Source organism: Amia ocellicauda, chromosome 15, assembly GCF_036373705.1.
Source record: "Amia ocellicauda isolate fAmiCal2 chromosome 15, fAmiCal2.hap1, whole genome shotgun sequence".
NCBI classification, from domain to species: Eukaryota; Metazoa; Chordata; class Actinopteri; order Amiiformes; family Amiidae; genus Amia; species Amia ocellicauda.
The window spans coordinates 18,120,000-18,187,989 of NC_089864.1; the positions used below are offsets into that span (position 1 = coordinate 18,120,000).

Consider the following 67,990-nt stretch of genomic DNA (forward strand, 5'->3'; position numbering starts at 1 on the left):
GAGAGGACGAATCGAACGATGGGGATCGTGACCGCTGATTGGCTACTGACTGTGCCGTAATTTGCATGTCCAACGCTGATTGGCTGCCGGTGATCGGACGTGTGCAGGATAAAAGGCAATAAGTCGCCCGTGTGCCGCTGCGGGAGTGGCCGAGGGGATAGAGCAATGGATAGCTCTGCGCGCAGGGAATGTCTAGGCTCGAATCCCCCTCCCGCGAAGAGGACCGAGGATCGTCGCAGGTTTGGAGGAACGTTTTATTTTACTGAATTGATTTCATTGACTTCATGTTTAGCTCACTTCAATGTTTTGGTTACACAATTCTTTCCAAAATTGCTTCTGCTCCTTACAGGGACTCCACACCCCATAGTGGAGGTCAAGGGTCAAGGGGCGGGGCCGCAGGACGCGCCTCTGTGGTTGACGCGCGTCACGCCTGCGCAGTGAAGCGCAGCTGCTCACGTTCCTGTGGCGCAGCTGTGCGCAGTTCTGCGCTGCTCCACCAATGAGGTCGATGGGATTCTGCACATCTGCGCAAACAAGGTACTGCACTATACTTTCCGTCATTTGTTTAGGTTGCATTTATTACTATTCACAATGAAAACATGATATTGTGAAATGTTAGGGGGTGCTATATGAAGTTGGATGATATTTATTTGTATTATTATTATTAAGTTGGCCTCTGTCAGTATGACAAAAACATATAGAAAAATATGTAATACTATGCAGGTGAATATGATTGTAAACCGCACAGCAGAAGTACGATCATTTGGATTAGGGGCATCATTCATATTTTAGTAAAAGTATGCAGCTTAGTAATCGTATATGGCAGGTACGTTCGTACTTTTAGTCATAGTATGTAAGTTAGTATAAGTAAATGTGAGTTGTGATTCGTAGGAAGGCTCTGGGCAGCTGTGGGAATGGCCGAGGGGATGGAGCAGTGGATAGCCCTGCGCGCTAGGGAGTGGTCTTGGCTTGAATCCTCCTCCCGTGAAGAGGAGCGTCGTGTTTCTAGGTAAGTATTTTTTTTGTTTCATTGAATTCATGTTTAGCTCACTTCAATGTTTTGGTTACACAATTCTTTCCAAAATTGCTTCTGCTCCTTACAGGGACTCAACACCCCATAGTGGAGGTCAAGGGTCAAGGGGCGGGGCCGCAGGACGCGCTTCTGTAGCTGACGCGCGTCACCTATTATTGACTTCATGACGTACCTTGTATTCAAATGTACCAGATGAATGACTAAATGACTCTTGCTAAACACTATGAATTGAAATCTAGGCTCCCAACATGTGTTGGGATGTTTCACCCAGAACCAGTTCCGCTTCAGGCTGTGCTGCTGGGGTCAGTGACCCATGAGAAAGACCTAGGAGTCTATGTGGACTCCTCACTCTCCCCATCCAAACAATGTGGGGAAGCAATAAAAAAAGGCAAACAGGATGTTAGGGTATATTGTCAAAAGTGTAGAATTGAGATCAAGGGCAGTGATGTTCAGACTGTACAATGCACTAGTTAGAGCTCATCTGGATACTGTGGACAGTTCTGGGCTCCACACTTCAAGAAAGATATCGCTGCTCTAGAGACAGTTCAGAGGAGAGCAACCAGACTTATTCCAGGTTTTGAAGGGAATGTCCTACTGAGAGACTGAGGGACCTGAACCTTTACACCCTGGAACAGAGGAGACTACGTGGGGACTTGATCCAAGTCTTCAAAATCATGAAAGGCTTCGACCACATCAAACCAGAGGAGCTTTTCCAGATCAGCAGGGACACACGCACCCGGGGACACAAATGGGAATTGGGCTTCAAGGCATTCAAGACAGAAAACAGGAGACCCTTCTTCACGCAGAGAGGCGTCACAATCTGAACAAACTCCCCAGCGATGTGGCCGAAGCAACAATTTTGGAAACATTTCAAAATAAACTGGATAGGATCCTTGGATCACTTAGTAATTAATGGACACCGAACGAGCACGATGGGTCAAATAGCCTCCTCCCTTTTGTAATCTTTCTTATGTTCAAGTGGGCAAGAGAGGTTGTTGCCTTTTGTTATTAGTTTGATGCATATGTTATTAAAATGTAGCCTAAGCTATTTAAAGGTTGGTGTACCTGCCTCCATGCAATTTAAATGTATTAAAATCTGAGTTCATTTTTAATTGCTAATGGCTCGATGCTGCCACAAATACACAAAAATGTGTGTTTTGAGTTTGGATGGGTTGGTGGCGGCGGGGAGGTCAACAAACCAAACGGACAGCAGCGTCCCCCCAATGTTGGAGACAAACCTATGCCAATGCCTACTGTCTACCCTCATAGCACATATCTAGGACTGGTATTATGTCTGCACTTGTTAGCTCACTATATAAGGTAGGGATGTGCATGACAAATAGTGTGACTATAATTCCACAGCTGTTATCCACAACTCTTTGAATAGTCACCCCTATATTCAAAATGCGGATTCAGAATTCTTAGAGATATTAGACAGTGACTGGGTTGCAGTCTTCCTATGTCTTGTATACTACACTCTACCTGTTTTTTGTTAGTCAAATAGTATGTATAGTATTATTTGTGTCCAATGTAGGTAGCAATTTACAATAAGTGTCTCTAGGTACTTGCATAGTAGGTACTCATGAGCTACATTTGTAGGTACACACAGGTATAGTGTAATTCTGCATTGTTACAATGTACCTAATGTTTAAAACGGATAAATGTTATGTGTAAGTACATAATCGTAACTACCCATTTTTCATGAAAGGTGGTTACACATGTGGTTACTAATATATGCATTTACTAATTTAACATGTATTTACTAATGTGTTACTGGTCCCAATTTTCCATTTGGGGAAAAATGTTTAATAGAATGACTTCACCTTTTGGATGTCCTTAGAGCAGTTACAACAATGATAACCCTTTGTTGGCAGTACCCCTCCCAAATCTCTTCCCTCTTTCCTGGATATTGATCATATGAAGCTTTCCTCCTCTCCAATCCATGGTGCTGGGGAGGGGACTGCCAGGCTTAGTGGTCGGTCTCGGACTCTACCAAGACCGTCATGCGTTTTTGACTCAGTCCAGCTTCCGGGGTCCTTCTTAGGGTGGGTCCCATTGGTGGAGCTGCGCAGATCTGCGGAAATCCGCTCTACGTGAATGCAACCGTGGTTAGTCAATCGCAGACCACAGATATAAAATCCCACCCTCCCGTCAATCTTCATGACAGGTACATTGAGGTACATTTTACAGGCTATATGAAATCAATATATAGGCCTACCTGTCAAATGATGTCACTCGACGACAGTCCCCATCGGTAACCTATAGTTGAATTGTCGGCTGTTCAGTCTCATCCCAAATACTAGGATGTATGCTTATTGTATTTGTACTAATTGTATTACAGCACTTTGTGTTTTGAAATTGCTCTCAGGTAAAACTGTAAACCTTCCTGGATTAGGGTGCCTGCTAATGAATAAATACAAATTAGCTTCAACCAGTGCTTTTTGCGTATATGCATTTACATACTAACTTTCATAATCATGGGTTCAAAATACCTCTCGTTAAAAGCTGTTGAGATTTCAAAAGCAAAAGTCACCCCCATCTTGCAGTTGTTCCATAAATAGGCCCAACCCTAGAAAATAGGCATTTTGATCATTGTAAAGTCCCGTGGACAATATATAGGGAGAAAAAAGCTTATTGTGTAGAACTGGGCTTGTAACAGCTCACTATGGTACTCACTGAAGTACTACATTGATGTCCACAGATCTGACATGGAAACATGCTGACAAGTCAATCTGGGCAGTCCTTGGGTATGAAAGAAAACTCAATCTCAACCAAAAAATCTCCACCTGCTCAAATGTCCATTAGCAGTCTGTGCTGAGCAAAATAACACTGGAAAACAAATCCGCAACAGTTCAACTGTTAATATGAATGATCCTGTCTGAATATTCTATCACCAGCTTGGACCGACACGATCCAAAATACAGCCGTCATTAAAGAGACAAAACCATCATAACACTGTTACAGAAACGATTTCCCCTGCGAACAGAGACGTGTACAAATGAGAAAAAGCTCACCCACACAAATGAACGCTTTGACGAACGATGCAGGTTGTGGTAAATTACTGTCATTGTTTAGTTCGTTAAACCAGCGAGATAATATTAGCAAACACGCTGCCTGTCATTTCAGCGCTACAGAGACAGCAAAGCAACATTTCAATCAAACGTGCAACGTTGTTTGAAGGCTGCACTTCGCACAATGAAAACAATTGAGTTTGTATGAAACTCCCTGCAATATGGAGGATCCGATTCAGAAATCCAGCTGCACTCCACGGTGTCACAGTTGCACTTGGCTTCCCACTGAAACAAGTGTTTAAAAAGTTACACAGCTTTGCAGTATCACCGACGATTTCAGATGAAAAGAGAAGGAATATCATGCATCCCTGCATAAAACGTAACAGTAGCAACTGTACAGCTGCGTTTCCCAAAAGCGTTGTATGCGTCGGAAGGAGATTGTAGAAATGATTGCCACCAGTGGCTTCTGCAACCTATGTAAGCTTACAATGCTTTTGCGATTCGCAGGCCAGATCTGAGCTCTGAAGTTGTGCACGTTGGCTGAGCACACAGCGCTTGAGTGAGGGCTTTCTGCTGCACTGTGTGTGTCAGCTCAGACTGCACTCACATCTGACATGAACATTACACAGTCAACCCGAGTCCAGTGCATTGCTCAGGCCGACAGCAGTCACTTACGCAAAACTATTTTAGTCAAAGAAACAAAGATCTGGGGCTTAAAGACAGCAATATAACGTTACAAGCAGCTTCTTTATTTGACATTGGGATCTGATGGCAGGTAGGCTACCAAAATCATTCTCACAGCACAACATGAGTTGAACGCAAATGTGAGGTATTATGGCTGTGCTGAAAAGCAAAGCAAAAGGGGACTCGCCTGTTCATTCAGAAGATGACGAGAGGTGAAAAGATCAGCACTTGACACGTGTGGGCTCACTGTAGTCTTGTGTTCCCAAAATGCATTGCACAAAAGAGTGTAAAGTACTGTTTTCTTTCCTTTGAGCAATCAGTACTGTACAATAGTGTAATATTACATCGAAGTCATTTAACCAACCAACATTCACAGTAATGTACTGCATTCATTTAAATAGAACAGGATTGTACTGTTGGTCTTTTGAAATAAATGAACAGCAATTTGTAAGAGTTAAAAGACAATAACTCAGAATGAATGTAGTATAATTATTATCATTAGTAGCAGTGGTATAAGTATTATAATGATACAGTATTTAATAGAGAAATGAATAATACACGCTGTGACCGCAGTGGCAGATCACGGGGCGACGCGCAAGCGCAGAGTATACCAGCGACAGAGAGGACGAATCGAACGATGGGGATCGTGACCGCTGATTGGCTACTGACTGTGCCGTAATTTGCATGTCCAACGCTGATTGGCTGCCGGTGATCGGACGTGTGCAGGATAAAAGGCAATAAGTCGCCCGTGTGCCGCTGCGGGAGTGGCCGAGGGGATAGAGCAATGGATAGCTCTGCGCTCAGGGAATGTCTAGGCTCGAATCCCCCTCCCGCGAAGAGGACCGAGGATCGTCGCAGGTTTGGAGGAACGTTTTATTTTACTGAATTGATTTCATTGACTTCATGTTTAGCTCACTTCAATGTTTTGGTTACACAATTCTTTCCAAAATTGCTTCTGCTCCTTACAGGGACTCCACACCCCATAGTGGAGGTCAAGGGTCAAGGGGCGGGGCCGCAGGACGCGCCTCTGTGGTTGACGCGCGTCACGCCTGCGCAGTGAAGCGCAGCTGCTCACGTTCCTGTGGCGCAGCTGTGCGCAGTTCTGCGCTGCTCCACCAATGAGGTCGATGGGATTCTGCACATCTGCGCAAACAAGGTACTGCACTATACTTTCCGTCATTTGTTTAGGTTGCATTTATTACTATTCACAATGAAAACATGATATTGTGAAATGTTAGGGGGTGCTATATGAAGTTGGATGATATTTATTTGTATTATTATTATTAAGTTGGCCTCTGTCAGTATGACAAAAACATATAGAAAAATATGTAATACTATGCAGGTGAATATGATTGTAAACCGCACAGCAGAAGTACGATCATTTGGATTAGGGGCATCATTCATATTTTAGTAAAAGTATGCAGCTTAGTAATCGTATATGGCAGGTACGTTCGTACTTTTAGTCATAGTATGTAAATACTGTTTATTTACTGTTTATTAGGTTTAGTATTTTACATTTTCGATACAAATACATACAAATCTGAAAGCGATTAAATTTTAACAAAATACATGAACTTAAATAAAGCTGTGCGTAAATCAATAAAACAATAAACTTGTGATAAAGTCAAACTGCCAAACCAACAAAAAAGGTCAAATACATTGAAATGAACTTCATGACGTATCTTGTATTGAGATGTACCAGATGAATGACTAAAAGTTGGTTGAGTAATTGAGGGCGGGGGGTGTGGGGGTCCCCCAGAAGATTTTGACAGCTGGAGACCTGAAATGCGCGATTTCATTCAATACGGTTTAAGAAATTAGGTATTTAATATAATAAAGTCCTTGTAAAAATTGATTGCATTATATCTCCAGGGTAATTCAGATGTTCACAAATGCACAGCACCAATATGGTGGAAGTTACAATTTGTTAGCCCACATTTCATCCCAGATTACTTGTTTCCTGTGGTTTTATCCTGAATTTTCTGAAGAAGGTATTCCATCTGTAAATTCAGGTTGGGCTGACCCCTTTTAGTCTTTTTGCTCAATATCTGATAGTTCTGCATTTTCTTTTGCTTGTATTGTCCGAGAGCTTCTTCTCTTTGTTTTTAATTTTTTTCCGCTTCCTACAGGAACAAAGATAATATTGTGAACACCAATAATCAGAAATGAGTCATTTCGAAGTAAGAAAACTGCTCAAAATCTCCATGAAATGAGGCAGATTTGGATGAAACATATCTTTGCTTCACAATCACATCACCAGCGAACAACGGTATACATGCAAACTGGAGGCGGTCCTGGTGCTGCTCAGTCTCAGATGTGTGCCGGTGGGTCTGGTTCACATGGGGAGGAGCAGCTCTGATGTGTCGCTGCTGAAAACGTGTCTGCATTGGAAACCAGCTGTTCCGCCGCTGATGTAGGGGTTTCTGGCTGAACACAAGCAATGGCACCGCGACCCATTTTAGCTGTGTTTACAGAAATCAGGAAAAGCGAATAGCAGTGTTTTTGACAGTACAAAGTGCCGCTCTTGCCCAGTCCAGTGTGTACAGACGCCCAACAGCGCGCCATCAACTGACTAACAGCAGCTCTATACAGGACATCCATATTCATACGGCACATCCTATTGGCTAATAACCAGGAATTGCTGCGACTAGGTTGCACACTATAACATGCACCGAGTGCAACAAACCTTCGTAACATTACATTAAATATTGATATGATAAAAAGTTAATTAAAATTATTGTCGCGGTCCAGTCAGAAGCGTCTGGCGGTCGGATACCCCTGACTTGGGAGTGTGCGTGGACTCCTCACTTTCTCCATCCAGACAATGTGGGGAAGCAATACAAAAGGCAAACGCAAAGTATTGTATGTAGTCATTTGCTCAAATTATGTTAATTTCTGGAAAAACAGTATAAAATTTAAAACCAAACTAGTCCAGTACAATAACACAAGCCAGGAATCTTGCTAATTAACTAACATGATCTAGTTTATGTACATCTGGCAACAATGTTTAATTTCAGCAATTTCCAGTTGCATTTATAAGGACAACATAACAAGCTGCTTAACTGCTGCTTTTAAACCAATGTTTTATTGATAATTGGAAACTTACCTAATGCACAATTTAAGGATTTTATTTTCCTCTTCACGGGAAATTGGTTTAAGCACAAAAGTTAAATATTTGCAAATTCTTCCCATGCAGAGATCATATTCTCCATTCTTCAGTGTGCTGTCGGGTTTGTTTTTCAGCCTTCTGGAGATCAAGATGATTATTTATGTTTATTTAGATTAGTCTTGATTTAAAAAAAAATGCAATTTGAAATAAACAACATAATGCAATCAATCCATTTGTCATCAAGCTTCATAGGGTTCATAAATTAGAAACCTTTTTATAATAGTTATTCTAGCTTGTGGTTATTCTTTGTTTTGGATTGTGGCAGATTTTATGTAATCTGAAATGGTTACAGTGGAGCAAATCATTTGTTTATTGGTTAAGTTTACATGTAGGTCTATGTTCTTATCATACTCAAGACATTTAGCTTGCGACAAATGTACCAAAGGAATTTACCAAAGTTTATTTTACTCAGAAAAAAACTGCCATTAACCTGATGTCATGCAACTTAAATGTAAAGGAGGGAGTTCATATGCAAATCAGTCATGTATTCCCATCCTGTTATGCGGGAATGTCACGGTGGTTTACACACAGAAGGACATTTTTTCTCTGCGGTCATGGAATCCACACTAATAAATGCCCTGTTCTCTTTTAAAGATCTATATTTGATTATTTATATTTACAGGTCACATTTAATCATGATTTACACATTACAAAATTTGCAAAGATTTCAGTTTTTGGGGTGTAATTTTGCTAACTCCACAATTTGAGTTTTTCCTCTGCCTTCAATATTTTAATAACACGAACCCTAAACTTGTAACACAGCAATATTTAATTATTGTAAAGATAATTTAACCAGAGTGGCTGCAGGGACACCTGTAGGAGATCAGTAAAATTGCATGTGGAAGAAAAGTCATGCAACTGCAGGGCCATATTTTACATAGGTGATTATATATATATGGAATTGATAAATTCATAATATGAATACATTGTCTAACTACTTTGAATTAAACTTTGAAATGGCCCCAACATTGAGTTCTTTATCAAAAATGTGTGATATTACTGAACCTTTCCAATAAAAGAAATATGAAATTATATAAAAAAAAAAACTGTCATTGAATGTGGAAGACAGTAAAATATGTAGGTATTATAAATGTCAAAACAAAGAAAGATGAACCTACATTTAATACGTTTTAAGAAATTAGGTATTTTAATATAATAAAGTCCTTGTAAAAAATGATTCCATTATATCTCCAGGGTAATTCAGATGTTCACAAATGCACAGCACCAATATGGTGGAAGTTACAATTTGTTAGCCCACATTTCATCCCAGATTACTTGTTTCCTGTGGTTTTATCCTGAATTTTCTGAAGAAGGTATTCCATCTGTAAATTCAGGTTGGGCTGACCCCTTTTAGTCTTTTTGCTCAATATCTGATAATTCTGCATTTTCTTTTGCTTGTATTGTCTGAGAGCTTCTTCTCTTTGTTTTTTATTTTTCTCCGCTTCCTACAGGAACAAAGATAATATTGTGAACACCAATAATCAAAAACCTGCATCAAAGCAATACCTAAAGGATTGTTGGTGCAAATGCATGTGAGCATGGGTCCACTGATAACATTGGGTATTACGTAAAATATACACATACAAAGACCAAAGATAAATTAGTCTTGTAGTATTGTGAACTGCTTGCAAAGGAAAAACATTTTGCATTTCTCAGATCTGCACCTTTATAATATTACTTAGTAATAAAGTTACCTAAGCAAATCAGTGAAAAAATATTTGGAAAAGGAATACAATTAGTTCGTTTTTTTCCCTTATTATGAACAATAGCTTAATTTATCAAATCATATCATTAAATGACACATGATTAGCTAATATAGGAAATTGTTAAATGTGCAATGGCTGTCTAATTAAGTTAGAAGATGCTTTATAATCAGGAGGTTACTTCTAGTGGTCCACTTCTGTGCAATATTAGTTGTACTTATTCCATATAAAGAGGTTAAAGTTAAACTCACAACTGAAAATATGACATGCCTCACCTCTCTTTTTTTAGCACGTTTAGCCTGTATCCTTTCATACTCATCTCTTGTCTTTTGATAGGAAGTCTTCTTTATATTTTTCTTTGGTTTCAGATCACTTCCCCCACAAAAAGAAAAAAAAAACATATGAAACAGGTTTTTAGTGCAGCGGGATATACCAGTGTAACATATTGCATTAGTAAACCAGCAATTTCACAGGTAAAATGTGGGGGGTGGGGGGGGGGAAACATTACTAGGAAGGACCTACTTGTATCTCATCTGAGGTATTCATTATATATATGAAGTCAAGTCTTTTTGTATAAAATACAAATACATTTTGTGTTTTGCTTTGGAAGATGGGACAAGCAGTTACCTGTGTGGCTCTGCAGCAGGACCTGGGGCAGGAGACGAGGCCGCAGCAGGAGGTGTGCTAGAAGAGCCTGTGTCATGAGTAATAGGTGGACTTGTTGAAGGGGAAGCAACTGTGGTTGTGCAGTCTGTAGAAACCGTCTCCTCCGGCAAAACGGGTCTCTCTCTGTGTCTTCTCAAATTGCTCTTCTGCTCTTCCTTCTTCAGCAGCTCCTCTTCAGCCAGATACAGGTGCTTCAGGTGATCCGGGTAGTTTTGTGTGAACTGCACTTGCCGCTGCGGCTTTGATCTCTTTTCCTTGCGCAGCAGTTTCTTGTACTCATATTGGACTTTCTGCTTCCTTTTAAAGGCGAAACCTTGTCCTGAAGCGAGGGGTAAACACAAGAAAATCATTTAAACTGTATTATTCAGCCAAGAGAAGCCAGAAGGTCAATAATATAACCATTAAATCCCGTGCACACTTAAAATAATCAGCTTACATATTTGAGTATCTGAACATACCTTCTTGTATACTCCCAGCAAATACTTTCGATTCGTCTGCAACCCATTTTCTTTTATTTTTCGCAAAGCCCGATACATGCTTTTTGTGTGTTCTCTGCACATTTAGGTTTATTTTCTTCCTCGACTCTTTACTCACTTGGGCCATTTTCACATTTCACTTCTTACTGCACCATACACGTTTCTTCCCCCACCGCTGACGCTTACAGTCGCACATAAAGTACGTCACTAGAAAACATTCAGACATTACTGTTCAACCCGAACAACCGCAGAGCCGAGGGTGGCCATGTTTGTTGTGGCAGAATGCTAGCATTGATTAATCACAATGTGCGATGTAGGTGCGCAGTACAACCAATATGTCTGCCAAAGTTTGCCATTCGAATCCATCCTTAGTGCATCGATTACTCACGTCTGGCCGCGCACATGCGCTGTGTGCAGTGATGTTGGCAGTGTAGGGATAGTTACATGTTTAGCATGGCCTGTTTGCTAGTAGACAGTGCCTCAATAGAAACCGTAAAGACGACATTAGATGCGATTAAAGAATTCCTCACTATCTCGCTTAGGATAGCAAATGCTCACACTGTTGACTTTTACACCGGAGATGTGTGGGCTGCATACATGGCTGTCCCCCCCGAAAACGTGCTGTCGGTGATCGGCTCTAGGCAGGAGAGGGCGCCACTGGATGCGGAAACCCAAGGAAGTATAGGTGATTGTTAAACCCAATACCTGCAACACGGCTGGTTCCGATTCATGTGTTACGTTTAATGAGGGAAGGCATTTTTTAGGCGATGCAGATCATCCTTTCTCCAATAAGACAATATGGCTGAATGTGTCAACATGTGGGGTGGGGACTGGGATGATCCAGTGTGAATAATGCGTGATCATAGAGCACTCCGCATGAAGTGAGCCCAGCATGATACCGTTATATGGCTTAATTTGACTTGAATAAAATATGCTACAAAGGTGACTTTCATTTCACAATATCCAATGACACTAAGAACGTTTAAAATAAAACCAACTTAATGACAGTTCTTTAATGACTGTGTTCATTAATTTTCTAAAGGTAACCAAATATTTATGCAGTGAAGGGGGAACTACATTTTGCATGAAGTGACACTGCACTTTACAATCCTGAGTGTGTAAATCTCAATACTCAGCCACTCCTGCCGCATGTTCATATTTTCCTATCAGTAGCACTAAGCATCAGAGCAAGAAAAAAATGGACATGATTTGTGATGCAAGATACATTATTTTGATGCAGTTTCAAGGTTAAAAGCTAAAAATTAGGCTAATATTTAATATAGCATACTTACTGTATCCAAATGTAATTAATCTTTCATTCAATGTAATTCTGTCCTTGAATGCGATATGAAGGATTGGACCATGGCTTCTAAGATGGGTTATTATTTGAGTATATAAGCTATTTAGAGATAGCTTGTGTTACATTTAGAATTAGCAAACTGGTTTGTTTTATTATTATTATTATTATTTATTTATTGGCAGATGCCCTTATCCAGGGTGACATACAAAATATAAGCACAATACAGTGCAGTTCAGTTGCCCAAATAGCTCCCATGAAGACCTGTGAAATGTAACTGTGAAAGTATTGTGTAAATGTCTTTGTGTGTCAACTGTTTCAGCATTACTAGGATGATTAACTACCATATATATCACACATCTCCATTTGATTTAAAAAAATGTCTGTCTTTCAAGTAGGGGCCAAATATCTGTGTTTTGTAGACAAAATGTTCATGCTCAGCATCTGGAAACAGTGTTTAACCATCGTTGCTTTTGATGTGGAACCAGAACAAAATCTCAAATAACCTCACTTAGTCTTTAAAGTTCCGTACTATATGAGTTTTGCCCCCTTTGGAAGCATTTTATTTTTGTTCTTCTGAAGAACTATGTTACACATATTGTACGGGCTCACATATTTTTAATTGACCGCAGTAATTAAGCATCTTGCTTTTGGTATAATGTAGAATATTTGTGGAAGGAGAGTGTGCCTCAGTGATGATATGAAATTGCATGTTAATTGTGCTTTTAATGTTAGCATCTCAATTACATATTTAACAAGTAAACAATGCCTTATTTCCACAAGAATGTGTAGTGCAAATACACTGGCTTCAAAGTGAACCTATATGGAAGATCATCTCTCTCTCTCTTTTTAATGTAGCTTACTTATTTAACATGTTTTTCATTTCCTTTAACAGTACACAAAATGGCTCCTTATGGTTTCAGCAAGGACACAAAACACTTGGTGGATGTAGCAAGATTTCTTGATGCTGCAAAAGCTCATTCTCTGCCAAACCTTCCCGTGTGCACTCCACTGCGTGGACTGATGCACTCGCTACACGGCGGGACATTCAAGAGCAGAGGTAGGACATTGTGTAGCAAATGCACACCGTGCAGCACTGCAGATATCTGGGTTTCTGTCTTTTAATTCCAGATGTCATTGAATTTTCAGATGTGACTCTGAGAACCGACGAGTTTATGAATTCAAAGAAATCACACGAAGTGCAGATCATGTCAGAACTGGTTGCAAGTTTAACCAAGCACTGCCGGATCCAGCAGGTAAGAATCGTCCACACTCTCATATGTGTGCCTCCAATACACAATAATGACATGAGCATTCAACATTAAACAGCATTTAGGTTTACTCTTCTTGTAGTTAAGCTGTACACTTCATTGACAGCATTTTTTAGTGAGCAAATAGCAGAATTTTGATACGTATAGTTTCATATATGACTGCAGTTTCCTTCAACTCTCAAGATGTCAGCAGGGGTTTCTTTCTGAAGTCACTTGCAGCTGCTGGAGAGACACTGAGGCAATGGAAGTGTATGTAGTCATTTTTTCTCCACTCAAATTAGTAGCAGTCTTGAGGTCAAATGCAGGCTGACGTCTTAAATGATAATTGCATTGGACTTTTTCTTTTGACTTTCATATCCTTTCATTTTGGAATCAGTGGTAGGTCATCATTTCAGCTCACCTTTACAGCTCTTATACTCACTTTTTAGAATAAAGTCCACTTACACACACCCTGCGAAATGGGCCATCTGCTTCTTTTCACACTTCAGGCTCAGAGCTATGATGTGTTTGAACTAGAAAGTCCAACCTGTGTGCTAAGTGGAGGATTTTACTATTTGAAGCACTCTGTGGCTTTGATTACAGCTATATTAGTTACACAGACAAAGCTCTTCTTGGTATTTCTTCAATCAACACCATAAATGTTCCAAATCCCTGCAATGTGTTCTTTTATTTCAATTATCTGTAACTTAGTACGACTAACAGACTATGTAGAGACACTGTGGGGGGTTGGCACTGTGCTGGGCTCTTAAACTAGGTGGGGTCTGGGGAAACAGATGTATAACACAGGAGATGTGGTGCAAAAGTTGTGGATGTGTTTACAGTGCAGGAATGGAAGAAAACAGAAGAGAACCTAGGTCTTCGTTGAACTTAACTAAACTTGTGCCACAAAAACATGAAAACGAACAAAAACAAATGTAATTTCACCTGTTATCGACTTAGGTCTGAATACAGGGATTTTGAATTACTCCTCTTCTGTTTCTCTTGTGTTAGGTCATAGACATTGGATCTGGAAAAGGCTACTTGTGTTCATTCCTGTCCATGCAGTATGGCCTGAAGGTTTATGGGATAGACTCCTCCAGCACCAACACGCACGGGGCCCACGAGAGGAACCGGAAACTGAAGAAGTTTTCAAAAGCCTACCAAAGACACAGCAACGCAAGACATCCAAGACCGATTTCAAAGGGTGAAGAGAAGAAACAGGTGCAGGAAGGGGGTGACAACACCAATAAATCTGTATTGAACAACAAAGACACGGACGGACTGACATCACACTTGGAAAGGGCCACTCTTCAAGGGCCTGCTACCTCACTCAGCCCCCCTGAGGAGACTCTGAAGGCTAAAGCTGAGACAAGTACAGACACACAATTAGATGCAACAGACGTTGAAACTGCCAACCCGTTCCTCTGCGTCCTCTCGGCAGACGCAGTAGAGTTACCTTCTCCACGGACACCTCCCAGCGAGCTGAGCCCAGAGGAGAAGGAGAGGCGGAAGAGTGAAAACCTGAGGAAGAAGGCCCAAAGCAGACATGACAGCAGCTTGTACTCGCCTCTGACCTCTTACGTTACAGCCGAAACAGAACTGCGGGAGATCATAGCCGACATGGAGGTTAAAAATGGAGTCTCTTTCATTATAGAAAGAAATGTATTCCGAATACATTCACTAGCTGTTTTATGGGTATTGATCATCATAGCATTTTTTTTTTACTTTATATCTTTGGAAGGTTAGATTATTTGAACAGTACTGGAATGCCCGCTAAACTAATATGTAGTGATAGTCTGGACAGATTAAAATTATAATTGTATACAGTGAGGGAAAAAAGTATTTGATCCCCTGCTGATTTTGTACATTTGCCCACTGACAAAGAAATGATCAGTCTATAATTTTAATGGTAGGTGTATTTTAACAGTGAGAGACAGAAAAACAACAAAAAAATCCAGAAAAACGCATTTCAAAAAAGTTATCAATTGATTTGCATGTTAATGAGGGAAATAAGTATTTGACCCCTTCGACTTAGTACTTGGTGGCAAAACCCTTGTTGGCAATCACAGAGGTCAGACGTTTCTTGTAGTTGGCCACCAGGTTTGCACACATCTCAGGAGGGATTTTGTCCCACTCCTCTTTGCAGATCCTCTCCAAGTCATTAAGGTTTCGAGGCTGACGTTTGGCAACTCGAACCTTCAGCTCCCTCCACAGATTTTCTATGGGATTAAGGTCTGGAGACTGGCTAGGCCACTCCAGGACCTTAATGTGCTTCTACTTATTTCCCTCATTAACATGCAAATCAATGTATAACTTTTTTGAAATGCGTTTTTCTGGATTTTGTTGTTGTTATTCTGTCTCTCACTGTTAAAATACACCTACCATTAAAATTATAGACTGATCATTTCTTTGTCAGTGGGCAAACGTACAAAATCAGCAGGGGATCAAATACGTTTTTTCCCTCACTGTATGGCTATGCCCTGCTTTTATGCAAGGTATTAATCCCCAAATCGTGTGGAAAAAAATACAGGATACAGAGGACCGGGAAGTGAGTTTATGCAGGAGAATCATTTTTACTTTGCTTCCTGTATTGATATTTTCTGACACAATGAAGCGTTGCATTTGTGTTGCTGTCATATTATGTTTTAACTTGGACAGGAAGGCTGGTAGTCTACAAAGGCCCTCTGGTTACTGTTTGCATTAGACTGATCTTTCTTTGCCTCACCTGTCACTCGGATTCTATACTTACATCATTTTGTAATGGCTTACTATAGCCGGTTTGCTAAAGGTTGTTGTTGACGAATCATCTGGAGAAAGGATACTTTGTGAAATTATGTCTTTTGTGATTAGGTCTGTGAGCACTCTTGCAGTTACTGCACATGTCGATTACTAGTGCAGGAATACAGTAATATAAATATCGAAATGCTGAAAACAAAGTGACAGGGCAGGAGTCAATATTATAAATGAATGTTTTCTTCAAGCACACTGAACCTGCTCTGATTTATATAATGACCAGTAAAGGCCATCTGATTGGAAATGAAAATGGAACACATACAGGTGGATATTAAAGTTATTCAAAATCTTCCAGCTAGGACTGTTAATCAAATCTAGATGCAAAACCCAAACTTTGATTTTAAACACTGAAGTCATTGTATTGCTTCTATTGGTTAATTGATATAACATCTTTTTGTAGTAGAGAGACAAGGATATGTAATGAAAACCAGATTACACACAGCTAAGTTTTCCCCCACTTTTCAGCATATAGCAGGGTCCTGGAGAGAGGTTTAGAGAAGGAAATGTTATATTTTCCCCTGTTAGAACCTAAGTTAAAATAAAAGCCTGTTAAAAACACACACATAAGAAAATAAAAAAATAAAACAACAACTGGTGAATGTCTTTATCAAAATAGTATATGCCTCTAAAACTATATCTCAGCACATCCAGATTTGCAGTAACCTATGTATGGCCCAAGGTGGCAGGCTTCAACAAAGCCATTCACCTACTATTTATTTGATTATCAGAAAGTGTCAGCGAATTGCAAAGCATACAATGAAATGTCCGTCATACTGTATTAATCAGTTGTGCCGATGACCTGAGAATAGGTTTCTACTATTTTATTCTGAGGGTGAGTAGCAGGGATGCATCTCAGTGTGAACAGCATTTCCCTGTTGCTGTAGATCTAGTCATGGTGGAGTTCTGTTCCTAAGGCAAGAGTAGATTATATACTTTGTTTTGTTTTGTGAATTTATTATTTGGTGCAGTAACTTCAGCTCTAATTATAGTGTGTTGTAAAGACTGGTTATTCCATAAGGAGAACCACTCCCAGTATTTCAGACTATTTATGTGTCCTTGGTTGTTGTGATGAAAATTAAGCCCTGCAGAACAATAAAGCAGGATTGTAGTCCATCGCACAGTGAGTTTGCATGCATGTCTGTCATAGAGCGATAAATATCGAAAATGTACCACCTAAACGGTTTAGTTCGTTGTTTTGTGCACAGCAAGACTGACTTCTAAACTCATATTCAAAATTTACACTTCAGCACATTTGAAGCCCCTTCGCTTGCCCTTTCTTTATTTCTCTCCTACATCCCATACATCAGTACACAGACAGTTTTATATACATATATGTGTGTGTGAGTGTGTGTGTGTTTGACTTAAAATGAAAGCTGGCGTCCATACCAAATGGCAAAGGAAAGCTCACTCACTAATCACCTTAGTTGTATGTAATCATATTTCACTACGGTGGAACTCAGCCTACAATTAACCACAAAGGAGGTGAAAGAATCTGTGGTATTAGATTTTTATTTTTTTATTTATTTTTTAATATATACAATTTATGGCTTTCCCAGCTCATTGTTTGTGCTGGTTTTAATAATAATGTCACACAGAAAATGAGTATAAAACATTTTGATATACATTTATTAAATTAAAAAGATGGTACCACTCACATCTTCCATCAACCATCTGTAGCTTCGAAATTTGACTTTCAATCATTTTTGTATTATTGATGTGTGTGCCTGATTTTCATTTTAATATTGAATATCATGCCAGTGTTTTTTTTTTCCCAGTATTTTAATATGACAATAAAATGAAGTGATTTCACTAATATAAATGTTGTCGTCCCCCTCAGGATTCTGTAATGGTTGGCCTCCACACATGTGGCGATCTTGCGCCTAACACTCTCCGGATGTTTGTGGCCAGACCTGAGCTGAAGGCGGTGTGCAGTGTGGGCTGCTGCTATCACCTCTTATCTGAGGAGTTTGATTGTGCAGGACAAGGTAATTACATGGTCCATTTTTATTCCACACTTGAACCAAATGGTAAATACTGCCAGATTTTATTCTTTTTTTGGTGCTGTGAGTCCTGAATTGCCATCTAGGCCAGAGGTTTAGTTGATTAAAATTAAACCAGAAATCCAGATAATTCTCTCCGCATAAATAAGTGCAGCTGTACAGTGTTTGTTTTGTTTATTGTTGTATTAATGTTTCAAGTGTGGAGCTGTTCCCCTTTGCTTGTCTCACATGGGGAAAAAAAATAAGTACATAATTACATTGAAGCAATGAGTACTCCCTCTGGACCTAGCCCTTATGTACATATGGTTTCCATTGTGCTAAGCTATATGTTTCAGTTGCAGCCAAACTTGACTTAAGTTTCAAGTAAAAATTGTAAGGTACAGCCTGTCAGCTTTTCCAGAATCCCACCGTATTTTTTTTCATTTTTTGTTAGTATTATTTCGTATCCATATTAATGGATAATTCAGTAATGCTAAATAAGTCAACATCTATTTACAAAGCTAAACTGTATATACCATATACCATACTAGGCATGTGTAGTGCCAGTAATTGATTGTGATTTATTAGCAACATTTACCTCATACACAAAGAATAAACAGTTTAACTGATGAAAAGATTTGATCAGTTTCATTTTAATTCCTTAAGGCCTCTAAATATCCTCTTGCATCCTTATAAATACTATTTTTGAGATTATTGTAGCTGGTCACTACTACTGTTTGTCTGAAAGTCATTTCAGAATTAAGATTTATTTAAATTATTGTATTGCTTAAAATACACTGAAATATGTCCTGGCCAACTTTACAATTCCGTTTTCCACATTTCCTGTCTCTCTTGGATCCTAAATTAATCTCGAACATTAAAGGGCCTGACCCAGGGACAGGACACACCAAGGGTAAAGAAAGAGGAAACCATTTTATACTTGGTACAGGGGGGTGGCTTGGAAAGATAATTAATTTGTCCAGCTTAAATAGAAAGTCGTATTCTGTTAAAATATTAAATCATGTTTTGTTTTATTATTCTGTTTTTAATTTGGCATATTAGGTGTTAAATCGTTCTACTTCCAAATGGAATATATTTTTCTCCACTCGCAGTGTCTTGATTTTTTATTAAGACTTCTAAGACTACTAAGTGTAGTCTTTGTGTGTCTTCAAATGAGCATTCCAGTGAAAGCACTCCTCTGGTAGAAATCGATAGGATCTCCTCTGAAGGACATCTGAAAGAGAAAGCATGCCCTTTGCACTCCACTTAAGTCTAATTGTAGTTGAATTGGCATCATCCGAATTGATTGTTATTTATTTCTTATTATACAGCCTTACTCAGGGCATTTACATAATGTACAAGGTCACAAAATAAAAGAATTTTAAAGTTAGAGCAATACATTACAATATACTATATTAACTATTATTACATTTAAATTAAATTAAATTAACTAAAAATAAGTGGAAAATACAGTGGATAATTGTATTAAAGGGTCTTCAGTTAATGTGTTAAATTACATCAGTGCTACAGGCAGCAAGGCCGACACAGGATTAATAACCAATACTTTAAAACCACAAATTATTTGTATATTTTACATTTTCAAGCTTATTGCTTTGTGCCGTCATATAATTAAATTTAAATTTTTAAAAATTTTAACTTTTGTAATATTTTTTCAGTCCAAGCAGAATCTGACCTTACATGGTTAATGCACACACACATTTATTTAAATATACATGTATTTTTGATGTACACTGTGAAAGAAAAAATAAACAAATAGAGCATACAATTTATTTTGATATAAACTTTTCTTGATGATTTTTTATTGTTTCTGTTACCCATATTTACACAGATGGTATTCCGTATTCAACATGGTGAAATTTCTGTAAAGTATGTTAGCTGTAAACAGTCAAAAACATTGAGGGAATACTATGAACTATTTGTTTAGTATCATAAATAAACATTAACGGACTAAAAAGCTTTTTTCCCCTTCTTTGCTTTTTTCATAAGAACTACCATGTGTGCAGTTTGACACATCTGTCTGAATTTCTAAAATCCTAATAATTTCTGTTCTAACCATACCCTTGGCTAATGAAACCATTATTTTTATCTTTTATTTGACTCATTTAGTCTCAAGTTCCCTTTAAACAGGTCCCAGGGTTGCAAACCCAAAACATTTGCTTAGAAAAGTATTTTGTAAGACTTACACAACCTTTAGGTAAATGTTGCATGTAGAAGTTCAGCTGGTATTTCAGTCATGTTTTGGTCAGCTTTGAGATAAATAGTTTCATTTTAAGCTTTTGTTCAGCCGAACACAATCTAATTCTTTATTTTTGGCACTCGGGCAATAACATAACAGAGTTCAAACTATACCTCCTTCTTTTGCCACAGACAACTCTTTGTAGTTCATACTGAAGTGCTACAAATGCTTGGTGCCTGGCTCTGCCTTTATTGTTCCCATCTCACACTGAACATATTACCATAAACATTAAATGAAAGCTGGACATTTTAAAATGGGGCCTAAACTATTTCTAGTTTAATGCCTGGCATATTCTTGTTAGCTCTGCATTTTTTCCCCTTATTTTGGATGAAGTAAATCTACATTATCAAAGCTGGTGCCAACTATTTGCTGGCTAGACTTGATGCACAATGGTATAATGATATGGTTAGATGTGTGCAAAATTGTGATCCAAGAAAAAAAATCAACATGAGTGCATCACACTGCATGGCCTGCGACAGAAGGGAGAAGTATTAGTGCCAGTGTTTGGTGGCACTCGGAGCAGTCAGAATAGGCTGGCATGTGACGTAACATTCTCATTTTTAATGTAAGCCTGCCATGGGGTTCTTTTCATCCAGTTTTTCAGGCTTTTAAATCTCAGAAGGCTCATGTGTTTCCACTGCTACTACTACTGGTTCTGTTCCCTGCATTAAACACAAGGCGATCAGCTGGAAAAGTGCAAAATGGATGAGGTCACAGTTTTTGGAGTCCTAGCAAGAATTCATTTTGCTGTAATCTAAATGGACACCCTGATGTTTAACAATAAACACACAAGAAGGGAAATATATTGTTTTTTTTAAATGGAATTGATTACAGAAAAAAACATCTGGATACAGAATAAATAGAATATTTTGGAATTCGTCTCTCTTGGCCTTAATCTTGAATCGTATAATTCTGAGTATGAATGGTTTCTGAATTGGGTTTATATAAAAGTGTTTAACAGAGATCCCTGCTTGCCAGAACTCACTGTGCCTACACAGAAAGACACTCCCTACCTGTACTGCACCAAGGAACTTTCTCCTCTGTAAGTCCACCATGTGTGACTTACAGAGGTTTGTGAGATTGGAAGTTTTTGGAAACCTCACATTAGGGCCCAGTTCTTGGTTCATGTCACCTCTGAGGTAGACTAATGGTCTATATATCATTATGACTGCTCTTTAACCCAGGTCAAAAGGTGTTGTAGAAAAGATCAGCTTTGGTCTACATCTGTTTTCCCACTACATCATCTTATCCTGCGTTGAGTGACATGTAGCACCTAAAGATATGGAAACTCAAGAGAGAGAGTAAAAACAGGACTCTTGCAAGTGGTCTACTCATGTATCAGCCTCTGTGACTGTCAGAGCAGCAATACATATTAGGGACCCTGACGGTCACAGAGTGTGAACTGAAAATAAACGATCAAACAAAGATGAGCAATTATTCTGCTGATCCAGACAGTTGCAGGTGTTTGGGTGGTTTTGCTGCACTATTCTTCTGTTCATGTTACAGATAGTGAGGGTGGATACCTGATGTGACTTGTCAAGATGTGGGTAAAAATGAAATTCCAGCCTCCATATATTCTTTACTAGAAAGCTATTAAAAAATTGATTGATTTATTAAACTGATCGCGTGCCAGTTCAAATACATCCCGGTTTCACTTTGTAGGTCGCACTGACTTTATATGTTTTTTAACTGTATTTTCTTAAATTCATTACCAGGGTGAGGGGGTCTATAATTCATGGTTGATGTGCAACCAAGAATACATGGACCACAGTAGTTGGTATGTCTGGAATATTGGTCAGGCTATATTTATTTATTTTTAAGAAAACGTTTGAAATGTGAAAATGCTTGTGTCGTGCCAAAGAAGAACGAATCCAATTCTGGAGATGAAATTGATAGAAGTTGCCATTGAGGCTTAATTAAAAATACATTTTATTTTACTTAAAATGGTTCATAAGGGTTAATTTAGTTTCAGTGCCATGACATGGTTTGTGTTAAACAGCCTTGCATTTAATTTACTGCCCACTTGTCTTGCCTCTGCAATCTTTGTAAAAATAAATCCACATCAGGCTTTGGGTGCAAGATTTCTGGTTGTATCCTTATGTATTTAAAATGAACAGTCCATTCACAGGGGTGGAATTTGGTCTTGCATCAGAATAATGTTGTACATGTCTTTATCCCTGTGTTAACCGATGTAGAGCATTTACAATTCATAGTCCTAAAACCTAAAAACTGTGTTGTTCAAATCAGTTTTTAACATTTTGGTGAAACTCAGAGTAGAAATTTATTTTGTAAAAGTTAGGAATTTAAAAGATTATATAAGCATCTGTTTTTCTGGACTTGAGATTTATTAAATGTTGAGATGGCTGTGGATTTTCAAAATAAATATTCTTTCTATAAAGTTTTTTTTTAAGTAAATCCTTAGATTATTTTAGTATGTTTCATTATTAATATTTAAGCATGGGTAGGCAGCACAGGAGAAAATGCCAAAAATGACAGTTTATATTTTCAAGCAGATGTCGGTAACCCAGACTTTTAGTGGATTCTTATTTTCTTGATTCAAACTTTCTCTAGGGGAGTACATTAAATAAATGCAGTGTCATGTCATATAGTACAGCCCCATTAATATTTTATGGCCGTACAACCTGTAAATTTAATAATTCTGCAGAAATCCTAGATTGTCAATCTGATATGAGTTCAATTATTGTATTTTTTTTATACCGGGTTAACTTTTATTACTAAGCAATTTATTTTTCCAAAAAAGTGAGAATCAACTGTGCTCTCATTTTCAGTGAGATTGCATTTTTTTGTAGTCTTCCTACTCCCTGTAATACTTCCAGAATTGATATGCCTTGTCTCCATTGCATTGTTATCCACTCGAGTACCTTTGAAAATGAGCAAATGCTTTCATGCACATGTCAAGTGAACTAGATCAGTGTTTTTTTCTTTTTTTTTTCTTTTCTTTGTATTGAAATTGAGGAGGTTTACTGAAGAAATATTCACCCAGTTTAAGCATTTCACAGACTGAAGCATTATAGTGCAAAATCACCTTGAATCATGATGGGTTTAGTGTTTCCTGTATAGAAATTAGTTTGCATCGAGGATCAGAGATGTCTCTAAACGTCACGACCGACCCAAAACAGATGTGAGAAGTGTCTGAATTCACTCACTATTCCATCTAGCAACCCTACAAATATTTACAAATGCAGCACCCTGTTTTTCCATTTCCATTATCTCATAGACTTTCTGTGGGCTGATTTTTTTATTTTATTATGGCATGCACTGTATTAGGGACATCCAGTAAAACTACTGTACCCAGTAGTGCAAAATGCCATTGTTAACAGTGTAACCTGTAAAATTCATAGAGAAACAGAATTGTAATGCATTAATACTGTGTTTGACTTCAGACCCCCTTGATTGAAAACATTCGTACCACCAAAGTTCTCTCTCCATTATCCCTTCAGTGTTAGTGAATGTGATATTGCGCCAGATAGTCTAGCTGCGCTTTTTCAAGCTGCTTCACCAAGATGGAATAAATCAATGAGATCTGTTGATATACTTGACAGATGAAAACCTCAGTCCAGATTTGTTCTATAAGAGCCATTTAAATCGTTCTACTGCGGACAGAATCGACCTACTGTACCGTTCGATGTCTGGAATCAATTCAGGCCAAGACCCATTTGCTATATTCGACTCCTGTATGAATTTACAGAAAAGTAAACACATTTTAAAGATACCCAGTTAAATTGATTGGAAACAGGATTATTTCAATAGAAGAGGTTTATGTGGTGGTTTATACAGATATGTGTATAATGTATGTATACTGTAAATATATGTTAATGTACATACTGAATGTAGTTAAAACTATTAAAAGTAATGGTATTGAGAGTTTAGATGGATCAGTCAATGAAAATACCATGTTGAAGTCATCTACCCAGTCGGAGGATTTAATCTGGAATAGCGGTGAGTTCTTTCTCTCTTTGGGATAAATAAAAATGATACAGATGCTGAAACTGGGGATTATGTAAAAATAACATCAAAGATTAAACCCTTGAGGCAAAGTAATTTCCAGTAAGGGACCGTGTATGTATTATGGAAAAGAATAAACAAAATGAAACCCTAAATAGAAGTCTTTATGTCTGTTCTGATATTTTTTTAATTGTTATTACATCTCTGCCATCCAGAAGCATAAAACATAAAATCTGTGTCCTTGGTATGTTTCCCCTAGCTTACATTATGTGGTAGATAAACAGAAAAGCTTTTGCTACAGGCTAAAGTGTAAGAAGGCAGACTTTAGTTGTGTGTTAACCTGTGTTTGAATCCCTAGCCGCTACAGCTCGGCGAATTTGAAATTCAATGTGTGAGCAGCATTTCAGTTGGCAGTCATGGCTTGTCCTGTCTTTAACAAACTGAGTGTGATCACACCTTAAAGCCATGCAGGCATTTTCTGTCTCCCAACTGCTCAAACCTATAATGACAAGAGCACTCAGTTTCTGCATATACGTAGGAGTATTTGGATGAATTATTCCAAAGTTGAACGCCAGAAAAAATAGTTGATTTTAAATCCCTTAGATCATAATATAATATACCCTGTGGACCCTGTGAAGCTTCATTTTTCTAGTTCTGAATTTAAAGACAAGCTTAAAATTGAAAGGAATTTCTACCATGCAAAGGTCACACAATATTTGAGGTTTTCAGTGAAGCGTGTGTATTAACAATGATTGTGTCAAGAGTGGGACAACGAATTCTGAATTTCACCATCAACGGTTATTCAGAATATAACCTGCAACGCTATTTCAGTTATGCCTCGGTAAGAAAAAGAAATGGCTTTTGTTATCTGTCATTTTATCCATTTATTATCCAGATGCATGCATCTATAAGGAAAGGTGGCTAAAGATTTCACAACTGCGTGTTATTTCTGTGTTTTAAGTCAATCATAAAGAAGGAAAGAAAGAAATAATCTTACTCACAGTGGGGAGCTTTGTTTTTATAAGGGGATTTCACCACATCATGTGTTGCAAGAGCTCAGGCAACAACCAAAGACCTTAAGATATGTTGCTAAGCTTATGATTAAAAACAAAGAATAGTTGTGGTATGAATGCCACCATAACTTGCATACCTTGTAGAGCTCTTGGAGATTAAATTCATTAGCTGACTGATTTTTGATCCATCTGTGTGTGCTGATATTGTGTGTAAATGGTGCTGGGGTGTTGCAGAAGGGGCTCAGGTTCCACATCTGTGCAGAAAATGCGCTGTGTTACCAGTGAAAGTAAAACTTTAGCTTTCACTTTGTATTAACAAACACCAAGATATAAATCCTTCTTTGGGATTTCAAAGAATGAAAACTGCTGACCGAATTCATTCAGAGGATTTCCCCATATGATTATTAGTTCTATATTTTGTTTTATTTTTGGATAAAACAGTATTCATGAAATATGAAGGATAATTGTGCTACTTATTGCCAACGTACACCATAAATGCTTCCTCCTGTACTAGTTTTGGAAGACCACCTGTTTGTTCCATAAATTCCAAGGTTCTAAATGATTTGGAGGTAACTGCTCCTGAAGAGGTAAAACTAAAATAGAAATTGTGGTACACAAAATTATGATTATATAATAAATCAGTATAATCTACATTGGAACATAAAAGGCCTACTTTTTATTTGAACTGAGGATTTTGTTCCCACAGTTGACACTAGTATACAAATCATAGTGGTTTGTGAAATGTTAGGTTTAGATATTGTATAATAACTGTATAATAAACTCCTTAACGTGTCTTTGTCTCTTTTGTGGTTTCATAATATGGTATCGTGTTGTGCAGTTGATTGCTACGTCTAGTTCAAAAACATAGTCTTAGATACAAAGAAAGTTTTCAGTTCTCAACGGGATAAACAGTATTTATTCTTTTAATCATTGCAGGCAATTCAATGTAAAAAATATAATCATAATAGTGAAAGGATTGCTCACTTATCAGCATTGTTTAGCACTATATTGCATAATTTCTGCTAAAATTAGAAAGCAAAAAGGTGAAGCCCTAAACATGGTTATGATTACAGGGCAGATTTACTGATACTAAAAACGTATGTTTCCCTTTTTTTTTTTTTTTGTTTTGGGATGCTGTGTCACAGTCTTCAGTTCCTCTGTAGTTCAACTACAGTACCCCAGTGGTACACGATACAGCAATGCACCAACAGCCTTAGGCCGGTACCGAGGTGCATATCTCAGTATACACACTCTGACAGGGTGAGCACGACAGCCTGGAGGGAGTATGGGTTGAGAAGAAAGAAAAACATGAACTGAGATCGAGGGTGACAGAATAGCCCATTATTCAGTCTGTTCATTGTGTATACTAGAAAATGAGTTCACTTACAAATTGAACTTCAGAGATGTTTGCATTCTTGTTATAAAAAACATGTTAAGCCACACTCTGGTCTAGATTAAAAAGCTTTGATTAATTATGCAACATTACAACTTTATTTGACTTTGTGTGCTTGGTATTTTCCTTCTGTCTCAGTGATTTTGTACTCACTTTCCTCAGGTATTTGTAAATGGCAGGTCATTCACAGCAGCCTTTAATGTCTTTCTTTTTCATTAACCTGTTTGCTGTGGCTCTATCGAAAGGGCAGTTTTACAGCAGGACTGTCTATAGTTCCTCAGTTATGAGTTATGAAATCATCAATTTGGACTCCCTAGAACACTCAAGGGCCCATATTTGTTGTGCTGGAACAAACAACCCTAGTGTTGGCTTTTCATCTTTATTTGACACTTCATGATATTAAATTGTCCTCAGTACTCCTAAACACAACCTAAATATAGACAGGACATTACGATGCTATAAGCCAGATATGACAACATGATTTATGTGATTAAAATCTGTATTTTAAACATAAAGCCTGAGTGATATTTCCCAAGATTTTGCTCTTTTGTTCTATGAGTAAAATAAATAAATACATTAAATTAATAAACTAACTCAATAAATAGCATACTCAGAAAAGGCTTGTTTTGAAAGTATAGCCAGATGAGCTGTGAAGTGAGGCACGCTTAAAGTATGATCCCGCCCCTTTCTGACCCATTCTCTGAACCACAGCGGTGTATTTATAGTGTTGTCTAAAGAACTTGCATAATCGACCTCGGAAAGTGCTGACACCGATGGGCTCTTTTCAAACTGGGGCACCAGACTCATTTCATCTGGGCCGCTTACCCGCTGACCACTAATAAAACTGCAGCCCTCTGGAAGAGCTCCCCGTTCCCTCCCTCCTGCCACCCGGCTTAACCATCAACCAGCGAGCTCTCAAAGTCCTCACCAGAGCTCTCGGATCAGGTTGAAGGGTTCACAATATCACGTTACTTTCCCTCTCATTCGACCTTGGCTCGTTTCCCAAACCCGATCTCTGCCAGATGATTAAGTCTCTGTGTAGATGCACTTCTTGGCCAGGGGTTTGACGATTACCTCACTCGAGACAGCTGTGGCTGATCGCCCTTCCAGTCGCGGAGTGTTGCAGTTTCTTCGGCGAACAGCAGGTTGCCACAGTTGCCTCGCGTCACTGTCTTGACTTCTGCGTCTTAGTGAGTCTGCTGGGTCTCTGCCATGAGGTTAACTCTTCCTGAACTGGCCAATCGATAGCTTTGTCTTTGAGGCTGATGCTCGACATTTAAGCTACCATTTAACAGAGCCCATTTCCCTTACAACTCTCAGTATTTTGTTATCGCTAGCATGGTTTGACAGCACAGTTTCAGGAGAGACAGGCTTTATGTATGCAAGTGAATAGTGTAGCCTATATGTAAGCTATTCACAATGTATTGTTTCCAGAAAAGCAGTGACTATGCATATTTTATAAGAAGACTTTGTACATAAAAACTTTGTATTTTGTGATACATTTGTATGGTTTAACCACAGTATTTCTCTGCTAGGCTTACTCATATAATTGTTACAGTTTCATTGAACTCTGCTGATATAAAACCATTAGAATATTTTACTCTATATTTAAATTCTACATACATATTGAAATCTTTATTGAGAGTATTGGGCAGAAAGAATATGGAAAGGATTATATAGAATAAATCTTTGATAAATCTGGACACTGCTGGCCTGGGATGGATCTGTGCCTGTGAAAGGTCAATGGATTAAACCCCAGGGATTTTGTGGTTGAGTGAAGCGCCTTCAGCAGCACAGAAAGCAATTATGTTTTTTTTTACTTCTGAGTACCTAAAAAAAACAACTGTCTGTCCTTTATCATAAATGACATATCCAGAAAGGTCTTTAGGTTCCCTTTCCACTCTGTTTAAATGTTTTACTGTAATGCAATTCCCTTTTAAAGTTCAGAATTATGTATACGAGTACAACGTCCAAGTGGATTTTATCATGCATTGCATTCCATAATAAATACGGCAGTCCAACTCTGAAGGACTAGTATTAGCGAAACGAGAATGCATTCAAATATCTGGATATTATCCCAGCTCTTCTGGATCTGCTCCTTCCCTTCTGATGAGTTAGAGCCTGTTAGCATTTGCTTTGTTCACACTATAATGTGCTCTTAGTATTTGCTGCGGACCGATTTGCCAAGAGAGCTCATTCCAGCTTCGTTGTCCTGATTGGGGGATTTCATTTTGCTGGATCCCTTTTAGTCACTGAAAGATGAAATGCTGACAGGAGCCACACTGAGTTGGGATGAGTGTGTGACCAGAACCCAATACCTCACAGGGGAGGAAGAAGTTTAGTTTTTGAACCACACTGGAGGGGGTTCTCAGACAATTAATTTTGATTTCGTACAGTCAGTCATCAGTTCTGTGACTTAAAACGAAATCTTTCACATCAGTCTCACCATAGGAATATAACAGGATGAATATAAACTAGCACAGTGGTTACCAAGCGCCGTCACACTGCGGCCCGGCTGTTTGTGATATCGCATAACTGTACAGCAAACATTACTATTATTAATTCTATAGATATTAGCATATATATTTCTTACTCTTATCTAGGACAACTTCTAATTGTTACAATATAGCACATTATTTTTACATACAGTACCCAACACTTGATTTTAAGTTGAGTGAGTACTGTCTTTTTTTGCCTGCTTTTCCTTGACCTCTAATTTAGTCTGACACTGCCTTTAAGCAAAGGAATATTTGTCACAATTATGTTATGGTTTTGCTGGATGAGTGCCACATGATACCATTTTTTTCAGGATATGCTTATATTTAGCTAGATTTCCTCAGGGGCTTGGTGTAGTAAATAGAAGTTAATCAGACTGAATGTCTAATTTCAAAATAAGGTTTAACACCATTTATTAAAACCTGTATAATCTAACTCTTAGGGTTATCTGAGACACGATGAAGGCTTTCGTTCTTGCCTATGAAATGCAGCAGACTGAAATAGCCTGTATTGTCTTTTTAGGCTTATTTTTACTTGCTGGGCTAAAACATAAAAATAAATAATAACATATTTTGTAGCACTTAAACTTATTTATAGGTTTAAGTGCCAGTTGCATCTCTAATGCATACATTGATCTGATTTCTTAAAACTGTTTATGTTAATCTTGATTTTTTCTGGGAACACTACCAACCATGAATTATGTTGATTTATCACAGTGTCTCTAACAAAAAGGAAAACTTCAACATTTCACAGGGAAACAGGTGTTGACTGGCAAAACCAAATAATACTACATTGTATACTGTCTAATTTGAAGTGTTTTATGTAAATATTTGCCCCAGTTATTTAGAAAGAAATGTATTTCCAGTGACAAATGGCCATCTCTTTGTGGGTGGATAATATAAACTAATGACTTCACATTCTTTATTGTGCTGAAGCAGTAATGTTTCCATTCTCACACCCAAGTGCCAGTTTTTGGCTTGGCCCCGTGTGAGAACAGAATGTGACCCAGAATCCTATAGTTTCACATAGAATTACAAAATTCGGTATTGATTATTCAGCCAATTAAAGCGTTCTAGTTTCCATATTTGCGACGGTTTGACATTTTTATTGACTTGAAGTGGAAATGGTTAAGGAGTGGAGGAGACGCCCTGTATGTGAAAGGTGTAATAAAAGTCTGTTTTGGGGAATTATTTTACTGTACAGTTCAGCATACGACCACCATCACATAAAATGGCACTTACGAAATGATTTGCAGCAACAAAGCGTATTGTTTTTAAAAACACCTTCCAGACTTTTTTTCTTTGCTCTTGAGTTCCCATATTTAGAGCAGTTCACATTTACTTCTGTAACACGTTTACCTCGAGTGACCCTCCGTCATTAGTTTGAGTTTCCAGCTCAATTACAAGCTCAGAATAGTGTGATGTTTTTTTAATCACAAACCGCAATGACATTTGCCAGACTCCAGCAGCATCTCTCCCTGTTTCTTTTAAAGCGGCCTTTTGAAGCCCGGTGCTTTCCCCCATGTTCATTATTGCCATCTGTCCTATACAGAAGTAATCAGTAAACCACCATCCTTTGAGATTATGTTGGTGTTTCCTGGAGGAATCAGTTGCTTCAGTAATTTTCTTTACATTACTTTGTCATTTTCCATGTTTATTAGGATGCATTCCAACTGAGGTTTACTTCTGAATTTAGTCAAATCAAGTTAAAATTAAACAATACAGTATATGGAATAAAATAAAATGAAAAATGCCCTTAATCCTGATCAAGTAGTGTATTCAATAAACTGAAGATTGGGGAGTTATATGAATATTTGAACTGCTGACAAAAACATGCCAGGCCAGAGCAAGATTTGATAGTTTCTTTACATTCATTTTTTATGTGCTCATGATTTTGTATTTCTAAACATAAATATGGATTTTTTTTTCTCTAAACCCTGCTCTACTTCCAAAAAAGGTGTTACAAATGAAACGCCTGAATGTTTTCTCATTTTAAATCAACACCAATGTTGTAAGAGCTAAACTGCCAAAAAATGAAGACCAAACATATCACAATTTGCTTAGAAATAAAAACTCAAAAGTATTCCACACAAAGCTTTTTTGTACATTGGGTAACTGCAGAAATATATTTTTAAAAGTTATGGATTTGCTTGTGTATGTATTATTTTGATAACATGATCAGTCATTTAATTTACTTTAATAACAACAATATTTGATACAGTATAGTATTTGTATATTTGCATTAATATAATGTATTACCTCCAGGACAGATTCACAAATAATTGGGAATAATATTGATTGCTTTCAGTTAATTTCCTGTATACTATTATAGCGGTTTAGTGAAGTAGAATTGCATGTTTTCATTTGAAGTAGAGATTTCACAATACTTTGGAAAGCTTTCAAGACAGCAAATCTAGTGAGAATCGTAGTATTGTAGCTGATGACAGTGATATTATCCTTCAGAAAAGATTGTGGTCCTCCCATTTAAAAGGTATTAAAGTTTATTCATGTTTTCCCTTCATGTTAATCTTCATGCCAAATCTTTATTTCAGTTTTTGATTTCCTGTCCAACTGAGAACTTTTAAGATAATTAAAAGCAATTGGACTTCTTTTCCAGTGGTTTAAAGTGATTTAACTGTAAAAGCCTACCAATAAACTATAATTCACAGGGCCTTTTATGGAGTTAGTTTGAAACAGTGTTTATTTCTCAAATAAATAATCCTTTGATAATCAATAATCTTATGAAGCCTGTCTTTCTAGGATATAACTGCGAAATCTACAATTGTGTGGTGGTTTAGGACTCTTTAGACTACACTATATGAATACCTAAAATGTCCATTAGACATAAAAATAGCTTTGTCTGGAAACATTGAACAAATTACTTTTAGGTAGTCAGTGAAACTGTCTTCTGCATTGTCTTTTTTGCTGTTATCGACAGAATGTCCTGGCGGTGTGTGGGGGTTCCCTATGAGCCAGTTCATGAGACAACAGAGCTGGTACTGTGGCAGGAATGCGAGGATGTCAGCATGTCTTGTAAGTTTGCTTAAATCCGTTTTTGTGTTTGTTTTGTTTTAAAGCATCAAATCGAAAATCTAATATAGGCTTTAATGATTTTAATGAATGATCCCCACCCCATGATACGAAATGTACTCTGTATATTCTAATTTCATATATCCCCCTTCTATTGTCTGCCAGATTCATGGCAATTTGAGGAAGACTGTTATTTCCAGGAATCTTGGAGGGATTTGAAAGTCATGTTAGAGAAACTGCTTAAAGATAAAATGTTTGGAAAACTTTAAGTAACAGTCTTCTCTGAATTGTTCAGTAATAGTTATCAACTGACATTTGTATATTTCCTATCCTAAAAAGGCTTAAACATGTTTGTTTTCTTCTTTAAGGCACTTGAAAGAGTAACTGTTGGCCAAGGGGTAAGTGTTTTCATACATTTTATAAACAGATGTCTGTTTAAGTACAACGAAATTATCAAGACCTCTGCATAAATTTACACTTCGATTTGTTTTTGTGGATTCTACTGGGCAGCATTTCTGATAATTGTCTTTATCTCATCTGAAAATCTAAGAAAGCACAGTAGGATAGATAACCAAAATGAGCATTTTAGTTTAATCTGTATTATTTGGTGTTACAAATATATGCTTTAGGTTGTTTTTTGGGTTACAGTGAACCTTTTTGCATGTCAAAAAACCTAATTTAATTTAAAGGCAATTCAGTTTGATTTTTAATAACACCCTCCTTATGAACTGGATGGTAAAGTGTGCCGTAGTGTGCAGTTATTTTTTATGGGATCAAAATAGCTGGAAGTGGCAAGTTACAAAGAATAATATGAAAAACTGAGGGGTGAATTCAGGGCACAGAAAAATGAGCATCAGTGGAGACCTTGCCAATAACCTGTCTGACAGTTTAATAAGACTTATTGCAGCTATAGAAATGTGTAACATGCTAGTCCGGTGTGGCATTCACTCATCCATAGCTCCAAGTAAAACATAACAAATATCTGTTTGTTTTGTTTTCTCTGTTAATGGCTGGTTTTCCAGCATAGAGACTATGCAGCAAAAGTAAATATGAATCAACCTATTTGCAATGCATTACTTGCCACAGAATGCTTAATTTGCTCCTCATTTGAATGTATATGGTATATATGTAGTTCTACAGTCAGGTCTAGAGACACTAACTTTCCAAAGTCATACGATACCTGGGCTTACAATGTAATTATGATCACAAGAGTATTTATTTAGCCTATAAGTACTTGTAATGTTGAATTTAGTGTATGTTAGCTTCTTCCTTGAGCAGTTACAGATTAGCTATGTTTTGTTCTGATCCGTAATACGACTAATGTATCATAGTGTGGGTTCACAGGAATAAGTGGTATTTTAACACTCGGCTGGGTATAGTTTAATGTCTCGCAGGCATACATATACAATGAATTACAATGGTGTACACTATTAAATTATTAGGGCCTTGGATTTTCTTTTTCCCCCCAGTGTTCAGCCTCCTTGAATTGCTAATTGGATCCCTGTTAAGACAATTAAACTCAAATAAAACTAGACATGTTTTAATCGTACAGCTTGTTGAAATAATGTTTTTTTCCTGCATAGCTAACATTTGCCAAAATGTCCATCTTCATATATTGTGTAAAGGATATTCAAACCACAGGAGTGCAAACTTTTTAAAGGGAGTAATCTTTGTTAATGTGAAGGTACTGATATGCATAGAGATTGTAATAATATTTGACTAGCATGACATCGACACATCTTGACACACACAAAACCGTATTAGTATTGTACCTTTGAATCAGATTATTGCTCACTCAGCTGAGCCTAGCTCCTCTGTTCGGTGTCTGCTTCCTTAAGTACAGTGTGTCTGAATACTGTGCTGCTTTCCACATGCTATGCATCATGTAAATGAGGTAGTTAGCATTAATTCATTATGTATGCAATTACCTTTGTGAATGGGGTTGCAAATAATTAATTACAGTGTATTTCACAGCTTTCCCAGTAAGTCTGTTTTTCCCCTCGGTTACTGAGGTCTCCAGTCTAGTTTTCTGGTATTGATTATTCAGCCAATTAAAGCGTTCTAGTTTCCATATTTGCGATGGTATGACATTTTTATTGACTTGAAGTGGAAATGGTTAAGGAGTGGAGGAGACGCCCCATTTGTGAAAGGTTCCGGTGTAATAAAAGTCTGTTTTGGGGAATTATTTTACTGTACAGTTCAGCATACGACCACCATCACATAAAATGGCACTTACGAAATGATTTGCAGCAACAAAGCGTATTGTTTTTAAAAACACCTTCCAGACTTTTTTCTTTGCTCTTGAGTTCCCATATTTAGAGCAGTTCACATTTACTTCTGTAACACGTTTACCTCGAGTGACCCTCCGTCATTAGTTTGAGTTTCCAGCTCAATTACAAGCTCAGAATAGTGTGATGTTTTTTTAATCACAAACCGCAATGACATTTGCCAGACTCCAGCAGCATCTCTCCCTGTTTCTTTTAAAGCGGCCTTTTGAAGCCCGGTGCTTTCCCCCATGTTCATTATTGCCATCTGTCCTATACAGAAGTAATCCACTTAGGCAAACCATCCTCTGAGATTATGTTGGTGTTTCCTGGAAGAATCAGTTGCTTCAGTAATTTTCTTTACATTACTTTGTCATTTTCTACGTTTTTTAGGATGCATTCCAACTGAGGTTTACTTCTGAATTTAGTCAAATCAAGTTAAAATTAAACAATACAGTATATGGAATAAAATGTAAATGAATAAGGCCCTTAAGCCCGAACAAGTATTGAATTCAGGCCAGAGCAAGATTTGATAGTTTCTTTACATTCATTTTTTATGTGCTCATGATTTTTTATTTCTAAACATAAAAGGGATTATTTTTTTTTTCCTAAACCCTGCTCCACTTCCAAGAAAGGTGCTACAAATTAAATGCCTGAATGTTTTCTGCAGTGTTTAAATCAACACCAATGTTGTTAGAGCTAAACTGCCAAAAAATGTATTTAGAAAAAAAAAAAAAGACCAAACGTATCACAATTTGCTTAGAAATAAAAATCTAGAACTCAACAGTGTTTCACACAAAGGTTTTTTTGTACATTGAGTAACTGCAGAAATATATTTTAAAAATGTATGGATTTGCTTGTGTATTTATTTTTGTTTTGTTGTTTTAACACTCCAGTAGAACTATTTTACTATAACTTGTTTTTCTAATTAGCACTGAGCAAGTGAGTCTTTCGTAAACCATTACTCACATTCCCAGGACATTGTCATATTTGGGATCCAGTATTATTAAACTTTTTTCCTCTGGAAAAATAATAATGAAACTCCCAACGCTCAAATTATTGCTGACAAATTACCTTTCTGTATGATTTAATTTCTGATAATTCATCCATGTTTTCCTGCTCTTTTCAGCTGCCCATCGAGTCCCTGTTTTACAGAGCAGTCCTACATGTCATTTTACGGGACCATTATGGTGCAATAAAAAGGTATGACTGGCTTACGTAACACCAATGGGAAATTAACTGTCAGTATTCAGAAATTATATCTAATATACTGCGTCGGCATAAACCTAATTATAGCAGTGCTTATGGTTTTTCTTCTGCCTATGAAACCTTTAGTTTTTGTACTTTTTTATTGGTCCTTCTGACATTTGAGGTTTTCATTAATCCAGTCTGAGAACGGTGCAAATGCATTTGAATAAAAATGATTGAAGAAGAACAGATGTATCTTCAGTAATGAACCTATTTACCAATTGTATATAATATATTCATCATTAAAGAGTCCTTGTTTAAAATGCAGATTAAAATATTTATAATAGTTTGTTGCAAATCCAGAAGTACTTACCTTTGCAAGTGTTGTTGCCAAGTACACATCTATAGGGAGCCAAACTGGTTTGATTCCAGCTGCCCATGTGTTTTTCGATATTTTTACACTTAGCTCTGAAACATGATGGCTTCAGTCAGAAGAGAAAAAGACAAATTAAGCTGACTAAAAAATATTAATCAAGTGTCCTCCTACTCAAGGTACGAGTCTGCCGGCCACATGTTGCACAGAATTGCACAGTCTCTACCTGACTATGAAGTGCTAGCTTGTGTTTAATATGTGACCTCAACTGTCTTTTTAGGTTTATTGTTGTTTATTTCTCTGATATTTTCATTTTTAACATAGCTGTTTTCTAGCTACAAATTAGAGTAAGCAAAAACATCCCTTTGTATGGGGTAAAACACCTTGTATGTGTGTTGATCCTAAAATGTCTCCATGGTTATTACATTAAGATAGTAATAACTCAAGATGTCACATAATCTGTTATGATTTTTCTAATACATTTATGTTTGTAATTAATTTGCAATCCCTTGTTAATTGAGTATGCATTAACGTCAAGCTGTATAGAGACTTTGTCGAAAATGCGAAGGGAGACTGTATGAATCTATCCTTCTGAAGTGCACTAGGATTAGGACTTAAATAGTTCCCCATGTGTGTATTGCAAAAAATGTCAGAAATGCATATATTTTCTGAAATAAATGGTAAGAGGATGTCATGGAAGATTGCACAGATTTATAGGCTTGTCTTGCTTTTTAAAACTCGGCAGATTCTTGGACAGCGTTCAGCAGTGTTTTGTATAAATCTTGGCTAAAACAAAAACCATGCTCGGAAAGCAGGTTGTACACAACATACTGCTGACATTAAAAAAAAAGAGGAGTGGAAACTGATGAAAACATGGTGACCTGACCAGAGCACGAGAATGTTTTTATTGAAAGACAATCAATAAGACAGCACTTGTGTAGAGCCACACAAGAAATACTGTACCTTTGATTTACAAAACAAATCTGTAATTTAGTATTAATATTATGTTCAGGCTTCATACATATTATCATTAATTGTGTGTATCAACTTAAACCAAAGAAAATACCAGTTTAAGTCTGTGAAAAGTTCATAGTTATAAGAAGACAATAATGAACTATGCTTACATTGTTAAGAGGGTTTAAAGGGGAAACAGATTTTTAATACAGGAATGCCAGTCAGGGAGGAGGACTATATAATAAATTCCACTCTTCTCATTTCACCTCACATTATTTGTTGCTCCTAAACTTTTGATGTATAGTTTGTCTTACTGGACATAAAAATTATGTGCATGAATTATGACTCCGCACTAAAATTAGACTGATTTTTAGATTACGATACTCTGCCTTTTAACAACATGCACTGTCGTAAGTGACTTTTTTCCCCCCTCTCTCGTTGGCAGTGAAAAGCGTGTTGGAAATGTATTTTCCAAAGCCACTTCCTTTGTGGATTATATCAAAAAAGCATTGAAGAAGCTTGATCTTGATGAGTCAAAGGTCGGTATTTAATCATTGGTTTCTACATATTTATTGACTTGATATATATATTATGGTAATATAATTTACTGCCAGATCTACCTAATTAGAAGCCTTAGTATGCAATCAGTGACTCAAGACATACTGTAAACTTCAGCTGTGTGTATATCATAAAATAATGATGTATTTGCTGTTGATTTCAGGGTTTTAAAGGCACTGATATTTGCACAAGGTTATTACCGGTACTTACTGAACTATTTACCAGCTGCTTTATTTTTTTCCACATAAGGAATGAAAATACGGTGACCTTTAGCAGAGTTAAAGTAATTCCAGATCTAACTCTGGACAAATATTTAGCAAGAAGTACCTCCAGCTAGGTGTATTGTTAGTAGTATCGTAGTACATTGGTGACTCCCTGTATTTCTTTAGTCTTTGGTGGTAATACTTTTTAAAGAACCTAGTATTTTGTCACACCTTTAGACTCGTTGTCTTAGGGATACTATTAAAATAGTTAATAGTTTCTGAAATTAACATGCATTTGGTGTACACTCACATATCTATAAGTACAATTTTTCATTTTTCATTAATCAACTCTGTAGAAAACACTTCTGTTATCATTTCCCAAGAGTGCTTTATTTAATCATCTGGATCATCAAGTTAAATTGCCCATGGCCTTGAAGCAATAATTTCCAAAACCCAGCAGCCTGAATTAATTTAAGATAAGTCCGTGAGTTTTTACAAAACTTCAATTAGCTTTCGGTGAAGCCGTGCCATATTTAACATATCTCTCAACAGGAAAATGAAGTGGAAGAGGAAAGAATGTATTTGCATAACACTGGGATCTATGACATTCTTTATTCAACCTTTCCTTGTCCTATGTAGTGATGAAAATGACGTTTTTAATATTTTCTTTTCACAAATTAAATAAATCCAACAAGAAAGGTTACATTCAACAGAGTGCTGATAAAACCATAAATCAAAATAAAACTCTTTCATTTTCCTAATAGGCTCTTAACAATATTTGAGGTGACTGAATTGAAGGAGACATATGTTAGTTTTCGGTCTTTATTGTTTTAATGACAAATGAAGGTTTGGACTCCAGGCATGGTTAGTGTGTTATCAATTATCTGTATACTAATAATAAAAAAGAAAAACAAAGGAATAAACTACAAAATGCCCCCCACCCCCAACAAAATGTAGTGCCCACACTCAAAACATATCCACAAAACCCAGCTATTAATTTTATGTTCATTATTTTCATTTAGTAAATATATAAATATGATTTATATCCCCTTGTGCTGTTAGGGGTGTATAAGTAAAGTATCTGTGATGTTATTTCTCTTCAATTCTATCATATTAATGACTTTTAACACTTAAACCTTCAAAACAGCTGTTCAAATGATATAGGGGACTGTATTCAGGTTTCAGGATGTCGTTTCATCACTTCTTAAATAATAAAACAGAGGGTTGCCTTCCCTGTGACAATGGGGCAATAATTATGTTAAATAGATGCTTACACTGTCTGCAGTCTGGTATTGGTACTTTACTTGCATTCTTTACACAGCTGTTTCATGCTTATATTACAAATAGATTGCAAGTTTGACAGCAGCTGATAAAGATATACAACAATAATGAGTATTATCTGATTGTATTATTGTCTAGTATGGTATCAATCTTTTAAAATGTAAACCTCAACAGAATGGTATCATGTGGACAATCATGTTTTTGGTTCATTATTAGCAATAAAATCACAGAACTTTCCAATAGCTGGTCCAAGGATTTGCCAGCAGGGGATTACACATACACGTTAATAAGACAAGTCAACATTTTCAGTGGATTACTATGTGTTTTAACAGCTGATCCTGTTTAACCTTTTTGTAAAGGGGATAGTTTTTCAAACCTCTTTCCTTTGAAAGAGATTATCAGAAGTTATCTGTTATAACTGACGTGATTATCAAATAGCATCTAGAGCTGGTACTTTATTTATTTATGTTCTCATTTCCAGCTCTCTGAAAGCCTAATTAAGGATTACTATGATACATATAGACCAAGAATGAAAGAGATGGAGGCTTTCAATAAGGTAAGTCTTAACAGCTACCAGTATGTGATCCATTATAAACGAATTTCCATTTAATTTTGCTCAGTAGTACACAGCATTTTGGCACTTTTTCTGAAACTACATAATAAATAATAAAACGTACATTTTCTGCAATTTATGTCAAATGCACTCAGTTATAAGGCTTCTAGTTTGCCTAGCTATCATTGGAAGACGAATAATTTCACAAGACTTGTTAAGCAGTATAAACAGTGAAACTTTAAAGTAGCATTATGAAGCACATAATACATAAACATTTACATTTGCTTTCATATGCATTTTACTTCTGCATTTATTCTTTTTATTCGTCATGAGTGATTGTTTTATATCTCTCTGCTGTATTGTTTATGGTTGTATTATTGCTCAGTGTAACTGTGGAGATTAATGGTCAAGAGAGATTCATCCATGCTTCATCCTGGCCAGTCAGAGGTGTGAGTAGCCAAACACAAATCATGAAGATAGCTCTCAGCTGCTATTCAAAGGGGTCTAGTATTAAAGAAAATCAGTTTAAAATCAAATAAAAGCTTTCCTCTGTCCCCACAGAGCAGCAGACATTTCTCTTCTGTCTAAACAAACAGATTTTCCTGAGAACTGTAAATCCAGGCACCTTGGGTGAACCCCAGCACTTTTTCTTTGTAGAAATTATTTTAAAATGTTTTATTATCAACATGTGTTACCTTCTTTTGGATTATGACATGTTGTGTGAATGGTTAAAAATAAATAACATTCTTAGTTATTCTGCAGACTTTTTCTAAAAGTTATAACCATATTGCAGTTATTTAGGAAAGGAAATCATTGCCTAAAACTGATGTGTGAAAAATGTAAAAATAGATAAAAAGCATGTGTAATGTGTATAGCCACTTATTTAGTTTGGGAGACTACATTATTTACATTATTACAGAAAATGAAATGAAATCTTCTCAAATTAGAGTTTTGTGTGGAGAACTTCCTAAAGAGTTTATAATGGATTTCAGGAATTCCTTCCCACAGTTGTGGAAGAAATATAGTTCAGGATTAGCGTATCTCAGACACTTAACCAGCTGTGGTGTCTTTATTTTTTTAGCTAAAGGTGGCCCTGGCTCCTTGCATTGAGGGATTGATACTCCTGGATCGACTGTGCTTTCTGAAAGAGCAGGTACATAACTAACTGTCTCACTGGGACGGTATGTGGGCTGTATCACATTGAATCATGAAGAGCAAGATCTGTCAGCAATTTACTACATTTCTATTAATGTAATTGTCCCCTTCAAACTCGGATCATCTTTTTCTCCAGTTGTGCACTGGTTTCATCCCAGCGTTGAAGCATATTTGCCGCAGATGTTTGGTGTTATGTAGTGAACCCACAACACAAAATGCCATGTTTCTTTTAATTCTTCCATAATTGATAGTTTCTGTAATCTCTAAACCAGCTCATAATCCCAGTATAAGTATTACCTCCTCTGCAATATGATCGGACATCTTAGAGAAATGTTTTCTTTCAGGTATAATTGCATGTTAATGACACAATTGTACAGCATGTCAGACAGTTTGATTGCCAATGTGGATGCCAGATAATCAGACAAAAATGAATGTATTCCATGCTAAATCTTAATTAACAAAAGCTTTCTGTGCAGTGGCTTTGGTAAGTATTTGTGCAGATTTAGTTTGTGCATGTTTTCATTAAATTTGGTTTCTCCTTTGTGTGGCTAGTATGGTGTATATCAGGGCAAATATTTCAAAATATAATATACCTGTTGTATTGGCACCTGTATGTTTAAAGGCTTGAAGTTGCAATTTCATGTTAAAGTTCCTGAACTTCATTTCTGAAGGTTTACCTCCTGTTCAATTCTCATGTAATAAGCAGAGCAAACGAGAATATAAAACACCATACAGATGGTGGAAGAGAAAGGTTAAAGAAGTGACTTTTCAAGTGACTAAAATAGAAACTGTAAAGGAAGAAAACATGTTACTAGTACACAATCATAGTGTACTTTGCTCTTTCTCCTTGCTCCAGTGCCTTTGTTGCTTGGAGGATTATGCTTATATGAATAGGTATTCCCTTTAAAATATCACATTGCTGGGCTGGGTGATTATTTTTCAGATAGAAGACTGTGGCACTCCTTTTATGAGTTGGATAAGTGTTGAAAAAGAAACCTATAGAACCAGAGAGTTGTGGTCACTTCTGTTAGCTAAGTTAAAACAAGGTTCTCCGCAGTATTTTAAAGCTTTCGCAAGACATGTATGGTTTGCTTATCAAGTTGGTATTTGTAATACTTGGATTTGTGCAATCCATGAAAGACATATGTTTCCCATATATCTTTTTTATTCTGGAAAATGTGGTGAAATATAGTTTGAGGATTGTGAAACTCTACGTTGTTAATGCACTGCCAACTAAGAAAGAAGCTTGATAGAAAATCTATTTTTTAATTGTAAATTGAGATCTAAATTGAGATCAACCAATACTAATGTATAAAAAACTATTTAGATTATATAAGGCTAATGTGCCAGTTGCCAACTTTTAAAAGACATGCCCAAGGTTATAAAAATGTTATGTCACTGAGCATGTATTCATTGTGATTGTTTTAAAATCATTATCTATATATCTGTCTGTCTATGTATCTATCTATCTTTTTTTTTATGAATGTGAAATAATCAGTACAATCATGGACACTAAACAATTGTGTGTATGTACAGCAATATTTTCAAATCCCCTTATTTAAAATATTTTTTAAAGGTTAATAATGAATAAGGCAATTAATAAATTAATAGGCTAAGATAAACATTCTAAATATGTTTTTATATATTCTGGAATAGGTATTGAATTTGACAAAATAAATAGGAGTTAAAACAATTGTTATAGATTTGAAATTTGAACTGACACATAACTGACCAAATCTCATTCTTGAAACATCCCACTTTCTAGCTCACAGACTGACCTACCAAACCTCTGATATTCTCCTGCAGAAGAGCACTAATTAAATGTGCTGGAAAATATATTTTTCTAAGGCCACTGCAGTAATAGATAGAGAAATGTCATGACAGATTCTAAAAATATAAACATTTGTGGAAACCAGAATAATTTATCATGCGCTACTGCAAGGTTAACCTTAAAGCTCTAGAATGAGACAGATACTCAACATTTCAATAATACATTATTTTAATGTATTTTTTTTTCCCCCACTGGCATTTTTTGCCGCCGATATATTTTTGTACATCATGTTGAGAGATCTGTGACTGTGAAATTGTCTTGATGAATGATATGTATGTTTAAATCACTCCGTGAAATAGGAGCAGACTCACTTTGCAGTTGCTGTTTCTTCAGCGGAGGTTTTTGAGGAGTACCTGTGGTTTCAGCATTGCATAACATGAGAAACGTTGGGTGGAGGCCAAGTAAATGACCTTGTATTTTGGGTGGTGCATAGAAAGATTATATTTGGGCCATGAGAAGAAATTACTTGATTACTTATATGAAATCACCCCTATACACTGCACTGTAACGGAAAAGCCTATCTAATGTTGATGGCTCACCGCCAAATATACGTGACTCTAGACCCAGCTGCTGCTGTTAACGCAACCTGGAGAACTGAATTGTACATCCACAGCACCTCTGTTTCGGTAAAGTTTACGAGATGTGCATGTGTGGGCATCCACTGTGTTTTCTGTGATGCTATTAAAGTTTTATATCACCAAACCCAAAGGCCACATCTTGAGCTCACTAGGAGAATGGGAATATAATAATCAGAGTAAACACCTTTCAGTTTCCTTCCCTGCATGAGGTTATGTCGGGACAAAAAGATAAAGAAAAGATTATTGTGATCTAGTTGGATATTCACAGTGGATGTCTATTTATCTCAATATATTTCACTTACAGGCTCTTGAAACTGATTATCTGTGTGCATGTTTCTTTTTTATATTTTATTTTCAGCCTGTACATTCGTTTTGATCTTTTAAGTCCATTGTGTTTGACACGTATCAGCCTTTCTTTGGCTTGCCACCCAGCAGTGACTCCAACAGTTAAAAGGAGCAGATGTGTTGCCAGTGCATGTTTTGGAAGACATGTTTATCTTCTCTTCATCTTCCCTGTGGTGTTATGAGAAAACAACGGCAGGATAATAGTTGAAATTCAGTCCAACATTTTAGGGGAATTCAATCAATATTTGTGTGAGGTGATACTGCCCTGTTTTCTAGTTTAGCTCAACTTCCTACCTAATCAAGGTATTTTTCAAGTTCAGCAACAAAAGTTCAGATCACTTTGTCAGCGTTAAGAGGTAAAACATAGCTATTTACAATGATATAAATTTAAGTACTTCAAAATAATTTACATTTTCAGTCTTGCTGATTTGAGTGCGTAATTGTTTCCACATGTTTTATTTGAAAGTAATATATTCCACAGTGCCTTGAAAAGTGAGAAAGGAGACTAAACTGTCTAATGTCATGTTTTCAAACATTACGGTTGCAACTCAAACCAAAAATGTTAAACAGTTGTTATTAAAGGAGTTTTTTTGACCTAAAGCTGAATTTTGACTTTGACATAGTTAAAAGCCCTTCTCAGAGGTCAGCAATGTCCTTGAAAAACATTTTGATTCAATTTGGTGGAAATTCTTCATTGTAAATAAACGATATTTAAGCAGAGAGTTTGCAAGTCACCGTCCTGTAATCGTGGACGTTTTTTCCTCAAAATTTGATATCCAGGAAGTTGTGTCTTGAGTTCTGGTGGTCTCTGTCAGTGCCGTTGTTGACAGGGCAGTTGTATTAAAGCCACAGCTGGCACCTAGAACTGCAGCATCTTTGCGGTCAGACCTGATTAGACAGAGAGGCTACACTGCACTGTCTTTCATCCCCTGGGCGGATGCTCTGTTGTATTACATGGGTGGGCCTGTGTGGGAGGGAAGTAATGTCTGCCATTATGAAATCTGTGTATAAGGAGTGGGCTAACTTCTCCATTGATGATAATTGAAGGAAATATACCCATTTAAACCACAGCTAGACATGCGTGTAATATTCCCATGCCATAATGACAAAGCAAGAAACTCGTTACCCTTTCATTGGATGCGTGTTGTAGACAATGGATGCACTTTTGGAAAGCAAGAAAGGTCAATGCAGAGACTTTAACCAACAGCATAATATAAGGCAGATGAACTCTTAATTATTTATTTGTTTTTCATTTTTATGAATGGGGCAGATTACAATATTGATTACAATATATCTGAATTATGTGTGTTTTTCTTTCTCACTGTTTTCACATGAATTTGTTATGATCTTTGAAGAAATGCAAAACTCAGGGTTTTTAACCTTGAGGAACTTATTTACTCTGTGTTCCTTTGAAAGAATATGATTTCTCGTAAATGTATGTCTTGATTTAATTTAATTCAGAATCAGATCATATTTTTAAGCATTTCCTACACTGACAACAATTTGTCATTTGTTGCTTGAATCAAGGGCTTGTGGAACTACATGACTGAATGTCCATGAAACTGTTATACATAAAAAAACCTATATAAAACATTGTGATTATTCTGTTAGATGAAAACAATTCCTTCTGTTGTTCGGATTATAATGAGTTTTGGGAGTTAAAGTCTAACAGGACTCCTTAGGTATTTGTACATGTGTCTAGGATTACATCAAACAAATATTGAAAAGTATGAAAGTGAACCACATTTATCCAAACACTTAGTTTAAGTTCAGTCATGAGAAGATGGTGCTACAGAAAGCCATGTCATCAAATAAACAAACATAAACCCCCCTTCCCCCCCAAAACAAAATAAAAAATAAAACCTTAAGTATCCTGTAATTCAACCTTAAATGCCTTTTGATTTTAGCATTTGTATAATGATCTACAAACAAACCGATAAGTTTGTGGTCTTATAACCTTCAAAGGTTCTTTCAGGGTTTCAGTGGAAAACTAAATTGGAACAAGGGATTATGGGAAATGAATGTGCCTGTTTATGCCCAACACACAAATTAAATGCCACTAGAAACCGGCTCATGTCAATTCTTGTTCATTAGTTGTTTTTTTTATGAATGAAGGGAAACAGAGATGAAAAATCCATTTTAACATAGATGAACTGGGATATTGTAATGTTATTAAACATATAATTGACTATTTTAATGATTTGGAAATGTCAATAAATAAATGTTAAAATGTAGATATAGTGTATATTTTTCATATTCTTCATTCCTTCTACTTCCATAGCCAACAAATTTGAATTAATGCTGTGACATTTATAATTAATGCTGGAGAGTTTTATGATTGTCATCATGTAATCACAAATATATATATAAACTATTTTGTTTTTTAATTTCTCACAGGACTGCACATCTTTTTCTGCACTCGTGCAACTGTTTGATCCTGTGATGTCACCAAGATGTTACGGTGTTGTTGGATTGAAGAGACCTTAGAAAGGTGTTACTTTGTATTACTGAACTGAATTTATACAATAGTATGATTAGATGTAAATGTTATATTTTTTTATGGGTTGAAACATACTTTTGTTTTTCATGGTTTTAAGACATTTTCATTCAATGTAATTTTCAGTGTGATATATCACATTCTGTGCTTGGCATTTACAGCTTTACCCTTTATTTCTCAAAATCTATCTACTCAGTAAATCCATACACTCCTTCTTTTAATGGGGGCAGTTCAAAGGCAGAACATATGTTGTTGTTTTTATCATGTAGAAAAAATTTGTTTCTGTGCAAGTTTGTTTGATTTTGCAAAAATAAAAACCTTATGGATAAATCAATTCTGAAAATGTATTGATCAGTCAACCTCCAAATTCTTTAATGATTTCCAGGACAGTTAAATGCCTTCTCCAACAAAGAATAAAGCTGTTTTCTCTTGAGATGCTTTACAGGATGAAAATCTGATTTGTTGTCCCTATAACTGGAACCAGCTTTAGTTGTACAAATCTTTAAATGCAAATCACATATACTGTACGGAAGGAAGTCTCAGAATTAAGCTAATTACTAATGAAGTAAATTAAATAAAATCAGATTTACTATACACCACTAAAAGAAAATGTCCTTGTTAAATGTAGACACATTTTGATCGTTAATTATTATATGATTACAAATGACAAATATATAGTAAAAACCTGTCCTATAAATTAAGTCTTAATTAGCAATTTAATATTTAATACCTGAAACAACATATTTAAAAACCTCTGCCCTTTGCTTTGGAACCAGTAATGCTTAAATTATCAAACGGAGAGGGTTCTAGTCAATAACTGTCTTGTTATGGTCTGAATTTCTGATTTTCATTAGTAGTTAAACTCTCCTTTCCCTTATTTAATTGTATTAGCATTTTCACAAAATACATAGGCCTATTTCTTTAGTAATGACTGCTAGAACTACTTTGGCATATAAAATGTGTTATTTAAACAGACCACACACATATAAAGGCGTATTGTACCTTGCCTTCTGTTGTGCTTCCTGGTGTTTATTCAATGTTTTTTTTTATTATTATTATTGTTCTTTGTTGATAAGACCCCTAGAGTCAAACAAAAATATTAAATTGAAAACAGTTCAGGGTGGTGGTCAGCGCTTTTTACCCCAGAGCAACATTGGCTCATCATTTTCCAAAAATACAAAGGTTACAAAGCTTTGAAACAAAAAGTGTTTAATTCAGACATTTTCTACAAGCTGAAAAAACATGTATGGGTAGCTAAAGGCAAAGTTTTAAACTCATGTATACATTTGCAAATGTATTTTTGTATCCTTTATTAACATCTCTGATTCTCTTTGCTAGGGAAGGCAAATAGATTACATTTTTTGGACACGTGCCGATGACACTGTATTGATACACACAGAAAGAAACAATATGGATGTCTTTGATTGCAAGGCTACCAATAGGCTTATTTACTGGACGAGCTTTCTCAGTGGAACCTCATTGATGTAGGTAGGGATGTTACTAAATGTGTGTATTGACTTGGGATGCCACTGCCACATCATGAAAATGTGGGTAGAAACTGTCTGTTTTTGGTCAAATATTTGCAGATGTCTTCAACTCTATATTATGATTTTGTACTGAAACAGGTTGATACTATGTAATGTAATGTTTAACTAAAGAGAATTTACGAGTATAATTTCAGACTGCTTAATTAAGCAAATGAAAGGGGAGCTTGCTGTCAGTTCTTACATTATTCTTAATGTATGTCTTCATATGCAGCTAATCTAAGACAGCATGTAAACTTGTGATAGTAATCATTTAAAATTAGAACTCGGATAATTAGAACATAGCTTTGAGACTGTTTTGTATATCAGGATGTTGCTGTCTGTTCTTTGCTTATTATATTTTTAAAATGACCAACTGTTTTTTTATTCTACTTATTCTACTGTTCAGAATTGTAAAGTATAAATATAAAATATAGAAATACAGACACTAATACTTCTGAGAGTCACTGTATTTGACGCCATGGGCCAGTGTTTCTGTGTCGCCAAATATTCAACTAATACTAATTTTAAAATTGAGAATATGACCATTTATTCTTTGCCCAACTGTCAATATGAACACTAGGAATGTACTATATTTTCTGTTACCCAAGTGAGAGAAGCCTCCAGTAGTAAAATCTTCATATGATTTACAGGGTTTATTTTTCTTGTCACTGTGTTCAGCTCATAAATGGCCCTAACCAATGCCTTTCATTTTCTCAATCACGCTGGGAGAAAATACAGTCCCTCAGCATAGACGCCTAGATCATATATTTTAAGTTGACCCAACAAAAAGAAAACTTGCTTGGGCATTTCAGAAGTTAAGCAACTGGGGAGACTTGTCACAAGACAAAGTGCAAATGTCCATTAAAAAGCCTATGGGTCTCCCAGGGCTACTTTAAGATGTTACCACACCATGCTCTGTTTGGACATGAAATAAAAGTATAACTAGGTGCATTTATACTGCAGTACAAAAAATATAAATCAAAATGTAATGAAAATGAGCAGTGTTGGCTGTTTTTTGAGAAAACACAGCAAGCAATGGAATTGACTTGAGCTACTAACATGTGGAGAAACGTAAGTGTTGTGAATATAAGTAAGAACTGGCTTCCTGTTCAAACCAATAAGAAATATTTAGGCCTATCACAACAGGACCCCAAAGACATAGAAGTGTATTACAGCTGGTTTTATGTTTATTGTTGATGATAGTCAAATCCCACGTCATCTTTCCTAAACCGTAAAACACAATCATGAATGTAGTGCTCAATTATATAATTAAACAAAAATGTCAGTTCTGTGGAAAAGCATATCAACAGAGATCCTTTTAAATACCTCTAAAACACCTGGTAAAACATTTATGTACAGTGAACTGGAATTATATATATATGAACACAATAGCTGTAACCTATCATTCACAAACGTTTCAAATTAAGGTTGTAAATCTTGCATTGCATTCATAAGCTGGACCGGAAATGTGATCACCTATACCATATGGTCAATTGGAAAACAAGACTCACCTGATACATTTTAATTATTCTCTTTCCGTTTCTAATCATGCTCTTTGAAGGCTGTCAGAACATTAGATCGAGGTTGTCTCTTGGGGGGGAAGCAGACCATTTTGGAAGTCTTAGCAGAGACAAGCAGTAATGATCTGCCTTTGCAAAACAATCCCACAAGGCTTTGTAGGGGCAGTTTCATTGTTCAGCAAGATCAGGTCCCCCTTCAAAAGGTTTACACATGTGCAGCATATATTCCCGATTCTGTCTGGGCTTCTATCTTTTCTGAGCTCAGCAGCCAACGATTTTTAATCTAATCTATTTGTGCAACAGACTAGCCATTCAACTACCTGGGGTCACCAAGATCTGCTGTCCAGGTCAGTTTTTAGTTCAGTCTGTTGGCTTTGTTGGTTAATTAGGTGTTTTTCTTTTGCTATTGTGCTCCTTGGGTTTGCTATTTGTTTGTTTGTTCAGATTTATTTCTCGGATTACAGATGATCCAAAAATAATGGGGTGGAGTGTAAAGAGTTAAAGGGTCAGCATGCTGGTTTGTTCAAATATGTTTGCTTCCTATCATGTATAGCCTCTGAAGGCTGTCACATAGATGTTTAATTTCCTTTGAGCACAACATTAATGTACCCCAGGAACAAAACAAAAGCCAAAATATAAACGCTATAAAATAAAATTACATTTAAATAAAACTAGAAAAATAATTGTTAATTATAGCCATTATACTTACTTTATGACTTATATACATTATATAATTATACATTTTTGAATTAATTATAATGCATTTTATATCTGGTAATTTGTGATTCAGCTAACTGGTATAGGAAACCAATACAAAAAAACGTAACCTAATTTTCTGTAAGGTATGCACTGTACAAATTTCTTAATGACCGCAGCAGTTTAAACTCCTAAGGGGTACATAAGACTTGAAAAGTTGAGATAATAGTGAGCACTTTTATTGAAGTAAGAATCAGATGATGAAAATCAGTGTACTGTATAAAAATACATTTTCTTGTAAGAGATGCATTATTTCTCTTATACCAAGTCCCAGATCACAAAGTGTTTTACACTCATTTGCTTTCACCACATTTATTTATCGTTATAGGAGCGGACAAGTAATCTGTAACCATAACTCTCTTTTCATTACGCAAAGATATTTTGAAATGGAGAATATCTGATCCCACTTCAGTACCAGACAGATGTTTAAAAGGGATAGAGCCGTGATCCCTATTTCAGTAACCTGTGAATTGTTTATTTTGGCGTCATTTCAGAAACTACACCTGTTTGCTCCTCTACAAAATGTAAAATAAATTAACCTCCAAATGTGCTCCATTTAATAAATGATTAAGAAGGAAAAGAATCAGAGGAAATATTTGTTTTTAATTTGGTTTTCCTTTCACATCAAGTATAACTGTGTTTCCCATGTGTCCCATTCAATTCAGAACTTGACTTGCCTGTCTTTCAGCAGATTAACAATAGAACAGTTACAACTTCAGTAGGAAAGCCTTACACTTTGCACTCGGCACTTTTCCATTTGCAGATGACATTTTGCTTGTACACGATATGGTATTCTGTCATCTGCATGGAAAATGTAATCACTATACAGTGAGGGAAAAAAGTATTTGATCCCCTGCTGATTTTGTACATTTGCCCACTTTGATCCCCTATCAATCATCAAGGTTTCTGGCTCCCAGGTGTCTTTTATACAGGTAACGAGATTAGGAGCACTCTCTTAAAGGGAGTGCTCCTAATCTCAGCTCGTTACCTGTATAAAAGACACCTGTCCACAGAAGCAATCAAACAATCAGATTCCAAACTCTCCACCATTGCCAAGACCAAATAGCTGTCCAAGGATGTCAGGGACAAGATTGTAGACCTACACAAGGCTGGAATGGGCTACAAGACCATCGCCAAGCAGCTTGGTGAGAAGGTGACAACAGTTGGTGCGATTATTCGCAAATGGAAGAAACACAAAATAACTGTCAGTCTCCCTCGGTCTGGGGCTCCATGCAAAATCTCACCTCGTGGAGTTTCAATGATCATGAGAACGGTGAGGAATCAGCCCAGAACTACACGGGAGGATCTTGTTAATGATCTCAAGGCAGCTGGGACCATAGTCACAAAGAAAACAATTGGTAACACACTACGCCGTGAAGGACTGAAATCCTGCAGCGCCCGCAAGGTCCCCCTGCTCAAGAAAGCACATGTACAGGCCCGTCTGAAGTTTGCCAATGAACATCTGAATGATTCAGAGGAGAACTGGGTGAAAGTGTTGTGGTCAGATGAGACCAAAATCGAGCTCTTTGGCATCAACTCAACTCACCGTGTTTGGAGGAGGAGGAATGACCCCAAGAACACCATCCCCACCGTCAAACATGGAGGTGGAAACATTATGCTTTGGGGGTGTTTTTCTGCTAAGGGGACAGGACAACTGCACCGCATCAAAGGGACGATGGACGGGGCCATGTACCGTCAAATCTTGGGTGAGATCCTCCTTCCCTCAGCCAGGGCATTGAAAATGGGTCGTGGATGGGTATTCCAGCATTACAATGACCCAAAACACACAGCCAAGGCAACAAAGGAGTGGCTCAAGAAGAAGCACATTAAGGTCCTGGAGTGGCCTAGCCAGTCTCCAGACCTTAATCCCATAGAAAATCTGTGGAGGGAGCTGAAGGTTCGAGTTGCCAAACGTCAGCCTCGAAACCTTAATGACTTGGAGAGCATCTGCAAAGAGGAGTGGGACAAAATCCCTCCTGAGATGTGTGCAAACCTGGTGGCCAACTACAAGAAACGTCTGACCTCTGTGATTGCCAACAAGGGTTTTGCCACCAAGTACTAAGTCGAAGGGGTCCCTTTAAGAGAGTGCTCCTAATCTCAGCTCGTTACCTGTATAAAAGACACCTGGGAGCCAGAAACCTTGCTGATTGATAGGGGATCAAATACTTATTTCCTTCATTAACATGCAAATCAATGTATAACTTTTTGAAATGCATTTTTCTGGATTTTTTTGTTGTTATTCTGTCTCTCATTGTTAAAATACACCTACCATTAAAATTATAGATTGATCATTTCTTTGTCAGTGGGCAAACGTACAAAATCAGCAGGGGATCAAATACTTTTTTCCCCTCACTCTATAAGCTTATATAGGTTTAGCATTGTGGCTTGTGTCATAATTTGTACACAACATTTTAAGCTAGGCAAATCCTACAAGTTAATTCATCACATATTAGTGGTGCTCTGGTACTTTTTCCTGTTCTAGTCTCACTGAGGACTTATAAAGATATATCACACATGAGATGTTGTGCATCAGGGAGGCCAGTTGTTCCGAGGGCGGTTTCTTTACTCTTTTTTTCTTTGCTGATTCGGTTAGTGCATGACAGGAGTTCAATTTCATGAGTCAGAATGGACAGAGTGGGTCCAGATGCTTTAACACACAGCTTTGTAGTTTGGATGTGTGGGGTGAGAGCTGAGAGCGCTTGATTGAGGCCTGGGCCCCACATGAGTGACTGCAGCATACAGTAGGTTTGGTTGGAGGCATAGAGCAAGTGAATCTACTGGCAGTGGAAATATAACTCATGAAAGAGCCATTAAACTATGGCTTTGGGGTTATAATACTTCAATATGTGAATTATCTTTATCTTGTCATAGACCTTGTATAGCCTTAGAGGACAACATGATTTTTTGTATATGCCAAGCATTCTCCAGCTGTATATTTATAACGGGTCATGCGATGGTTAATCATCTCTTTATGATAAGGTTATTAATAACTTAGTGCTTACTCATAGTAGTGTTGCTGTGTATGTGTTACATTCTCTGTAGGTATATCATGAACCTGAGATATTTTTTCTCTGACAGTTGTTTTTCAATAGAGGAACCTTCTAGAACTTTATAGCTGAAGTAAATATGTTTTAATAGCAAGTTAACTGTCTGTTCCTGTCAATGTATGATGTTGAACAATATACAGTATATGATTGCAGTCCTGACTTTAATTAAACAAACACCAGCAGGGGGCAACATTGAACTAGGCTGACCCACTTAGTGGAATGAAATTATCAAGAGAGAGAAAAAAAAACCTGAAGATTAATTGGACTTCACCACCAGGGTCGTTTGCCTTCATCACGCCTGTGTTTCTGGTGCAGGGGTGGAGTTTCCACAACTGAGCCAAGATGCCACTTCTGAGAGCAGCAGCAACTCAACTTAAACAGGCTTGATGAAATTAAGCACTTCAAGATGTTTTGAAATTTGCTTAAAACAAACACATTTCAAAAATTGCCATTCTGCTCCTTCCTTTGTCGTTTCCTGTTGTTTTGCCCCAGTGGTTTGTAGTGCGCACACAATCGCACTGTGTCCTCGGGAGTGCGTAGGGCAATAAACAAACACTCACTTCCTGTGTGTGCATCTCATCGGAAAAGGAACACAGTAAAGGATATGTCGAAGATGAAGCTGAAGACGTTCCTGTGACGAAAATAGACTATTCTGATGGGAAAAATAATATTGTCCTAAATTCCTTTTTGAAACTGGCAACTGGCAGGGAGAAGTGAATGGAAAATTGTGGAAGAAAACAAAGGAAAATAAATCCTTTGCAGCCAGAAAACTTTAACGTTTCACACACTTTGTTACCTAGTAAAAAGTTTCCATTTTAGAGGCCAAAATGTGACAGCATTTTGGCTTTGCATTCACTTCTAACTGCTGAATTATAACCCAAAAACAAATTTAATTTGAATGGTTAATTTTTATTTATGCACACAGTCACTGTTCATCTGGATGACAGCCCAGCTTCTCATTATTGAAGCTGTGCAGCTTTATAATTTGGCTGCGGTGTTTCGCAGGCATTCTGGTATATATCGATTTTTTTAGGGAGTGATATTAAAAACAGCTTTAAAAATAACATTTCAGTATTTATTTTTCACACAATGTTATCACAAAAAAAAAAGTTTGGAACATTTCTCATATCACATGATTACACAGCATTTTATTATCCAACACCCTGAGCCAAAAGTATCTTCACATTAGCGGTGGCGACACAGTGGAAAATTGGGGGTGGAGCACTTTTGGTACAAAACAGATAACAATGCCAAACAGAATTTCAATGCAATTGACATTGACAAGATGACAAATAAATACTGTCGGTTATATTAATGTTTGTGAACAGTAAGTATAATCACGTTACTGGTGTAAGTGTGGCATAAATATTTAAATCTATTAAGCAAGCAGTGTCATTGTTTTATGTTTAACAAGACACCCTTCACACTGTAAAGAAATGTAAAATTGTGCATGTGTTACAGCATTGATAAAGAAGTTTACAATTTGAAGGCCATTCTTAAAATCAACTTGAAATAAATGGTTAATTAACCATCAAAACAATGAGCACCAAGTAACTGCTGGCATCTATGATTTATAACCAAAAAAGTCTCATTTCATTTAAAAAGCGCTTAGACTCAGTATCGTTTTGTAGATGTCTTTTTACTGTACTGGAAAAGATCATTATACATGATAAATGTCTGACTGATGGAAGAAAGAGGTAAAAATGCCATCAATGTCATGCCCTACAATAATTCTATAATGTAGCACACTGTTGGCTGGAGTCAATTTAAAACAGAAAATCTCAGATTATGTGCAAACACTAAGCATGATCATACAATTGAATTACACGTATGCAGGATATGAAATGTCTTCGTGATCAAGGCCTAATTGCCGAGTGTTGCATCTGTCGGCACTCGGGCTCACAGTGGCGGTGCAGTCTCTTCCAGGGTATCTCAGATCAGCAGCTGGTAGTGCTTGGCTTCGACTCCCTGTCCTTGACTCACTCACTGCTCCACTCAGGTATTACTCTCCTGTCACACCCCTCCAACGCTGCAATCCCGAGCATTAGGACCAGCTTCTCTCACACATCCCATCGCTACTAGCATGTATCACGAAATTCATAACTTAAATACATAAATATATAATACTCACCAAAGTATATGTAAACTGTTGGATAATAAAAATAAGACTATTAATAATCAGCTTTAGCACTCTATATTGAAATAGTCCAATTGTGGAAACGTTCTTGAAGTAAAACATTTGCACTGCAATTAATAACACGCTTGAATTAATTAAAAAAAACAGGTTTATTCTCAATCCTTGCAATTTGGTTACTCAGCAATAATTAGGGGATGGAGAGTGATATTATTAGTCTTTAAAATGTCAAACATATCCAGAGTTAAAAGAAACTAGTTACACTACTATAGTTTTGCAGCTAATGGGAAACATACCTTATTGTAAAGTTGAAGGAATTTAAGTGTTTGATTTGTTGAGATTTATTTAGTTTTTTGCTTAATGTAATGCTGTTGTCTAGGTAGGGCAACAACAAGTTAAAAAACAGAATATTTAAGTATATTAACAAATGTTAAAAGAATGCTTGAACAACCTGCAATAGATGTTACGTTATGTCTGTCATTGTGTAACAGAGCGTCTGAATTAAAAGCAGTGGGGCAGTTTGTTTTCATTAAGTGCAGCAAACTCCCAGCCAAACAGGATGCCATATCTTGAAAAGTCCATTAAGAAAATCACCGTCTCTGGCATCAGCATCTTGAAAAAACGATTTGATGACTTCCGTATGAAAATAATCACTATGCATCCTGTTTTCTGTCAGTATGTAAGCAGGATAAAAAAAATCACAAATTGTATCAGTTGCAAGAATAAAACATAAAAACTATCTTGATTGATCTTTAAAAAAAAAAAAAAGTGTTTTGTATTGCAATAAACACTATACGTGATCACAGAGCAATGTGTTATTTGACCTTGTTATTCTCGGTGTACTATTCAAAGTAACTATATTCAGTCAATAATTCATCAACTGCAATTCAAAACACTTTTTTTGTTTGTTTGTTTCTTGTTTTTTGTATTGATCCTAAACTAAACCCTAGCAATGATCAAAGTAATAACACATTCGCTTTTGTCAGTAGAAACTTTAAGAATAATGAATGGTGATGTTCTTAGCCTTTGTGGGGGAACACATTTTCCTGTGGAATGGTAAATAAACATAATGTGATATTTTCATCCTTGTACTTTGCTGTGCTGACATCTCACGTTAGCAATATTGTCTGTGAACCATATACAGATAAAACCTTCGACCCTGCTTTAGTACAGCAACATATGCCTATGTTTTACACCTTTTTGCTATAAACGTGGTATACGGTAAATTGTGTTACTAGCCTAGACATTGAATAACCTGTAAACTTGAACTTAAAGGTAAGAATTGTGTATGCAGTTGTGGAGAAAAACAAATACACTCCAGGAACAAATACATAAAGATAATACATATTGTTGGTCTGTGAGATTTAAACTCTTCATCATATGGTTTCTGTCAATGAAATGTCCTTTAAGTAAAAAAAAATTTTAGTCCACATTTCTATTAGAAGCCACCACAGTATGACCTCCATGTGCATAAAACTAGGGCTTGGACTTGTAATTGGGGCTTTATACACATTTCATAAGTGTATTGTAACTACACAGTAATGCCTAAGCAGAAAGCATTATATTTACATTATTTAGTATTACCGTTAAAAGTTAGATTGCGGCAGTATATTGTTTAAACTGACATCTGACATGCCTTTATTTGCATTCCATAGATTTTTGGTCACAGATTCTATACTATTTAAAAAATAGTTACAGCTTTTGGCAACTGCATTAAAGCAAAAATAATAATAATTCTGGGGAAATTATGCATTTTTTTTTTTTTAACCCAGGCACATTTAATCTCCTTGACAGTCAGATATCTGCCCATAAAACCATTAGGTAGCCAAAGTACACTATGCCTTTATGAGCTCCTCTTAGATAACCAGTATAACCAGTATCTATAAAACGATCTTGAATTATTCGCAGCATGTAAAGGTAAATATAATGGAACCAGTGAACCCTAAACTGAAAACAATCAAACCCAAACACACACTCTAAGGATACTTGTCATATGGAATCAATTTCAAGCAGATCTATAGTCTGCAAACCAATTGAAAATTGAACCTGTTTCAATTTTCTGGTGGATTGGAGACATTTGTCTCACAGACATGATGCTTAAGGGAAAGAATGTATAGGTTCCATATTTGCCATTGTTTCATGTTAGCGTAAAGCAAATCATTCTGATGACAGCTCCTCAACAACGCTGCATATTTCGATCATTGTTTTGCTTTTTCTCACCCTAAACTCCAGGTTTGTATTTTCTTCTGTCAGTCTTGAGTCTAACGTGGTATGCAAACATCGTCTGCCTGCTGACATGATAACTCCATTTTGAAATGATAATGAAAACTTGCCAAGCGCAGAACTATAAGGACTATGATTTAGACGATACTTTTCATCATAAATTAGAACCGTTTTTCAAATTACGCCACCGTCAAGTTATTCGTATCACTTTTCAGTCAAGTGTATCTGAATTTCTAGGTAATGACTAGGGCGCAAAAATGTGAGAAGCTGTGGGACTTGAATCTTGGCCCTAAGCACTTTAAGCAAAAATATGACTGTTATCATTGAAGGGTCAAGCCCACTTGCGAGGCTCGTGTTCCTTCTGTTGCTTTCTTCTATTACTTATGTTGAGCTCGGCTTCTTCCCAGCAGGGGCCACTCTTTCCATGCTTTCCTGCCACATTTATCAGGTTATGGACAGCTTAGTGGCATTACAGGGGTTCACTGCAACACTGCAGGCGTCTTTATAGCATGACAATCCGCCCGGCACTCGCTGAGCTGTACACACATTATCTTAAATCAGGATAACTGTATTTGGAGGCAAGCATTTGTTACACGTGATACTCTGCTGACTATGTGTCATACATTTGTTTTCCTTGTGTTTTGCTCCAGACATGTAAATAGAAGACATTATGTGAGCACTTCTGAATTTCCCAAAATAGTCCCGAAATGAAATGTTGCTGCTGCATGTTGGGGAAAAAAAAGTAAAGCACTGGGATCCACTGCCAGAACAACCCAGGGAGACACAAAGATATCAAATTACAGGATGCAGATGTTTAACTGCTTATATATATTTTTTGTTTAGAGAAAGAGGGAAAGAAGCTTTAGACCTCTGTCACTATCCCGCAGACAGTCGTTTTCCTCGTTTACTCCACTGCAGAGATAAATAAATTGGACTTAGACGAGAGACATTAACACTGAGGTTGTTCTCTGCTGTTCAGAATCGACTTCCTGTAAAATTGAACAACTATTAATTGGATAGATGATTATATGTTGAGGTGTTATATATCCTAAAGCTTGCAAATGCATAATCACACACAAGCAAGACTCTATGATGTAAAGCTTGCTGCAGTACTTTCTGAAGAACCAGAAGCAAGTATACTGAATGATGCGACAATAACAATTACTCACACCATGACGCAGGCCTGAGTTTTTTGGGACACATTGGTTAATGAGATCTTCATATATAAAATGCCCACATGTACATTAACAATTATTTATGGGTACTGGGAAAACCTACTCCCCAAAGGATACATCATCTAGCCATACGTGTATAAACCACCCAAAATCAATATTTCTATCTAAGAAAATACAGTAATAGTTTTATTTTTTTAGTCTACTGACCTTTCTCAAGACTTGACTATTAAACTTGACAATACATATAATTAAAGTTCTCAAGGAGATCTATCACATGCTTATTGTGGTTCATGTCCAGTAAGTGTCATGGAGTCATGGTTTTTCTGCCCCTCGGAGAGGTAGATTCCTAATTGGGTCACTTCACTATTACAGCTTGTGGTCCAAGAATTAACTGTAACTTCTGTCCTGAATATCAAGGTTCTCCAAAAGGGAAACAAACTCAGAAGTCATTATTTCTCAGTGTAGTACACGGTTCCAGAAAACGTATTGGTATCTGTTTACTTATGACTCCTTTTTATATATAGTGTGTGTTTATTTTACCTTGCTAAAATATTTGGCTCGATAACTATGGTCCAGGTAACCATATACTTCATTCCATTTTATTTAAAAACTTGTAAAGGTTGCTTTACTTTCCCTGAATTTCCTGTATGTGTTTAAATGCTATTGCTCGTATTAAATACACGGTTTAGGATATAAGCCAAAGAGAAAAAGCATGACTAAAAGGATGTGATACATTGGTGACTGGAAGTAGGGTAATTCAATTTCCCATGGTGTGACAAAGATATTCCCAGATGTAATATGAGGTAATATTCTCTCATTTTGTATTTTTTATTGATAATACATGTTCAGATTTTATTCTTAACCTTACAATGCAGACTAACCTTAACAAATGCAGGCTATTTGTTTTGGACACGGCTCTCCATATGCATGTTAAAGTTGTGTATCCTTCATTCATTGTTTTAGCAAAGAAGAAATAATTACTAAACAGTGTGCCTGGATATAACATTTGTGATATAACTTTACATATAGTTATCATACACTGTTTGAATAGCAAAAATTGTATCACACATAGTTGTGGCTAAACGTTTTATTTCACATTTTAATTCTAATTGGCTATTTTGTGTTTTATTGATTGATATTATAATTGTAATGGATTACTATTGAGGAAAAAGCAATCAAATTGTCAATTAAAATCAATCAAGCGACAGCAAATTGAGAGAGCACCATTGTGCCAACACCAAAAAACAAAGCTCCTCTTTGTTCAAACTAAAAATAAAAACACAAACTGATTTAGTATTCATCTTGTATGTTACACTCAAATTGAGATTAATGCAGACTGTTTTATTGTTGTTGTTTGTTTCAGAAACAGACACTTTCTATCCTCAGGATACAGGACACTTTCCAGTAAGTCCATTATAATCAGTTTATATTCTTGAGTGTTATGCAAGCAGTAATTCTGTTTATCGTTGTTCGTCACAAAAAATAAACATACATTTGTATTGCTCAGATTGGAATAATTTTTCAGATAGTTGTCTCATAAATGAACCCAATGTTGTTGCTGTTATTATTATAAGACCAAGAGACATTGTCTAATGATTACCATCATAGAGCTCATCTCCTTACTGTACCTGAGGGAGTTGTTTTTACATTACACTTTTATTTTCAAATGGATTTGGGGGGTTTTAGGTCAGATTTAAGCCTGTGTAGCCAGAGTCACTAATCAAAACCAATATTACAAGTCAATAAATAAATGTAGGGCACTTTAACAAGGCAGATGAAGAACTAGGTAGCTGTCATGTGTCTGTTGTTTTAACATCTGATACCAAATTTCCTGCAGAGGGTTTTGCTTCCAAAGGGTTTTATGGGAACAGCACTTTCACTACGTGGCTATTGAGATATGACCTTTTAAAGTATTGGTCATGTGAGGTGAGGCTTATTATTATTATTATTATTATTATTATTATTATTATTATTTGTATTATTATTTGTATTATTATAATTTTCTTCGTAGACGCCCTTATCTTTACAAGGATCTATACTTTTAAGCCAAGGTTGAAGCCAGGCAGTGTTGTGACCCATTTCTGAGGACAACCTAACAGAAATTAAAGCCAGTGGCTCCCAGGCACTTTCTAGGGTAAGCAATGCCAATTACACCAGATGGCTTTAAGTTGTGGAGCAGATATGTGCCACGGGGAAGAGAGCGTAGCTGAAACAAAGCAATATTTGCATGAGACAAAAACCAAAGGTGGTGAATGAAGTTTCAGAGAAGATTTTGGAAGAAAACAACCCAAAACCACATGGAGTCTGGGACAGGCCCTTGACTCCAGCACTTGATGTGGGATGTGGAAGCAGACATTACAAATGTATGACAGATTGTTTGGTATCAGGCAGAGGATATTGATTCAACCATAAACAAATCTGCCGCTGAATAACCTGATTGTGGAAATGGTTTTTGAGGGGGTGCATTACTGTTCAAGAGGACGGAACGTGTAGTTAAGGGTTTGCAAGGGCTGGAGAAATTATTTTGCCATTTGAAGGAAGAAAACCTTAATCTCTACTGATTTACACTGACCTGTATTTTTGGATTCAAAAATAAAAAATAGTAAGTATATTTAAACCACAGTTTCCTTGTCAGATGCCTCAACTTATAAAATTAAACAGATGTTAAGGTTCCAGAAACATTACCTCCGAACATTTTACAAACATTTTCTTTTTGAAGAGAACATTGAAGCGTCTTTCACTAAATGTCTGGTTTCTGCTGCGTGCTTTACATGAAATATACATTGTTTATGTATAGATTAATGTGTTTATAATATATACTAATATTCCTGTCCGTATTCATTCTTTTAATGGGAGAATCAACCCATAATATTTGCAAATTATATTTCCCTTAAAAAATAAATACATCACTTTGCTTGAAATAATTTCCTGAGCAGTACAGAGTTAAAGGTTTGCAGGAAGGATCTACAATTTCATAACAGGAGAGACATATCAGATGCAAAGGACAGTGATAAATGGGATCTGCAGGCGATGGAGACAGTGGTGAAAGACTAGACAAAGAAAATGTCTGCTACCTAATACATCATCTACTCAGAAACTTTCAATAGTAAATATTTACAATTATCATTCATCCCACCCTTACAGTGTAATTTATTTCCTTGAGTGTAATATGTGATTCTTTTAATCTTTTGTGTTTTTCTGTTATTCTTTTTTTGTTTTCCCAAAGATATTATGATCAGATATGCTCAGCTTCGATGTAGGACATTTCCTCCAACTTGTAAAATCACAGGCTTCCATCTTGCCCCAGGATAACCTCGACCTATTTTGATTTGTTGGAAAATTGTGCAGGTGTAGGTTCTGAAGCAGAAAATGGAGACCCTGTGTACTTAATGGATGAGAAATACTTACTTATTTCAACCCCAATTCAGTTACACTTAACAAGACTATCAGAGTGGTGTATTGAGATTCCTTTTACTTTAAAAAATACAAAGATGAGACATATTAAAGTCCTTGATCCATGACTTATCCAACGTAGAGCTTTACATCCATTACTGAGCAGAGTTCAAGACTGGTGAGAAAACACAACTTTAAATAAATGAGCCGCAGAACTAGATAGGTCAGCAAAGCAGACACGTATTCCTTCTGACACCATTGGCTACTGAGGGCTAGTGTGAATGATGGAAGAGGACAATGAAAATATGAATGTGTTTTTATATGTTTCTACAACATTGCTGTTTTAGACTGGTATATGTGGAGCAATGTGTTTTTAATGATTAAAATCCTGAAACTTCCTGCAGTGGTTGTGCAGAATTTAAATGATTGGCAAAAAAACAAACAAGGAAAATAGGGTTTGTTATGTACAATATAAACATAGCAATGACACACTGCATATACAATCTGATTATAATGCATGATACGCTGCAAAGATGCCTCAACATAAAGGATGTGATTTGGTATTTACTTTTTTTTACATTTACTATTTTTGAGTTCTACTTACACAGCCTCACTGCAATTCATGTCTGAATTGACTAAAGGTAGAGGTTAATCTTCTCGTATGTATTCAGAGGTGATGAGTAATTTTAAAGCTATAAAATGGTGTGCAATGAGTAATTTTACAACATTTAGGAGCTACCCAGAGGCGGTATATTGTGGGCTGAGCACTATGCATTATTAATGCAAGTGTTCTAACCCGAATCCCTGGATAGTTATGAAATGTTAACAAATTATGATAATGATTCCATCATGAATTGCAAACCTGTGATAGACCCATCATCTGCCCTTTGTTAATTATGCCTTCTGAATTTTCATTTTGAGTTTATAGAATGGAAAAATGGTATTGCACAGATCATTTTCTGAACTTATGAACATATAAAATATAGATTTCATTATATATTTCACATAATCTATTAAGAAAACAAGGCATTACTGAGAAATAAGGATAATCGTTGAGAATATATATATATATATATATATATATATATATTATTTATTCTTCGTGATCACCAAATGATATATATATCAAAGTCATGTTGAACAACTTTGTTAAATCTAACAAAATTTAAGCAGATCAACGGATACTTGAAGAAGTCTAAAGTTATGTTTATCTTGGAAAACAAATCAGCACAGATGGAGATATTATGGAAGAAATCAAAAGAAGAGTAAAAATAGGATGGGGCGCTACTGAAAGGAAATGCAACAGAGATTACCTAAAGAGAATAGTATCTGATCAAGCATAGCACCAGTGCTCACTTATTGATGCAAAATCTGGTCACTTAATATAAGAATGATACAGAAACCGTAGACAGCACAAAGACCATGGAAAGATGTATACTTTGAATAACAAGAAGAGATAAAATAAATGAATGAATCTGAGAACAATCCAAAATATGTGACATCACTGAAAGAGTGAAAATGTTTTAAATTAGCGAGTGATAAAGTTTCTTTGGTTGACTGCAGATATCTAAGATAATGATAAAGCCCATTGATCATGCTGGATTGGACACCCCTGATTAATGGCACCTGCAAATATTTTGAACATAAATTAAGTGCATTGGTAAATGTAATGGCAAGCATCCCAAAGCCCTGTGCAATATCAATTATTACACTTAAAGCAAAAATAAATCAGTATTGTTTTTTTTGTTTTTTTAAGCCAAGGTTAAATTTTGTTTTTAACCAATTGTAAAAAAACAAAAAAAATAATGGACTGAGGCAGGAAACTCAACAATGCTCTGTCTTTCATGGTGCCCAATCTGGAGATTAGAATACACAGCCATCTTGCATCAGATGAGCAAAGTGCGAGGAGAAGAAGATTTAAGCAAATTTAAATATGAAACAAAGGCATTTTATTGTGATTGAAATCCTACACTTTTAAATGAGACAGATAGCCAGGATAGTGAAACCAAAAAAATGGTGACATGACTGCATAACTTGCAGTAAGTCACAATGTGAACACACTAGTCTTTTAAAATGTGTTTAGAGAAAAAAAAATGTGTTACAGTAATCAACTGTAGAGGAGATTAAAACACTTACTAGTCTATCAGAATCAGGGGAGTGAAGGTCAATTCCTACAATGTTTTGTCAGTGAAAAAAGACACATTTGTGACATTTAAAATATCAAACATCAAATTAGAGTCAAAATATGACACTAAGATTTTACCTGATATTAAGAAATGACTGGCACTACTTCCGTCATAACAGAATATTTACTGTTGAAAATAGTTTATGCTACCTTAATACAATAAGACTGGAAGAATAGCAGAGGCATATACCATTGAAACCGAGTTATTGCTGATTTAAATCTGAAACCAGCACCATAACTGTGAATTTTCTGTCCTCTTTACTAAATTGTAAAGGACCCAGATCAGAGCTCACAAGTGGCAGAGAAATAATCACTAATGTTACAATCAGTGCAATTGGAAAGGTATGTCTCAGGTCATGTATGTGCATTTGCAAACCACTGAAGGGACTTGAGAAAGATACGGTGATACGGTCTTAAAAGCAGCCCTCAGATTCACTAGAACAAATAACAAATTTAACCCAAAGTCAGCTGCTGTCAACAGGTAACATATAGCTTTGCCAAGAGCATGTTTCTGTTGACAAAAAGTAGAATGAAATGGATGAGAAGCATTATTCCACACTAAATGGTATTGCAACTAATATTACAACAATTGAAATGGCAAAAAAGACAATTTAGAGATGAAACTGCAGTTGCAAAAACCAAAGGGGATAATAGAAGAGCAAGTGGTGCATCAACGTTTCAACATTATTTCAGGCCAGATAACATGACTTCAGCATAGAACATAAGAACGTAAGAAAGATTACAAAAGGGAGGAGGTTATTTGACCCATTGTGCTCATTCGGTGTCCATTAATAAGTGATCCAAGGATCCTATCCAGTCTATCTTTGAATGTTCCCAAGATTCCAGCTTCGGCCACATCGCTGGGGAGTTTGTTCAGATTGTGACGCCTCTCTGTGTGAAGAAGTGTCTCCAGTTTTCCGTCTTTTATGTCTTGAAGCCCAATTCCCATTTGTGTCCCCGGGTGCGTGTGTCCCTGCTGATCTGGAAAAGCTCCTCTGGTTTGATGTGGTCGATGCCTTTCATGATTTTGAAGACTTGGATCAAGTCCCCACATAGTCTCCTCTGTTCCAGGGTGAAAAGGTTCAGTTCCTCAGTCTCTCAGTAGGACATTCCCTTCAGACCTGGAATAATCACAATAGTTGTTAAAATAATTGCTTTGATTTACTTTTTGGCATTTTAAACCAGCTTAGAAGAAGTATCTAGTTACAGAATGTGCTTGCCTATGTGATGATAAATGATTGTTCTAGGACTTGTAGACCAAGAGACATCGTCTAATGATTACCATCATAGAGCTCATCTCCTTACTGTACCTGAGGGAGTTGTGGAGAAAATACACCCAATGCGACCCCTAATGATGTCTGTGTCTGTGTTTACATAACTCTCTAACAATGCACCTAAAGACTGAAGCTCCTCTTTAATTAAATGTGCAGAAGCACAAATATAATAATTCTTACTGGGGAAAAAATAATAATTCATATTATATATATATTTTTAATGTATATATCTATGTATTTTATTTGGCTGTATGTTCACATTTATATAGAGATGCATTTCTACTAGTTAAACTAAGATGGAAAGACTGCAGGATATTTCAGATTAATGAAAGTGTTAATGGCAATTAACAAAATCTCAATTAAAGAGCTTGTTTTTTTTTAGATTTGCCATATTTCTGATTTATGTATGATGGTTTCTTTAAACTGTTTATTCAATTGATTTCTTAATTGCAAAGACCTGACCTACAGTGTCACTTGTCCGGGGAACGCTTGCAGACTTACATTAGACTGGGTCAGCCCTTTTGATATGTTTAATTAGTTCCTGATATGGATGACATCATCGTTTCCCTGCTGTTCTCCGAATGAACACATTGACATGTTCTTGGACAGGAGAGGGTCATGCTATAGAGCACAATTTGCATAGAGCTTTACTGGCCTCTTTGTCTCAGCAAGATAAAAGAACACGCTAGCATTGATTATTTTTCTTTTGTGTTTATTTGTTTCCTATAAATAAACAAAGGGATTTTTTTGGTTGTATTTGATTCAATTTACAGGGCATAGGTTTCATTGTTTACATAGGCATTTTGAAGATACATAAAGCCTTTGCCTTTCTTAGTTTAGACATTCAAAGAAAGCACCCATGCCTATATTATACCTTGATTAAAACAATAACAAGGACAGCTGGTTCAGAATACAGTAGTTAGTCAGCTCTTTCCTATGTGCAAGATTTCAATGTTACTTGTGTTGCGTGAGCCCTCTGCTGGAGGGCTGGATACTCCCAGTATGATGATTGCAGATCTTGTCATTTTTACTATACTCAGTAAAAGTGAAATGGCTGTTTTTTAGACTGTACCTACTGTCATGTCAGCTATAGATTTATGACATTTGTCTAAACCAAATAAATACATCCAAATACATTTTCAGAAGTCACAGTGCATGTCATGATGTTTTCCAATTGTCACTATTGCTCCACATTTTAAGAAGAGTTCAATAGATGTTTATACACAAATACCAACAATAATTATGTTAGTCTTCAGTAAAATAGGTTTCATTGGTTTATAAGGTTCATGTGAACTGGTCAACAATAAAATCCAGAAGAGTCATATTTTTGTATTTCTATATTTTAAATGAAGTATTTGAATTGACTGCTTTATTTCCAAAGGCAGTCCCAAATGTAATATTTTATGCTCAGTTAACAATGCATCAAAAAACACATATTAAACATTATTTTCATTGACATTCTATGATATGCAAGAAATAAGTGAGTGAAATTAGTCACTTTGTGTTAACTGAGCATAAAATATTACATTAAAACATTAAATGTAAAGACAGTAAAATATTACATTAAAAACTCAAACTATTTATTATGATTTACAGTCTCAGTACAATACGGAGAACAAAATATTTCAAACACATTTGTTTATATAAATCTAGAATTTATGTTTTTTCATGGTTGGTGGAAGATGGATTATCCCTACTAATAGTGCTAAACATGGGCTGTAAGAACAAGGATCACAGCCAACTGACCCCTCACAATCTGCCACTTATAAGGAGTCAATATACCACCCCATCCAGTGTGCTCATGACACACCGTTTTCCTTCCTTACTCTGAACTTTTCCAATCACTTTCCAAAGTGTAATGCAAAACTGTACCTGAGGGAAGAGCCAGATACAGTAAAGTGCACATTAGTCTCATATTTGTTTTTTAAGTATGCTTATTATTGTTGTGTACATCATCTTTTACTTTAAAAGTCTGTTGTTACGTGCCAAGACTCTCTCACATCATTTTAGTGTCCATGTTTAAGTGTTGTCTCACAGGTTACAATTCAACTAGTAAGACTCAGACTGAGGGGACAACTTCCAATCCACCTGTCTCTCTGTCTGACAGTTGAATGGAAATATCCAAACTAGTGATCCCAAGAAGAAATATTTCAATTCAGCAAGCTCAGCCAGTTGCTGCCCTCTATCTGATGTGAGCCATATCTGTATATTTTAACACATTATCACTGGAAATTAAATCGACCAAAGTCAATACATTTCTGTTGAATACAAAGTAAAACAAACAAGGAAACAATAAAATGTTACAGATTCGCCCCTTTGAACAATCTCCTCTCAGCATTACATATATAGATGACTTTTTCCTCACTCTCCAGTGTTTAAGGTTATGGGAATTACATTATAAGGTTGGTGGTTATGGTGCACCTCTATACCCAAACTGCAGTGATATATACATTTAATTACACTGTGCTGTGCTTTAGCTTCATGTGTATTATGCCATAAGTGTTATCTTTATTTTGTGTACACAATCACATACTAATCTGGCAACATGTTTCTAATATCTGTATGTCTTGTGAATGTCTCTCTTTAAAGTGTAGTTATTATTCTGAAATTGAAATGCAGATAAACAACAACAACAACAACAAAACCAGACCCAGTTTAATGTGATTCACAAGTGTTTTTCAGTTACAAGTAGGAGATGTTTCCACAGGCACAAACAAAAATGTGTAAACAGATAGCAGTTGCATTGCAAGCATTCCATAGCT

The 67,990-nt window shown here is 36.4% G+C and overlaps 2 protein-coding genes across 7 annotated transcripts; one reads left to right on the top strand and one right to left on the bottom strand.

Moving 5' to 3' along the window:
- Window positions 1–6,461: 6,461 nt before the first annotated feature.
- Window positions 6,462–10,966, bottom strand: ccdc59 (coiled-coil domain containing 59). 3 transcript variants are annotated; one of them, XM_066723479.1, is made up of 6 exons: window positions 10,725–10,953; window positions 10,228–10,585; window positions 9,876–9,972; window positions 9,016–9,342; window positions 7,835–7,975; window positions 6,462–6,851 (listed from the first exon to the last, which is right to left on the bottom strand). In XM_066723479.1, the coding sequence occupies exons 1-4, from the start codon at window positions 10,867–10,869 to the stop codon at window positions 9,169–9,171; spliced, it is 774 nt and encodes a 257-aa protein (XP_066579576.1). In that variant the 5' UTR covers window positions 10,870–10,953; the 3' UTR covers window positions 6,462–6,851; window positions 7,835–7,975; window positions 9,016–9,168. The 3 variants fall into 3 exon arrangements, with proteins under 3 accessions (XP_066579576.1, XP_066579577.1, XP_066579575.1); XM_066723480.1 differs by lacking the exon at window positions 9,016–9,342 and having other exon boundaries at window positions 10,725–10,966; XM_066723478.1 differs by having other exon boundaries at window positions 7,835–9,342.
- Window positions 10,967–11,133: 167 nt separating this feature from the next.
- mettl25 (methyltransferase like 25) lies at window positions 11,134–46,329 on the top strand. 4 transcript variants are annotated; one of them, XM_066723473.1, is made up of 12 exons: window positions 11,134–11,427; window positions 12,935–13,099; window positions 13,189–13,295; window positions 14,301–14,984; window positions 17,920–18,067; window positions 32,124–32,218; window positions 32,584–32,613; window positions 35,609–35,682; window positions 37,440–37,533; window positions 39,518–39,592; window positions 40,671–40,742; window positions 45,896–46,329. In XM_066723473.1, the coding sequence occupies exons 1-12, from the start codon at window positions 11,187–11,189 to the stop codon at window positions 45,983–45,985; spliced, it is 1,875 nt and encodes a 624-aa protein (XP_066579570.1). In that variant the 5' UTR covers window positions 11,134–11,186; the 3' UTR covers window positions 45,986–46,329. The 4 variants fall into 4 exon arrangements, with proteins under 4 accessions (XP_066579570.1, XP_066579573.1, XP_066579574.1 ...); XM_066723475.1 differs by having other exon boundaries at window positions 11,135–11,427; window positions 14,301–14,915; XM_066723476.1 differs by lacking the exons at window positions 35,609–35,682; window positions 37,440–37,533.
- Window positions 46,330–67,990: the final 21,661 nt, after the last annotated feature.

What these genes read in the sequence shown, in the direction of transcription:
- ccdc59 (XM_066723479.1), bottom strand. Translation starts at nt 10,869, where the DNA reads ATGGCCCAAGTGAGTAAAGAGTCGAGGAAGAAAATAAACCTAAATGTG. An exon ending in TGCTGGGAGTATACAAGAAG is followed by an intron (nt 10,586 to 10,724) that starts GTATGTTCAGAT and finishes CCCTCGCTTCAG; the next exon opens with GACAAGGTTTCGCCTTTAAA. An exon ending in AACGTGCTAAAAAAAGAGAG is followed by an intron (nt 9,343 to 9,875) that starts GTGAGGCATGTC and finishes TTGTTCCTGTAG; the next exon opens with GAAGCGGAGAAAAATAAAAA.
- mettl25 (XM_066723473.1), top strand. Translation starts at nt 11,187, where the DNA reads ATGTTTAGCATGGCCTGTTTGCTAGTAGACAGTGCCTCAATAGAAACC. An exon ending in GTTTGATTGTGCAGGACAAG is followed by an intron (nt 18,068 to 32,123) that starts GTAATTACATGG and finishes TGTTATCGACAG; the next exon opens with AATGTCCTGGCGGTGTGTGG. An exon ending in AGATGGAGGCTTTCAATAAG is followed by an intron (nt 39,593 to 40,670) that starts GTAAGTCTTAAC and finishes TTATTTTTTTAG; the next exon opens with CTAAAGGTGGCCCTGGCTCC.